This window comes from Melopsittacus undulatus, chromosome Z (genome assembly GCF_012275295.1).
Source record: "Melopsittacus undulatus isolate bMelUnd1 chromosome Z, bMelUnd1.mat.Z, whole genome shotgun sequence".
Lineage (NCBI taxonomy): Eukaryota > Metazoa > Chordata > Aves > Psittaciformes > Psittaculidae > Melopsittacus > Melopsittacus undulatus.
Genome location: NC_047557.1, coordinates 19,052,813 through 19,111,463, shown reverse-complemented (window position 1 = coordinate 19,111,463; position 58,651 = coordinate 19,052,813). Strand labels below are relative to the sequence as shown.

At 38.9% G+C, this 58,651-nt stretch overlaps 1 protein-coding gene across 1 annotated transcript; it reads left to right on the top strand.

The window, feature by feature from the left end:
* Positions 1–23,909: 23,909 nt before the first annotated feature.
* On the top strand, positions 23,910–58,232 carry IL6ST (interleukin 6 cytokine family signal transducer). Its single transcript, XM_005151945.3, has 16 exons — positions 23,910–23,988; positions 30,985–31,065; positions 32,098–32,409; positions 34,191–34,323; positions 35,576–35,736; positions 36,079–36,230; positions 38,045–38,204; positions 43,516–43,598; positions 44,760–44,979; positions 46,008–46,184; positions 46,854–46,955; positions 47,528–47,674; positions 48,615–48,755; positions 50,029–50,125; positions 51,473–51,554; positions 52,415–58,232. Exons 2-16 carry the CDS (start codon positions 30,999–31,001, stop codon positions 53,138–53,140), a joined length of 2,760 nt encoding a protein of 919 aa, XP_005152002.1. The 5' UTR covers positions 23,910–23,988; positions 30,985–30,998; the 3' UTR covers positions 53,141–58,232.
* The last annotated feature ends 419 nt before the right edge of the window (positions 58,233–58,651 follow it).

Here is a 58,651-nt window from a genome sequence, read left to right as displayed (position 1 = left end):
TACAGAGCCCCTGAGCTTCTCTGGAGCTTCACTTGCAACCCCTAGGTTCTCTAATCTGACTCCAGCCCTTTTATACCTCTCTCTCCCTGTGGCCACGCATGAGGCAAGTGGCTCATAAGTCAGTTCCTAGAAACACTCAAAGTTTAGTGCAAACCTTAAGCTGCTATCAAACAGTATAGAGCAGATGATTCTGGTGCAGACTGCAGAGAGGAGAAAGAAAAACTAATTCATACATCACTGGCTGGCAGCAAATAATCTCTATGTTTACCCTAAGTGTCAGTGTAGACATCACAAGAATGAGGTTTGTTTCCACAAACAGAGTGTATCCACTTTGGCAGAGATTAATTTTCTTTAGTTTAACACACTCTTGGGAATGGATTCAGTGTGTGGAAGGAAGAGAAGACCAAATGGCACAGCAGGAAAATCCCAGTGAGTTCAAATGTTTGTATCATCTCCATTGCCACTCTAGGTCTTTTGAGTGGGTAAGAAAATGGAGCTTTCTGCTATCAGCTGGAATGCATCAAAAGAGCTAGGCCACATGCTGCAACTTCATTTTTTCCTGAGTAGAAGGGGATCCTCATTGCTATAATTGGCTTTGAGAGACAGGGTGAATCTTTCATCTCCTCTGTTCCCCTGCCAGTCCAGGGATAAGGAAGATCCTCGGCTGCCTAATAACAATCATGTAAAAGCTGTGGTGATGCCCATTTGTTTGCCAACTGTGGTTCCATTCTGGAGACAAAGATACAGGAGCAGTCTGTGTTGGCTTTCCACAGAGGCTTGAACAAATTTCAAATGTTTCCAGTATTACAGTAAGAGAGAAAGGGACAGACATTCCCCCATGCCTTAGGCTAGACACTTCCATTCCCAGAAAGGAAGTAATCAGCTTTCTGGTTTTCCTATTCAGCAATGCTTTCTTAATGCAGCATGGACTGATGAAGCAAAATAATGAAGAAAAACAAAATTCAAAGATAACACTGCCTTTCAAACGAAATCCCTTCAGAAATGCAGATTTTCAGGTGCAGTCATCTGAAGTCAGACACATGTTACCACCACCTCCTCTCTATACAATCAGTTTGCATGACAGAAGATATCCATCAGCTGATTTTTTCCTATCATTGCTTTTTTACTCGCTCACTTTTTTCATAGAAGGAATGCTTGGGATTTTTTTCCCTGGGTCTACAACCCACAAAATAGACTCTATGCTCAAAGGAAAGCATTGAACACAGTACTTACCAGAAACAGTCTTAAATGGTTGGTATTCTGAACTAAGATCCAGGTCACTTTTCTAATGTGTTTCTTCTGTACTGTCAATAAAGAAGTAGTCCACAATTTACCAAATACAGATCTTTTAAAAATTAATGCTCACAGAAAGCAATAAAAATTATTCTCAGAAATGTTCTCACCAAGAACTATTCTTATCTTTTGTATTTGATAGCAAACATCTACAGTAAATAAACGAACCAAATTAAATTGAAGTCTTTCACCTTCAGAGGAGAGCAGACTGTTGACTGCAGCATACTGTATGAAAGATAACAAATGAACCAATAACTATTTAAGCTACACTGACCTCTTGTTCAGATCTTTCCTGGAAGATAATGGCAGGAGAGACAATAAAAGGCTAACACAGTTGATTAGCAATTGCCAAGAAATGTCTGGTCAGTAGGTCATGACAGATTTTTTTTCCTCTGTCTAGTAATTAAATATCTCTGGTATATGCTTCTGTGACACTAGTTGAGTGTTAACCCCTAGAGTGTTGCAGTACCCAGCAGTCTGGGGAGTTTGTCTTGGCACATAAAGCTAAGAAAATATATGTACATAGAGGGTACATTTTCTGACAAAAACACAATATACTTCCTCACTGGAACACACTCTACTTTTCATATATCCTTCTTATGAAGAGGATTTGAGAATGCTTTTAAAAATGGTGCAGCCTTTATTCTAGTGGATCATTTAATTATACATAGATATTGAATAGAGAGAGTGGTCCACTCTCCCAGTAAACTATGCAGGAGGTTAGCATTACTCATTTAAAACAGAGAAAAATGTAAACACATTTAAAACAAAGGATCATCTAGTATTATGGGGATCTTTCAAAGGCTATTCTATTGATAAGCAGAGTATCTGATGAGCCAGTTAATTTTCTGGTACAAATACCTGAAGAGGAAGCTATATCCTCTAAGATTCAGTCCTAGCAAAGAATTTTAAACACCCCTACCACTGCCAAAGGTGGAGATCTCTGTCTCTTCATCCCAAATAGGCCATCATTAAGGACGAGTCTGTACAACCTACATGCTTTTCCACTGCAGAACATCAGAAGCATCCTACTTAACACTTAGGAATATAAAAGCACAGCAACTTTTAAAACAATTCTAACTGGGTTGTGAGAGCTCATCTCTCACATCAATGCTCAGAGCAGCCCTCCCAATGTGTCTCTGTAATGATTATCATCACAACAAAAAACACTATAGTCATAGCATTCCCTATCAAAATTACATTAGGAAGATTGACTTCGTAAGAGGACAAGTGAGGGAAAGGAGCAGGAGAGGAAGATCCTCTGCTTACACGTTGTGCCAATAACTTCAGCTGAAATGTCTGTCAACTGAGCTGAAAATAGCTTAGCACATAAACTGAAAACTATGAAGGGAGACCTTCCCATGGTGCACTTAAATGATTGAAAAGAAATAGGCCTTTATCTTTCATGCACAGAAGTTGAGAATATCTGAGATAATCCAAGAAAGGAAAAAATTTACAGTCTAACAAGAGAGGTTATGCTTTACAGTTGTAAAGACTGCATTTTCAGTTTCTAAAATCTGCCAATCCTGTCCTGTTTCTGAAGTGACTTCTTGTAGTAGATGCTTGGAAAGAAGGCAGAGATTTATCACTAAAACCAGCTAAACCAAACCATTAAATGATGACTTAATCCGGAGGCTCTGCCTCCCATTCTGTTTAACAATTAACATCAGACAGATGTACTTCTTTTCTGATCTGGAGGTCTGGAGCTTCTTAAAGATTCGTTCACCCTTCAGCTGTGGATCCACAGAGACATTCTATGTAGAGAAATTATCAAAAAGGTTTGAATGTTTTTGAAAATTCTAATACTTAAAACTCTAAAAATATCTTTGCATTTTGGCCTGGTTGCACTATTACACCGTTTGGTGGTTTTTCCACAGGTCACTCTGTTGTGATCTTACAGACATGTTCCTCCCACTGTTGGTTTGGCCTTTTTTTTTCAGTTTGTCCTAGAAACTACAGACTGAAGCCACTTGAGGCTTATCACTGCCCCTGTGGTATTCCTCTCTCAGCTAGATGTTTTTCAAAGATTGATTTTTCTGTAAATAAATTCTCATTGTGGATTCCAAGATATATCTTTGGAAAGCCACTTCTGATTTGCCATTGCTTAGGTTTCTTCATGAGACACAAAACCATGCCCACTGAAAGGGTTCATATTAATTAATATGCATGGAAATTTCCACTCAGAGATATAGTGACTTGCCAGTGGTGCAACCAGTGAGTCCTTGCTGCCATTCTCCTTCCTTCTGTTCTTCTGGGTTTTTTAATGAATTTAATGAATTACATTGGGATTTTATTGATTTCACTCTTACATACATGCCTAATGTACAGTTAATCAAATACTGTATTTTTAGGCACTTTAAAGGCACAGCTTAAGCCTCTCCATAGTGTTCCTGGTGCAGAGTTCATACGTACTCCTTAGTTTTAGAAATACAAAAAACAATGTGTCAGGGTTTTCAGCAATATTACTGCTTTCTATGCGGTAGTCATTGAGAATTCAGACATGATCTTCTTAACCATGGTAACTGGGGTTCACAACAGCAATAAATATCTTCTTGAATTCTTTGTCGTAAAGAAAATTTCATTTTACACCAATACTGTCAGATCTATCAACATCAGTTTTCAATGTTATTTTTGTAAACATAAGGTCAGCATATGCCAAACCAATGTCAAAAACAGAATGTAAAGTTGTGGCAGGAACCAGGGTAAGCTCTTTATCTAAATACAAAAAAGCAAACACCAGTTTTTGCATACTTCTGGTACTCCCTGGTAAAGTGGTAAACAGGAAAATAGTCTGTTTTCACACAGGTTTTATTTGTCCTCTCAGCTTTTATGTGAGGACAGCACCTGGCTGCTAAAATCCATGGGGACCTTATAGCAACTGGGTGATATTTTAATACATTCCAATGAAATTTAGCACTTAACAAAAAGTACTCACTCCATCAGTGAAACCTTCCCAGTAGACTAGCAAATAAAATTATCCTGATGTCATGCATGAAGAAACTAAGGTAGAAAGATTAGACGCACAAGTTCCAATAGTGGCTTCTGAGAACCAGGCTGGAGGGCAATCTTACATGTTCAGGTTTTAACCCATCAAAACGTGGCTGCTGTTTTCCCTCCTTACAGAAACCTGCCTGTAATTGTTCAGTATTTATGACAACCAGATGGAGAAATGCAGCAAGCAAATTAAGGGCTGAAAAGGAAAGGTTATAAATGGTTCTCCTCAGGGCACAGTGCAAAGTCAGAGTGTTACAGCAGATCCTGACCACTGGCCTATGCTTGTTCTTGGCCAAAAGCCACCTTGGCCAGCTCAGCTGCAAAGCTCCTGCTGGGCAGTGTCTAGAAGTCACAGTGCTATCACTGGCAGTCTGAAAAGCAACATCACCCATGGCTATGGACAGTTCACACAGGATGCTGAGGATCTTTGCCAGGAACCGCAACCCCAGAACAGTAGTAAAGGACTTTATCTTCACAAAAATTAAGCAACAAACTTCTTCATGGCAGGTACTTTGTATGATTACTGACTGGGCTAGGAAAGGTGTAGAGCTGCATCAGATAAATTATCTGACAGCTGAGATTAGCTCTTCCTTTCTCTCCTTGATCCTCCTTGTCCTCTTGTCTCCTCAATCTCTTTAGCTGATGGAAAAGAACAGACAGATTTTGGAGTCACAGTACCACACTGCCATTCAAGCAACAGAAAAGAGATTAAACAAGCTAATTATATAAGGAGCATGTTCCAACTGCTCTCCTGACAGGTTTGAATTCTATCATGAACATCATAATATGTACAGCAGGTTTTCTCCAATAGTCACTGAACTATGACTGTTAGCACACAGGAGAGCTGCAGCCATTCTCACAAAGAACAGTTTTGTTTTGCATTCTCTAGATAATCCAAACCAAAATCTGCTGCCCTCTAGTACTGCCCATGGAGGGACACCAAATATGGTACATGAGGTCAGTACAACCTTTCTTTGTCAGCACTGCTTGGTAGGTACCTCAGCACATCATTTTCATCCAAACAGGATGGTTGGTGACCAGGACTTGGGAACACAGAACTGCATTTACAGGTTAACCACAGGCAAGTCTCCTGGGGAGGCAAGGAGTTGTCATGTTCTCTGCCTGTAACAAATGGGAAACTCTTGAAGTATAAACTAAATCACAAGTTTCTTTGTTCTTTTCTTTGACTTTACTTTAAAATTTAAAAGGCCAGTACTAATAGTGCTTACAACTCTCTTTTGTGAGACAGCTCACTGTCTTTTGTGAGCTGCACCAAAATCACCAGCTCAAACCACAGACACCACTGGAAAGCTGAGTTCAGTTCTTACTGACACACTCTGTTTCAGCCAGAAGTCTACTCTGAAAAGTTTCTCATATTAATGTGTCATCAAGGTACATGCAGCCATGGAAATAAAACCCACATGAGCATAATTCCTTTGTTTACTAGTCTAAGCTCCAGAATTCCAGTTTAGTAACACAAATGTTGGGCTAAGTTCAACAGTTGGGCCAGTTCAAACTAACAAGTATGAATTGTTTTAAGTGGTGACTGAAATTATCCCCATTTAAAACACATATAAACCTTGCAGACTTCCCTCTCGGTACTAACCTTCACTTGTTTATTGTTTTCTTTAAATATGCCATGACATGAGTAAAAGATTTACTCATCTCCTGGCCCATCTTCTCAAGTCTGACAGAGCATCAAGCTAATTCCCACACTGATGTGCTTTTCTGCTTTTCTACAGTCTGCAAGAGCGTGACAAATTCTGCATTCCACACAACACAGTTTGGGGTTTTTTTCTGTTGGTTGCTAGGCATAACCACATTGTGTTATATAAGCATGTAACAGTATTACACTGTCAGTCAAGTTTATTTTTCTATCCCAAACATTCTTCAAGAAAACTTTTAATTCCTCAGCTGCCTGGAGCTGAGAGCTGTCAGAGATCTGTGTCAGATGTTCTCTAAATAGAGACCTTCAAAGGAATACCACCACAGGTGTGAACTTCCTCCTTTCAAGTATATCCACCAACAATCTCCAACCCAGAGTTAGTCTGAGAAACCAATTCTCAAGCTATTTTAAAATCTACTTTCATAACAGAAATTGTATCTCAGCTCAAGTGAGAATTTTTAGAGGGGAAAACATCCTAGTGAAGAGCCAAAGCAAAACCAGAACTTAATCTGGCTATTGCCATAAAGGACAAAAAAAAATGTTTCTAGAAATACATTAGCAACAAAATGAGGGCTGAGAAGAATCCGCATCCTTTATTGGATGCAGGGTGAAACATAGTGACAAAAGATGAAGGCTGGGGTACTTCATCTCTTCTTTGCTTCAGTCTTTAATAGTAAGACTAGTTGCTCTCCTGCTAGTGCCCAGCCCTGTGAGCTGGAAGACGGGTATGGAGAGCACAATGAAGTCCCCATAATCAGAGGGAAATGGTCATCAACCTGCACACAACTTAGATACACAAGTCCATGGAGCCAGATAGGATCCACTGAAGGGATACAGACAGTGATCTTCCCCAGGCCTCAGTACTGCGGCTAGTTCTGTTTAATGTCTTTATCAATGACCTGGACAAGGGAATCAACTGCATCTACAGTGAATTTGCAGATGAAACCAGGTGGGGTGGGAGAGTTGATCAGCTGGAGGATAGGGAGGGTAGGCAGAGGCATCTGGACAGGCTGGATTGATGGGCTGAGGCCAATTGCATAAGGTTCAACAAGGCAAAGTGTCGGTCCTGCATTCGGGCCAGAACAACCCCACAAAAAGCTACAGGCTTGGGGAAGAGTGGCTGCAGAAAAAGGACCTAGGGGTGTTGCTTGACAGCCAGCTGAACATGATCCAGCTTGTGCCCAGGCAGACAAGAAAGCCAACAGCATCCTGGCCTGTATCAGCAATAGTGTGGCCAGCAGGGCCAGGGCAGTGATCATCCCCCTGTACTGGGCACTGGTGAGGCTGCACCTTGAATCCTGTGTTCAGTTCTGGGGTCTTCACTACAAGACAGACACTGAGGTGCTGGAGCAGGTTCAGAGAAGGGCAACGGAGCTGGTGCAGGTTCTGGAGTACAAGTGTGACAGGGAACAGCTGAGGGAATTGGAAGTGTTTAGTCTGGAGAAGGCTCAGGGGGGGCCTTACTGATCTCTGCAACTACTGAAAGAAGGTTGTAGCAAGGTGGGTGTTGGTATCTTCTCCCAAGTAACAAGCAATAGGACAAGAGAAAATAGCCTCAAGTTGTACCAGGGGAGGTGTAGACTGGATATTAAGGAAAACTTCTCTGAAAGGCCTGTCAAGCACTGGACCAGGCTGCCCAGGGAAGTGTCAAGTCACCATCCTTGGAGGTATCTAAGACATGTGGATGTGGCACTTAGGGACATGTTTTAGTGGTGGACATGGCAGTGTTAGGTTTATGGTTGGACTCAATGATCTTAAAGGTCTTTTCCAAACTAAAAGATTATATGATTCTATGACATCTTTTATTTGGCAGCCATCTGGATTTCTTCAAGAATCTGAATTCTGCTGGGGAGTATTCCTAGCTTCTGTTTATGGCAGATCCCTGAAAGTAGCCAGCACTGACCCTCCAGCTGTTGAAATGTTGTCCATATGGTACGATGAACAGCATTAGTTACTCAGTGGCATCAGCATACAGCAATTTGATGCATTATTGGAGATTACAACACACCACACTATGTAAACTCTCAAACAGCCATGTCATAATACCAAATTACTGTATGTCAGGGTATGGTGTACCACCTCAGTGTAATGATATGTATTTGTGCAGGCATTATTTTTTTGGACTAAAAGTGTTGATCTGTCATTTTTAAGCTGGTTACTCAGTCTTCCCAGGCAGGTCTCCCAGAGTGCATAGTCTTGTCTATACAGTGAGCAAGATAACACTGAATAAGAATACTTGGTGACGTGGGATGTTTGGGTGGATTTTTGTTTTGTTTTTAATGGTAAAGGAGTGTCAGCTGAACGTTGAAATTCTCGGAAAACGAAACCATCTATCTCTGATCATCAGTTCATTTCTACATGCACTCTGAAACAAATGTGACTTCATATTTTTTTATATAAAAATATAAAGGAATTCATAAAACTGATACATTATCTTCACTTATTTCAGTGGTGTTTTCAATGGATTAGCAATATACAGTATTTTTAGGTCAGAACTTGCTTCCTGAAGCTTACACTTGCCACTCTAATCCTCTGGAAAGAGGAAACTATAGTGCCTAGTTCAGCACAACAGAGCAGCATAGCAGCAAAATGAAAGGACAGATGACAATGTGTTGAGCTCTGAGTCCTATCTGCCCATACAGAGGCACTCTGGGAAGCTGCTGTCAAGGGAGAAGGAAGGAACTGAGGAACAACCACAGAGTGCCATGTTTCCAAGGTGAACATCGCAACATGATTTGAGCTAAATCAAAAGCTTCAAGGAGATATATACAGCAGTTGTGAGAACAACTATTCCCACTGGATCCTAAGTGACTAGCAAATAAATCAAAATAAGGTATTCAAGAGAGGTAGCAGCATGGTCTCTCATCTGATTATTTTTCAAGAATATCTGCAGCGTTTTGCTTCCTGCATACAAAAAAAAAAAAAAAAAAAAAACCCAAACAAACAAGTGCCAGAATGCAGTTTCAGTTTCTGCATTCAAAAATGGGAACGTGTTTTCCAGGCAGCACAAGATGAGTTTATTCCCTTTCTTCCTATTGATATCCTAACAGTTGACTCTCCCTTTTCTTGTTAATTCCTGGCCACTTTCTGCTGTGAACATACACTGATTTTCACACCACCTGTTCATACTGGGCAGCATCAACACAGCTGGCTTAGGCATCACCTCAGAAGTGTTTCCTACATAGGTGCAAACTGTTTAGCATCATACAGCTGTGCCATATAGTGCCAGAACTGTGCTAACAGTGTTGACTTTCTGGAAATACTTATCCATTTTAAATTAAGACCTTACTGGCAAGTACTCTTAATAGCCTATAGCAAAAGTTTAAAAAAGTAACCAATAAATATGCTTATGGGAGAGTGGAATGTCACTGAGCAGTGGGGCACATGACAGTAAACTGTACTGAGATTTATAAAAGAGAAACTACTCAGTGTGATTTGTGTGGTTGGGTTTAACAGAGAGTAAAAGAAAAAAAAAGAGTAAATTCCATTATGCAAAATATTCTTTCACTTTGCAGTCTGGTGATACTGGAAATACAGCTTGTGGCAGAAACCAGTGCTGCCTCAGATTGCATCAGTCTGCTCCCCAAGCTGCAGGCAAATCTTTTGCTATTCATTCTTGTTTCATTACACTCTAGTTGCACTCAAGTTTATCTGTTATACATAAGAAGTGACTACTTATTTAACTGTTTGTAATAGATTTACTTCTATCAGAATAGCACCTGGACATCCCAGTGAAGATATAAATCTTATTGTGCTTCCTGCTATGTAAATACATGACAAGAAATAGACCCTGCAATCACAAAATTTAGAACTGAAATAAGCAAGCTACACATAGAGTAGCAAGAATATCAGCAGCAGTGAAATTAAACAAGTTGGTCAAGTAATATAGCTGTCTTGGTTTCTTGATTCAGCTGTGTTGTTAGTAGTTTTCTGAAATTGAAAACAGTTTGCAGTTAATGACTGACAATTGTTCTCATGTCATTATCCATTAATATCAGTCATTCTGGTTATCAAAAATGCTCAGCTGGCAATGAGCCTTACAGAGTAGCAGGGAGTGCTCTCTCCTCAGAGATGTTGTTTGGAGACAGGAAGACTATGTTATTAATTTCTGATATCCACAAATCAGACAAATTTGCTGATTGCATGTGGTAAATTTCAGCTCTTTCTCCATGGAACCATGGTAAGAAAATCACAAAAGTCATTAATTTAATCCCCCTTGTGGTTTTCTCTACATGAGCTTTGTAAAACAACGTTCAGAAATGAAATAAGTGGTCCTTTAAATGACACTTTGATGAAACCAGTCAGTGTGAAAGGTCTGCTTTCTCTTTCTTACACCTCTGCTGGTTGTTTTCCCTGGAGCACTACTCTCTTGGGGCTTTTTAATTCTCAAATAGACTGAAACCCTTCATATTGTCACTGCAATGCAATAGGGTTTTCCAACTAAGACTAACGTCCTTGCTATTTGATCTTCATAAGCTTGTATTGTCTTATCCTCATTTTACCTGAATGTGGGATTTTTTCAGTGTTTTACAGACATTGTATATGCACTGCCTGTCCTTCCTAGTGATGTACTGCACATACAGCTTCACCTTTCTCATTGTCAAATGACAGGATGGATCTATTAACACAGATACATACAACCCTTGCAGTGCTGATGAAGCCCCTTTTAACAGTCATTGTGTACCACTCTAGAAGAGTGCTGAATTTTAGTAGTGGATAAAATATAAACATCACATAGGCATACTTCCCTAGGCTTTTGCCAAATATTAGCTATTTTTAAATTAATTATAACAGCCTGTGCTCCTCCAAACATGTCAGCAATGTACACAAACTAAGAAATACATGTTTTTTCAACACACATCTTCACTCTTTTGAATGATCTTTTAGAGTGCTCTTTAATCCTCCTGCAGAGCATCTCTGACCCCTTACCTCATTCCCATTACTATTTTTGGAAGCCAGAGATTTAAACATATTCTCTAAAACTGAGGATTGTATTTGGTGTAGGATACAAGGCCAGTTGGAAAACACAGCTGCTTGGATTCTTGCATATGCTAGTGTGAAATCATGGTAGAGGTACATTAGGCCAGTCAGAATCAAATAAGTGATTTAGCTTCAAATGGTCCAGTCAATTTTATAACAATATTTGTAGAGCTATTGGACTGCAAAACAATAGATAGCAGCACATAAGATCAGCAGGGCTTTCAGAACTGTTTTTGTCACATGTCATAAAAGCCTCAAGATATATTTAGTATAAAACCATGGTGTTTTCGTTGTATTATAGAACATTTTAAGCATTTTTCTAAATATTTGAGATTTTTAAATTTTAACTTTTTTTTGGCTTACTTACATTCATGAGGTGAAAAAAAGATGGAAATATATGACAGACCCACTTGCGCAATGCATAGGTAAGTATTTAAATAACAGCATTACAAGAAGAGGAAATACTACAGTCAGCACCCACAAGCTCTGAATGATCTAATGTAGAAAGTGAAAATAGAAAGACAAATATCTTTTCCCCCAAATATTTCTCATCCTCTTTAGAGCAAACTCCAACTTGCTACTGAACAATATTTCCAATGTAGTTCAAGTGTTTATATATTAAAATAATAAGAACAAAACATAAAAAATATATTTTATGTTCCCTGGTGTTTTAAGGGAAAAAAAGTTTCTCTGTCACCTCTGTCTGAGGTGTAAGGCCAGCTAAGTGTGTGTGGCAGCTTCTCAGCAGCTATTTGAAGTGAACTGTAGACAGAGGTACTTTTATACATGGAAATTCACCCCTCCCTCTTCAAACCAGAAAAACAGGCAAGATGCCAGGAGCTACAGACTATGAGCATGTTTGTGAAGTGGGAATTCACCTGCCAAATCATGAGCTCCCTGGGGACTCCACGACCTTCCACATCCTCTCTTCCAGAATACACTCTGAAACAACTTCTGCCTGTGTTGCAGCCTGGAAAGATCAGAAACAATGACCTATTCCCATGGTCCTGCCCTGGACTTTCCCCACTAATGTTATTTGAGCCTATTCTGTGTCTGGCATAATAATCTCTATGCACATACAGAGAGGCTTGCTGTGCAGCTATGCTACCCACAGCTTCTCTTACCATAAATTGAAAAGGTTCAGAAGCCCCTAAACTACACTGACTTTCAGTGTTCAGAACTGATGTAAGACCTGATCTGGATGAATCAGCTGATGAAAAAAACGGAAAATTGTTCCAATAATTATTTAACCACAAAGTTTAGATTAATATCTTTATTTCTTACCTGCACTTCCTAGGCTTAGAACAGAATTGTTTCACTGCAAATGTAGTAACCTGGCTGCTGAGAGCACCTTGAAATAATCTTACCTAGGTACAATTTGCAAGTGAGCCAAAGAGTGTAGAGTGGAGAGCTGCAGTTTTTCCTCTTTCTGACATTGTATTACCAAAATGAAGTACAACGTCATCTTCCTCACCCTTAACAGCAAATCACTTCAATGTGAACATAACTTTGGGATGGCTTCACTGGTTTCACAATGCTGCCAAGTGCATGTGAAGCTTGTGCTTTCCACCCTTGCAATGGTATTGATTCATATACTTAGAATACAAATCCTGTTTGTTGTAGCAGAGGGGATGGAAGCCAGGTCACTGACAGAAAGCACTAACAAAAACATTAGTTAGTCTTTATAATTTAAAGCTTCAACAAGCCCCCATAAAATGCTAATTTGGCATTCTTCCAAACCAGGAATAAAACTATAGATAGCATTGTTTTAACAATTCTTACTATCTTGAAATTGAGCATTATTTTGTTCTTCCTGTAAGCTGGAGCAGATTTTTTTCTAAATTGTAATTATCAGACATGGTTAGTATGGTTTTCATTAATTCAGAGCTTTAAGAAGTAGAGATGACTTAACAGTACTCTGTTAGAGCAGGCTAGCTCTCCAGACTATGTTTCTGAATTTATGGCACAGTCAAAGCAACACGAGGTAAGATGATGAACACTGACACCTAAGAGTTCTCTGAGAACATCAAGAAGTGCAACCATCAAAGAAACCCCGTATGAAACATATTATTCCAGGAGCATATTGTTCCATTATAGCCCCCCCCCCCCCCAAAAAAAAAATCTACATTCCTTGGAAATGTGCTGAATGTGAAGAAAATGGAACATTCTTCCCCATCTGCTGGAAATACTCTAAAGTAAATAAGGATGCTAAGTACTGGGCAGAAATACTGGAAGTAATTTTTAAAAATAACAAAAAAGCAGACGCCAGTGGAGGCCCCTAGTCGTCCTCCTAGGCTTAGCACTGGAAAGAAATTATGGTTTGGGAAACTAAACCTACAGATAGCTGCCAGATGGTTAATCATGGTTAGCAGAGAACACAAAGAGCTTTACTTGATGATCAGGCTTAGGAAAATAACAGGCATCTCAAAAGAATTAAATTTTTGCAGATACTGAAAGATCTGGAGTCAGTACATTTTTTCAGTCTGGCTCACAAATTCAAACCCCTCATTTAAATGCATGTCAGACACCACTTACATGTTGATTGTTGTCTAGGAAATACAGGCTGCTAGGATAAGCCTTAACTAGCTTGTATCTGAGACAAACAGTGCAGGGTTTGACTCATCTACTAGTATAACACCACAAATATTAAACTAAGATGATAAAACTATCAAATCTCATTACTGTGCTACTAGCTGCTGGGCTAGGAAGCATTTCCCATACCAACATTGGAGAACACAAGCTTTGATGCACCTACTTACAGCCACCTCAGGTCTTTAAATACTTTACTAAAGTAAGAAAATACTATAATTGGCAAGAATTCAAACAAGTTACCTGGGAAAAGTAACACATTAATAATAATTAGAGAAGTATGTTTGGTTTTTACAGGAGAGTGAGTTGTACCCCATTTTACAAATGTAATTAAAAACTGACAGAAAACACAGAGGTTTTAGTGCAAGAAATAAAGTAGTCTGAAAATTGGTGGGGTTTTAAAGCAATTTATTGCATAAAGAATCTTATTTTAAACCATTTTTAACATTATTTGTGTAAGGTAAATAATTAAAGATTTTATTTTTTTCTTGCAGAAGCTAAAATTTATACACAATGTACTCTATCTCTTCAATAATCTTGTTATTTGCCGTTTGCTCCTTTTTACCTTGGCAATTTGTGGCCCTTTTCAGACAACTTATTTTGTTGTTATTATCCTTAGTTCTTTTTTTAGCACTAGGATTTGACTTGAATAGGAAGTGTATTTGCTGTGTTTCCTTTCAAGCTGTGTGTATGTCAGACAGTCAAGCAGTAAGCATCCTGTTCTTGTTTTCTTGCTTTTCCATTTCACTTCACCATTACATTGTAGCTTCATTTCATAAATAAATTGACAGTAGTGCTGTTTCAAAAATCAAGATATGATTCAAAAATCAACAGTAACTGAAAAGATATACCCTGTAAAAATTGTACTGTTAAAGGCTGAAAATGTAGAAGACCTCTGTCACCACAACTTTTCTTTATATTTTTAGTAATATCTCACCCGGGTAGCCTATTTTTGGAAAACTCATGTTGAAAACTAACCTTGGAAAAGACAATGAAATAGAAACAAACAAACAAAAAACACAAAACCCCACACTTCAGTGAGATCAGAATCTCCTTCTACATTTTCTTTACACATTAGGCTTTTCCAAGGAAACTTTGTTTTTCAGTCTCCATTTGTACATGGGCAACTTTCACAAAACATTACTTGGGCACTACATATTTGTACACACAAGGGCTGAAATTCCCTTGCAGGAAATTAATTCTGTCTGCAAGAGGGATGACATTTTTTGTATGCATTTTAGATTCATTTGCAAAACATCAGTTCTACAAAACTAGCATGTATACATCAACTTATTTAACACACATACACTGCATTAACAGTATAAAGTCTTGTACAGAATAAGAAGGTTGCTGCTGAAGTAAGGATTTCTCTTACCAGATATAGGCTTTATACATCCTAGAACACTTCTTTTCTCCTCAGTTAACTTTAATAACATAATGAAAAAAAAAAAACAATACTACTACTGGACCTTTGAATCATTTTAGTTTTGTATAGAAGTATATATATTTCTGAATAGTTCAAGGTACTTCCACAATGATCCCTGTCTGTATGTAATTCAAAACATATTGCCTGTTATAACTGAAAATCAGTATTTTCTTATTGTTAATTTCTGTGCAGCAGTCCATCTTAAAAGAACACTGACAGGTTTATTTGCCTTCCTTCATGAGTCTGAGTTTCATCCTCCCTAATGTAACTTTCTAAGGCGATACCAACTTCATTTTAAGTATGGGCTGTAGCCTCTAAAATCTTTTAACTGGTGTATTAAGTCAAGTTGTAAGTTAAAGATGAAATAAGATAATTCTTAGAACAATTCATATGCTCAAGTATTTTCTTGGAAATCGTAAAAAAATCATAGTACTGATTGCTTAGGTCCCACATAAACATGAAGGGTTACCAGAAGGTTTTTCATTAAAACCCTGCAGAACTTGACAGTGGGTATCCAGTTCAACTGTTACCAAGCTTAACAGCAAATTCCTATTGATTTACATGAAATCAGGATTAATATGCATTCATACTTGTGCTTAGTTTTATAATAGTGACCAAAGTTTTAATTCCTCAGAGAACACCCTTACCCTGTGGGATCAATAATATAACACTCATCAGGTCTGTGGGTCTAGAATTTTATCAGTAAATTTCACTTTACAGTTCAGGAACTAAATCGGGCAGCACTTAAAATTATTAAAATCTAGCTGTTATTCTTCAACCTGTTCAAACCAATGAGAACACTGAAAACATAGTGGTCATGTTGACTCTGACTAGTTTTTGAGAAAAAAAAAAAAGTAAGGTTATTAACAACAGAAATCTTTCATTTCATCCATGTTTTGAAAAGGCATTAAAATCCTAAATGATGAGATTAAAATCTACTTCCTTTTTTTTTTACAGTAGCTGTTGAAATATGGTGTTAGGTTACATTCGTTTTCTTAAGAAAAGCGTAATTTATTACTATGCAGGCAAAAAGTTGTTTCTTGAGCTTCCTGGAAAAGTACCTTCTTACAGCATAGAACATTCTCAAATATTACATTTAAAAAAGTATGTCAGTTACCATTTTAGAGCTATCAAGTTTACAGTCTGTGAGCCAATAAGACTAATCTTGATCTGGATCCAGCTTTGGATAATTAACTTCTTCCTGCCTACAGAATCCCCCTCCAGAATCAGCTGGATATAATTTAAGGTTTCACATTATTAAACAATTGTTACATTCACCCCAGACACAGCTGAATTCAGTCATCTGTAAAAGCGACTTCTTACACAGAAATGAGGCTGAACTTTCTGTCTTCCACCCAGACACCTTTTTTTTTTTTTAAGGCTGTTGACAAAGAATTACTGCTTATAGAGAGCAGCACTGTGTGAATACCAAGAACAGTTTCCTCTCATCCCTCAGATACAAGGGTCAGCAACTTGTCAAAGATTGTATGTCAGATTGTATTTTTCTTTTCTAAGTCAGCAGTTGAACTTGCTGGAAGGAAGTCAGCAGGAGCCAGGAACTGCTGCTTCCCAAGAGGCAAGATCCCATCACCATACAGTCAATAGCTCATCTGTATGTGAGGTACTAGTTTCTGCCTGCCACCAAGTCCTAATTCAGGCAGTGGGGGCAGTAGCTTGTTAATTACATCTTCATTTTCTTCCCTGTTTCTGTCTGCTCCTAGTACTTCTGTCCGTGTCAAGGGTTCCTATATATCACAGACTGTGACACCAGTGCATCTTCCCAAATTTGCTTCCTGACACTGGGACATACCCCAGATGACACTAAATAAAGCCATATGCAAAAGTCAAGGGAAGGAAATTCAGTGGAGTGAGCAAGAAGAAAAAAAAAAAAAGAGAGAGAAATAGAAAGAAAAAAAAACCATCATCAAACCATCAAAGGAGACAAAGCAGAAAAAGTAGAGCATGACACCTAAAACACTGCAGGAGAGCAGAGAGACAGCAACTACCAGATCATTCCTGAGAATTCTGAATGTTCCACACATTTATACACCAGCACAACAACGAGCTCCTAGACCAGGCTAGGAAACCTGAGTGCTGTAACAAAACCAAAAAGAAATCACAAAAACTGCAAAATTCCGCTCTTGGAAGTCAAAAGGTTGATTACAAATATTCATACCAGAATTTCAAGTAACAATGACAGTTTCTAAACTGGAGCATTGGCTCTAGAAGGAATGCTTCACAGCTGAGTGTAGGAGATGCTTTCAGGCTATGATTCATATGAATCATCTCTCTGGCTAATCTCTTAAAGCAAGCTTTTTTGCTGTTTGACCTACAGAGGAATTTCAGTACTTAAAAACTGGGTTTGTTTTTGCTACATCTTACACATGACCACTATAATTTTTGTTTGCTAAACTGAATGCAAAGCACTTGCTACTGCAGGTGGCGAGACAAGAGGAAAATGAACTCTGTTCAGATTTTTGGCAGAATCTGTTTTGTCACAACTGAGTGATTTTATGACACACAAATACTCTTGCCCATTTAACATCCCCCCATTAGAAGAAATTATTTTGACAGACTGATTCTGGACAAATTGTAAATATAACAGCTCTATTTAATGTTAAAAGGAGCACAGAAAAGAGGAAAAAATATGAAAATAAAGTTGGCAATGAAACAGGAGAAAAAGAGTACATGTAGATAAAAGAGAGGAAGAACTCCTAATAAATGGTAAAGAATAATGGCAAAGTAGAGGAAGGAAGAAAGAATACAGATCAGTGAGACCAGAAACGTAAAATGCGAAGTAGATCCTCAAAGCTAGTGAAGCATATGGGGCAAAGACCTTTATATCTTCATACCATATATAAAGTTGTAGTATGAATTATCTAATACAAATCATTATCGCTTCTTTTATCTTCCAGTGAATGCACAAGTTTCCCAGGTACCTAAATATATTGTTCAATCCAGACATAAATTATTTAAGACCTTTAGCTGATGGAAGCTATACCACAGTCTAGTCTGTATTAGCAGTGGGAAATTATTCCCAAAAGCATATATTCTCCTTTGTCCCTTTATTCTGTTGTTTACTTCATTCTATACACAACCCTTTTGTGCTAGTTTCATATAGAAATTCCTATACCCTTTCTTTTATCTCTTTGTTACGCATTCACACACAAATATAGCTAGCATGCTGAATTTTGTTACCTTTTTTTCCATTGTTCCTATTCTCAAGTCTTTAATCCTTCGTGGTATTAAGTCATTGCACTTCCTCATAAATACACTCACTTTTGGTGATACGAGCAGTAAAATAATAAGAAATGAATATATTTTTCTTTGCATGGCCTTAGCTGCTTTGAATAGCACCAGCCTATTAAAGTACAAGGCAGATATGAATGAGGGGTTCTCTAATTCAGAAATTGGCTTCAGTTTTACTGATGAGAATGTACTTGCCCATGAGTCCCAGAGCCTTATTTGTAGCCACTGGCTCCAGCTTTTTGTGTTTTTTAACAGCTCAAGCAGAAAACTTCCAGCACAAGGCTGTCAAGATCCCTTTTTTAAAATGTGTCACTTCAAGGCAATTAACTATATATCATTGCTGATAGCTCTCTTCCTGGAAATCAAGTGGTATCTCGCTGTATTGATTTCTGTCTAACAGTAGTTATAGCATGGAAAAATACAAGAAGGATTTGTCAGTAGTTTGCCTGTAGCAGACTTATTCTTTGCAAGCTCCATATACACTGTTTCTTCAATAGGTGTCTACCATCCCATCCTGAGAAGTCACAAGCTGTAGTGTCAGAAAGGCAATGCTTCCATCCATAAAAATAGCTTGATTCATTTACAGCATGCTACAACAGGTCTTCAGGAGCTGGGTGTCACACCAGTGTTTTCAGCATGCCTTTTTCTACTGCCAGTATCACTTCTGTCAGCCCATATTCAGGCTCAGCTCAGCTGTTCTTCACATATGACCTTATTTTGTCCAAATACTAAATTAGCAGCTAAAGGCAGAGTAACATTTTTTGGCTATTTGTTATTGGCCATACCAGACATTGAAGTCTTTGTGACCAAGTAGGAAAGACAAATCCACTTATTCCAAGGACAGTTTATCTTCTGTTTGTCTTCTGCTACTCCCAATTGGCCCTCCATGTCCACTTTCCTGAGAGTTCTACCTTAAGCATCTATCCAAGGATATTCTATGCTTTGGGCTGTGTATGTAGCATCAGTACAAAGGCCTTTTAGCTATAACAGCTGCCAAAAGCATGCTAAACTCATGGGCAGCTCACACATGTTGCATAAGTGCTCACAGCATGTCCTAACACCTTCAGCTCATCCCAGCTACCAGTCTGAATCAGTGCTTCTTTGCAGTGAACTGTATCACTCAAACATTTTCTATGTTTGATTAATTTCAGCCTTTTAAGAATTTTTATTTTATCTTCACTGATATTTTGTATCTGCTTTCTTTAATTTAGAAGTCTTTTTCTGGTTTCACTTTTGGCTTTGTTCTTCCAGTGAAGGTCAGACCCCTTTTTTTCTGATTGTCCTGCCTATTACCTTTAGGGGGAAAAAACACCATCTAGCAACATGTTCTATATGTCAAAACGTCCAGCCTAGGTCTAAGATGACAATAGTTGTACAATTTCCACCTCACAAAAACAAGAAGATTGCTAGGTTCCACACCACTCTGTCAGATGTGCCATTATTTTTCAGTGGGCTATGACTGATCTTCTTTCTATTCCAAATGCCCTTTTGCAGCTTCATAGTGCTGCCATTCCTATTCCTGAGAATTACAAAGGCTGAATTAGCTCAAGTCCTCTCCAACAAGCTAAAGCTTGCCATATGCACCATTCATTGCTTGATGTAACAAGTGCCATCAATTATCAAGTGGGCTTGCTTTTGCCCAGGTTGTACATATTTGGTTGATTGCAATAGTGGCTGCTTGCTTTGGCCAACTTTTACCCCTTTATCACAAGGATCGCAAATAACTACTTACTCTAGCAAAAAAAAAGCAATATTCTCCAATCTCATACAAAAGGAAGTGATGAATTACCAAGCCTGGTTTTTTGCTGCCTCTCAGCAGCTCATACTTGTCAAGTTATAAAGCTGGGAAATGCTATAACTTTCACTACATCATTTTCAGCAGTTATATCATCCATTTTTAACTTTCTGCTGCCTCCCACCCTGCCTCCCTCCTTCTTCACGGGACTTTACCATGACTCCATGACCTACAAGACTATGGCTTCAACACAGAAGCCTGCTACCGTTCCAGATGGGCGGGCCAAAGGACTAGAAAACTAGTCCTCTCCTCTCTTGGGGTGAGGGGAGGGGGGCGGGGGAGAGGGAAAGAAAGAAAAAAAAGTGAGAGTGAGTCTTCTTACTGTTAAAGAATGTCAGAAGATGGAGATCCATCTTGAGTGTAATGACATGGAACGACACCCATATTGACAAGTTGAGCACTCCTGTGATACAGACTGAGATAACATCATCACTTCAGCAAGATGTTTGGCTGTGCCACCAAACTTCCCATAGAAACAGTTCTATACAGTGATTCAGCCATCTCACAGAAAGTCTTTGATTCATCATGGGTCAGAACATTGCCATTAAAGGGGTTCTTCTTGTTCAGCTGCTCCATGACTTTGAAAATATTTCCCATAATCCTGTTCTGACAGTGACCCATCTGCAAGAAAACCACATGTATCCAGGACCAAGGAATCTTTCCACAGTCTTGATTTATCTATGGGATGCTCCATGTCCTTATACCAAGACAACAATACATTCCAGAAAGATCTTTTCCTCTCTGTGGCACATCTCTTACAGGACTTAATAGATTTTGCACTGACTGCAGTCTGTCACAACTTGTTACAAAACTGCTGAAATGCTCAATAAAGAGTGCTACAAGTTTGTTCCTAGCCAATCTCTAACAGCATCTCTAAAAATATCTCTTCTCCCACAGTCAAACAGTGCCAATCGCTGAATGTTTTCCAAGTGTTGCTGCCCATCCCCATATTCCCAGGCTATCCCCTTCTTCTTGGGGCTGAAAAAACAGAGGATATGAAGGCATGCTTCACCTCCTTATATCCTGTGGACCATGGGACCTAGGAAATACCTTATACAGCCCTGATCTGAGCACAGTGTTGGAACTCAAGTCGCAGTGTAAATGAGCTGATAGATAATTCACCTCAAGGATTCCCTGACAGTTAGTTCCTTTTATTCTTGCTCATATATTTAGTGAATAGACTAATTTCGTATAAGCTTAATTCAATGTGCAGATTTAAACATTGATTTGTAAGCACATTTTTAAAATGTGACCAGAATTTTTAATTTGTCAGGGTGTCTGAAACTTTGAATTACTGATGTTTATATTACCTACATATCAGCACTATTCTGCATACACAGTGCAGTATACAGCAGTACAATATGTATCAACGGGGAAGAACATAATGCTGTAAATCACACTAAGGACTCTTTCAGGAAATCATCCATGTGCAGAAAAGGCACTTCACAACATGCTTGAAGGGCTTGTTTCTTCACATGGGATCCCAAATGTCCTGATTCTATCAAATGGCAGTCTTAATGCTATTTACTTGTTTTTACTTGCTTGCACCACAGAATGTCTAATGATGTTGTAAGAACAGCCAGGTTTTCAGCAACCAAATTGTTACTTTATCAATGATATTTTGTGCTGATACAGAAGAATTAAATACAACTGCAAACAAATTGTTTTGTTCTTCTGTTCAACTATGTGGAAATAGTTTTACATTGAGTCTATAAATAGCCTGTGAAATACAAGAGCCCTTGCTTATTTGAAGAGTTACAATACATGTCGTATGTACGTGAGGCCTGAGACGGGATTGGTTTCGAAGAGGGGGGTGTTGTTCTACAAGTTCTGGCACTAAACCAGGAATCGCTTCAGGCTATCAGATTTCGGAATAAGAATGTCACAAGAGGCTTTCTGTTGGCTGGGGGGGAGGGGGGAGAGTTGAGCATCTACTCCTTGGAATGTCCGTTTAACAGCAGAACTCGAATGATCTTACAGGACACAGAAGGTATAGTAAAACAAGAGGGAAAAAACACATACACACAGGAAAACAAACCAATAAACCAAAAAACCCTCACCACGTTATTTTTTCAGTACCTCCATCTGGATCGTGCTTCCACTTAACCTTTTGTTGCCAAAGAGTGGTATTTTGAGGGCACTGAAGCAGACGTATCTGTGCAGACTGGAAATCTACTAATTATATATGTGATTTTCAAACTGTATTCCTAAATAAACATAAGCACAAACACAGTAACCATGCAACCATAATCTGAAGAGAAAGCAAATTAACAAATTCTAATGCTGAAGAGCCTTGTTTTAAAATAATAATAATAATACAACCTGTGAAACTTACTCCCCAGATGTCAGTTTTCCTGACATATTAAGAAGGGTTTGAACATCAAAAATCCTGTAAGAGAAGATGGAATGGACTGGGTATTAAGTCTATTAAGATGGAATAGACTGGGTCTATTGAGTGTGGAGACTACCAATGGAAGAAACAGCAGCACTACAAACACCTAAGTTTGCCAGAAAGAGCACAAACTGTTAGTCCTGACAAGAAGTAATGGATTTAATCTGAAGGTTAGATAAACACCTATCAGAAAGTATTTACATATCGTAAATTTTGTCTTGAGGAAAGCAGAGGAACTAAGTGACCTCTAAAATGGTCACTTACATTCTCAGAGTTAGCCTTACATTCTCAGCCACTTATACATTCTCAGAGCTAGTAACAGCAATATTTTTGTTGGGTATATTAAGCCACCTCAGAAAGTAAACCAAACAACATGTGAGAAACGGGTTATCTTCCATTATCTTTTTTCTTAATCTTTTCTCATTAGCAGCTCATGCCAGCCAGTGTCTGAAACAGGATATCGGACTAGATGCCCTACTGGTCTAGCCTTCCTGCCTGTTCCTCTAAAGATGTAACTAAAAATATAGTATCTCTCATATCCCTCTCAAGCCCAAAGATAACCTAAGAAGTAAATGGGCAAAAGCCTAAAGCATATGGCAGGAAACAACTCTGGCATGCATCAGTGATGTCTGGCACTTTCCTGACTAGAGACAGCCTACTTGGACACTCTTAGCATGGTGCAAGTTTGTGCATGTGCCACTGAAATATGCTCCTTCTCACTCGTGAACTGGAAAAAAATAATCTGGAATGAAAAGGACATCTTAGAGCACATGACCGTGTCTCATTTACAAAAGTCACTTTTCAGGGTTATGGAATGAAAAAGGTGTCCAAGGACAACCATCGGGGGAACCCAGGGGCTTCCCTGGATCCCGATCACATGAACGATCTATTTAAGGAACATATCCCAGCAACCCAGCCTTCCAAGAACACTTTTCTCGGGACCGCTCTCGATAACAACGCTCTGCTAACTCGGCTGCTGTCGATAAGAGCATTCTCCAGCTGCCCGCTCCCTCGGGAGCCTTGCGAAACGCTGGGGCGGCTGCCGGCTCCTCAGGCCTGCCCGGGAGGAGCGCACCCCGGTCTGCTGAGGGCCCGGAATAGATTTAAGAGGCTTCGCCGCCGTCGGCGCGGGCAGGGGCCGGCTCTCCTCAGCTGGGAGTCCCGCGGCTGCGCCCCCCCGGCAGTGGAACTCTGCAGCTCCTCTCCCACTCTAAACCCAGGTTGAGGGGAACTCGTGCGGGATGTGCTTGTTCAGGAGCCGCGGCCGGGGGGGAGCACCGTGGGGCGGATGGCGCAAGGAGCGGCTCACCCTCCTCTCCTCCCCTCCCCTCACAGGCCGCCACCGCCCCTTGCGACCGCGATTCTGGCACCGGCCGGCGCGTTACGGGAAGCTCCGCCCCCCGCCCCCTTTCGGTAACGTCACGGCACCGTCCTCCAATGGCGGCGCGAACCGTGGAGGGAAGGGCGCGGGGGGGCAAGGGGAGCGTGAACGGGCGTGGGGCAGGGTGTGCGGGCCGGCGGCGGGATGGCGCGGAGCGGCGGGGCTGTTATTTAGGGTCTGTCGGTGAGGCGGCGGTGCCGTGAGGCGGCGGCAGCGCCAGCAGGTGAGGACCGGGCGGAGGCGGCAGGCGGTTCACGAGGCTTGCGGCCGCTGGCGGTGCACCCTTTTCTTAACCCCCTTCCCAGCGTCCTCGCCGCCTGTGTGCGCATCTCTTCCCGAGGGGCATCCGCCGGCGCTGGCCGCGCTGGCCCGTTCTTCCCCTACTGGCTATAGTCGGGCTCCGCAGGCCGAGCCGTGCACCGGGGGCGGGGAAGGCGGAGGGGTGGGCGCTTGGCCAGGACTGACTGAGGCGACGACGGCAGCCCTGCGCCGCTCGCTTCCGAGCCCATCCTTCGCATTGCCCCCGGTGGCGGGGGCGTCCGGGTGCAGCCTTTCTCGTCCTCGCCTGTGCTGGGGCCAGGGTGCCCCGCAGAGGAGTCTCAGCTGCCTTCGGCGGGCACTGACGGCGCTGGGGCTCAAAATGCAACATGGCCTAGCGGGCCGCCGGGGCCTCCTCGGTGTCGGGCCTGAGGGGCGGTCGTGGCCCCCTTCTTGCCGGTGTGTGTGGTACCAGTTGCTGGGGTTGCCCCATCTGCTGCCCTTCCCCTGTTTTGGTACAGTTTTACTGACCCGCTGCCGTAGCCCGAAGGGTAAAACTGAAGATTAGCTGGGGTTTTCTCTAGTGCAGGGGCTGTTCATGCTGGCAGTTTTAATTAATTTAATTAATAGACGTGCTGCGACCCTTACAATGTCTTTCGGGCTTTCTCGACTCTGATAAGCTTGGCCATATTATCGGCAGGCGTTTTCTTGTTGAAAAGCGTTATATTTTATTGCCTTCACCACAAATGGCACGTTCTTGTTGCTTGTAGACCAGAAGGTAGAAAACCGCTGGCCTTGAAAGAAAGGCACACTTCAGTTTACACGTGGGGCGATTCCCTGAAGAATTAGGGAGGAGCGGGTACAGGGAGCAGCGTAGGTCGCCTGCTAACTTCCGATGAGCTCCAGTCATCCTTGCAGCGGGTCTCTGACGCTCTTCCTAAGAAAAACGGAGCCATTATTTTCATCTTGCAGATGTTGAAACTGAGGCACAAAGGAAAGCAGTCTGCCAAGTGTGCTGGCAGCACGGAGGAGAATAAATCCCACTCTGTTTTCATCGTTGTTTTAGGTTGACAGGTGATTGCCAGCTGGTGGCTGCTTATTACTTCTGAGACATTTCTGAAGGAGAAACCTGGTAATAGAATTATGTTGGGTTGTAATTAAGTCGTCAGTGACCTGAGAAGTGGTTGGGAAACAACCTGAAGAGTTTGGGTACTTTTGAGAGTTGCAGGTTCTTTTATCCTCTTTCCCCTATAGAACATAAAATTTGTATTACTCTTCCTAAATACTGTTACTTGCAGAGAAATAATATGTAAACGGGATTTTGAAAGCATGTAACTTCTAAACTTAAATTTTTAACCTGTATGTTGGTGTATGACAATAAGACAGTAGTAGAGGATGATGAAAATTTGAGATTTTTTTCCTAAAAGTAAAGTACTAAAAAATATTTGGGTCTTGTTTACATGTCTAGAAATGTGATCTCTTTAAGGAAAGCCTATAAATACAATTGAGGGGTGAGAAGAAGTACATATGCACATGTGTAAGTGTGTATACAAAATGGAGATACAGTGTCTCCAGTGCTGCTTTCCTGGAGAATTAGCACTTGCGTAGTTGCATGAAAATAAACTTCTTGGCCAGTTTCTGTAGAAGGATTCTTATATTATCCAGAACTATCTGAATTGGAGTACCAGCATTGGTGCTTGTCAGTCTTGCAGGTTTGACTTTAAACTGAGAACACAGAACGGTAAAACATTGTTTTGTGTAAGGTCATTTGCCTTTTAGACTAAAGCTGCTTGCTACTTGCAAAGAGAAAAATCCAAATTATTTCAGAGAAAGTAATCTGCAACTTTAGAAGACACCAGAAAGAGCAATGTAATTCTTACAAGCAAATATTTAGTGCTCTGATGAAGTATTTAAATAATTTTAATCTGTGCTGCTTTTTTTTTTTTTTTTTTTTTTATTCTGAGTGCTATACTAAAACCCTGGATGTAGGGAGAAGTTTCCTTCTAAAACAAAAGGAATTAGTAATGTGGAGTAATCCCTTACCTGTTTCATGAAAGAGACAAAGATATCATTTGTGTGTAGGTATTTTAAATGTGAAAAAGAATTTCAAAGTATTCTGTGCATATAGTGTTACAGAAGATTTTCAAGTGATTCTTTTAGAGGTGTTAGGGTTTTTTTTGAGTCTCAGATGTTTTCGAGAAGGAAGTAGGTTTGGAGAAAGGAAGGAAGCTTGCAGATTAAATACTTCTAATTAGAAAGTAGTTACAGACTGGGTAATCAAAATTCCATTTAAATAGTTAGAGGTTTTAGGTGGGCTTTCAGTAGTACCTGGCCTGTTATTAAACCTCAAGCAATGCTACTGCTATGTGCAGTATCACTTGCTCTGTCTTTTTGAGCTACATGGATTCTTACCACTTGAAGCTGTAAGCTCTCAGATTTTTTTTTTTTTTGGGGGGGGGCATTTCTGGAAATCCAGTTGTCAGCAACCTTTTGGCTTCTGTGATTGATGTGATAATGAGCCTTAATAGACGTAACACCTTCCTGTGGTGGTTGTGTGTTCTCTCTCCCAGCTTGCAAGTTGGCTTTGCTAGCAATAAGATGTTATTTTGGCTATTTCTCTTAAACTGAAATTGTCATTTGTAGGTCACTTGGACAGTAATTGTCACCTCTCTGAAACTGAAAGATGGTAACTCATCATATGGCATACACCTGTATTAAGTTTGGGGTAGTTTTCATGATCTATGAAATCAGAATAATTTGTAAGGCTTTTCTCAGTTGCTCAGAATAAGTAGTCATAATTGCTTTATATGAACGCCTGATATTTTTTTAAAAGCTTTTACTCATAGTTTAGCCATAAAACTCAATGAGCTACTTTGTTCATATAAAGCTTGATTTTAGGGTTGCTACTGGCTTTTTATAGCATGCTTCCTGAAGCATCAGTTTAAGCTTCAGGCATACAGGCTAACTGCTTTTCTTTCAAAACATAGCAGGATGTGAAGCTTAATGATTTGGAAATTAAATGGGGTGATGTCATGGCATATGAGGTTTTCTGTTGAAGTAATAACAATGTTTTAACAATTTTTTTTCCTAAGATAATTTATGTTCTGTGAGTTAAGCTCTGTCATCATCAGCAGTTCTAAATTGACTATGTTGGTTTTACGGTGTAGTATTTTGATGGACTTTGGTCCTTTGCCACTTCGGCAAGCTTAACTATGGAAGTAACCTGACAAACTTCTAACATCAGTTTCTGTCTCCCTTTCCTTTCCACTTAGTGGTCCTCAACAACTACATAGTATAGATAAAATGTTGATTTGACTTCTCTTAACAAAATTAAAACCCAAAAAACAGCTCCTTCAGTGTTAGTTTAACATCTGGTTATAAACTTTCAGCTTAGGTTCCTGATAACACTACACTAGCCTATAAAACTTCTGGCTGTGCTGCATAACTGCTGAAACTATTGAATTTTGTGCCGTCCAAACTTGCAGCTTAGTCTGATTTGAAGTAGTTATGTTTTAGCAGCATTTGTTTTGCGTAATGGGGATGGCACTATGTTTCAAAGTTTTATTATCGATTTTATGCAGGGTTTCTGCACCTGAGCATCCTTATATGCTCAGATTAGAAAACATTGGTTTCCACAGAGCTCTCTTCCTCACTCTAATCTGAATTATGATTCCTTGTTTTGTTGGTTATAAGCCCCATCATTTTTTTTATTTTTTTATGGCTTTCACCTGGGCAAAATGGATGGAACTGCTTAGTGTAGAACTAAATTTCAGTTAGGAATCAGCCTTGTAAAGGCCAGAAAGACTAATGTTTTAAAAAGCAGCACACATTAGAAGGCAATAGCCCCTTCATGGGTTCAGAGTGTGTAGCTTCAAACTGCATTGATCAGGGAGGAGGAAGTAAAATGTATCAGAACAACCTAGCAGCAGATGAATGCTGAACTGTAGTGTGATCTGGACACCATAGTCACAGCTGTTTGTTTCCTGTGCTGTAGGTAGGTGGGCTTTCTTCTGGACTTCCCATTGCAGGTGATGGAGTGTTAGTCTTACTTTGCTTGCCTTTCAGGAGCTGAGTGTGGTAGAATAAGTGCTATAAACTGTGGATGGTTTCTTTGCTCACTCAAAACAAATACTAAACTTCACAAACTCCAAAGTAGTAGAGATTTGGACTTCATCCTCCCAAAATCTTGTCTTTGAGGTCTGGAAGACAGTAGGATATAGAAATAACATTTTAAAAGGTGAAGTCATCTTATTTTGATTTGTTCTGAAAAACATTATACTTTAGAGCAAAGTATGTGATAATTCTTATTATTTCTGTTGAGTCTGTTATTAACTCAGTGTTGACTTTTATGTTCTTTCAGGTGCTTCATAGTATTTTTGTATTAACCTGAGCCATACTTACTAGGATTTTAAAACCAGCAGTTCCTGAGTAGTTTTGTGAAAATACAATTTAACCAGAAATAAATCACTACCAGAAAGAAAATTAATACTTTGTAATGATATAATATTTACCTTAGCTGATGTGCCATTATTCTAACGTCTCATCAGTTGAGATGCCAAATGGGAGAGAAATGCTGTAGTGAACATTCTTTTTAAAAACTCTTGGTTTTGCTTTTTTGTATGTGCTTCAGTCTTTCCTCTTTCACTATGGAAGCAGCTTCTGCTGTTCTGCAACTTTTAGCAGTTAGAAGGGAGGGGAGTTGCTGCTTCTTTCCACCTAGCTTGTAGTTGCCTTAGGGTTCTCATGAGTTTCAGATCTTCTGCAGCACAGATTGTTAAACTAAATAGCAGTAACAGAACGTTGCTTAAATAAAATTAAAAAAAAAATCTGAAGCTCTGTCTTTAATAGAGCACAACAAGCTTTAGGTTGACAACAAGCTATCAGTATTTCTGATAAATGTTAGAGTAAGTCAAGACACTAAAATAAATTCCTGTGTGCTAGTTCTATTCAGAGTCTGAAGACCAGAAGAAAAAAAGAATGCTCATCTGAGTTTGGGTGTATTCACTGTATGAATCTGTTAAAATTTGTGAAACCACTTCGGACTTTAAAATGAATGAGTGAACAGAAACCTTATTTTTCAGATGTTAGAAGACTTTACATCCATAATAATAAAAAATCAATTGGTTTAGTTCTCTTACTGTGTGCTTGTAATAAATATCTCAACATGTACTCCACTTGAAACTGCATAATGGTTTTCATATCCATCCCAGTGAGAGTACTTGAGTGTAACACAGAAAAAATGAATAGCCTTTTGATTCTAAACTTCATATAACTACAGTTCCAAACAACCTCTAGTGACACATATATTAATGCTTCTTAACATATTTGTCAAATCTTCTAATCAGCAATATTTCTAGTATTAAATTTCTATGTAGAATATGTTGGTAGGTTTTGAGTGATGAACTTACAAGTACAGATGCAAATATACTGTTGAGTGATTCTGATTGCTATTATTTTAGGTGTAACTGAAACACATCTACATTGCTGAGTCCTACAAAGACTGCTGTAAATGTTTCAGATTGGCTTTAGTTGTTTGTTTCTAAGTCTTATGAATAAAGATTTTCTTTACATTATAATGTTAATCTTGATTTTTTGGGAAAAGAAAATGCTTGTATGTGCTGATACCTAAGGAATGAGTTTCTAGCTTGTTACTGATACATCAGTGCTAAAATGTCTAATGTTATTGATCTTTATGAAATGCCCTGTGTCTCTCTGCCATTATTGCAAACTAAACTACATGCAATCAAATTAAAAGAGTATTTCCTACCATAAACTGCAGTTTCTTGTCCTTCTGGTAATAGTAAATGTAACAGTTAAATTTTCCTTTGTAGGGAACTGTGAAATTCCTAAAAACTTAGTGAGTTGCCTTCTGTAGGGCTGAAGTTCAGAATACAGCTTTCCAAAGAAGCTTTGTCAGGTCAATGAAAATAAAACTACAGAAGCAGGGTTACTACAGGCAATATCATCTTAAATCATAGTAAGCACAGAAATTTATCTTTAGTTTCTAGCTATAAGAATAGTATGAAGTCTGCTTCTAGAAATCAGGTTGTGGACTTAATGTCTAGCTTGACTAAGCTGATCTTCCTGTAAAGATGCCTAAGTGTAACTACCAATAATATGACTAGAGAATGGTCACTTGCTTTTAGTAATTGAGAGCTGCTTTATAAAATTGCAAGTTGAGAAATCCAGAGGATACTTTTGTGGCTTCAAAACAACTGGAGTGGAAGCTACTCTGAACACTTCTGTTTCTCTGATCTGTTCTGTAGAATTGTCAAAATGGAGAACAAGTGAGCTTTGCTACAATACAGAAATAAAGAACATAAAATGTTAAAAAAACTTTACAGTTTCTGAGGAACTGTGAACTCCCTTGTAAGATTTTGAAGGCTTGTTAGTGCTTTTTCTATAGTAGCAACACTATATGATTCCTGATATGGAAGCATTGAACTTTGTAATTCTTGCATGTATTTTAAGTCACTCTTGTGAATGAGATGCATGGTTTTGGGGTGAGTTGTGAACCTTAAGCAAAGCATTTATATCACTGCACTTCAAAGCTACGTAAGTATAGCAACCATAATCGAATTCATAGGGTTCAATTTCAAAACCTGAGCCACAGTGTTGTGCTCTCTATTCTATGTGAACCTCCTGCAGAAGTTTCAGTGAACTTTGTTCCTATATACTGCACAAAAACCTTAAACTGATGTGTTTCTTAAATTTGTAACTGCTTTAAAGAGGCTTTAAACTGCATCAGTTGTCTTAAGTAGACACTGTATTTTGTTACAGCAGTAAGCAAAATGGAAATTGTATGCCCACTGTTTCTCTAGAGTGAGAATATACTATTTCAGAGAAAGAAATGTGTGTACTTAAGAAATTGTCATAGACCAAATGCAAATCTGAATTTGACAGTGATCTGAAGTGACAAGTAATAATCTAAATTAAGTATATATATTTTTCTCTGTTACAGGAATTCTGTGCAGAATGTTTTCTGGGTGGAACTGGGTGGCCCACAGCTTATATCTATTCTTGAGCATCTGTTCTCTTAAAGGTAAGACTTCTCTGTCTCAAATGCAAGAGACTTGCTTAATTTAATGCTTGAAGCATGTCCTGCTTACTTGTGAGATGAAGGCAGAAAGCAAGATGTATTAGATAGGGAGACTAGTCTTTGCTCTTAAAAGTGTTAAAATAATGCATGTTAAATCAGAACTTCTGCTTCTATTCATTAGTCATCTGTGTACAAAGAATGAAGAGTGACTTTGGTTGCTGGAAGGTTGCTTTAGTTCCACTGTCCTCACTGGGGCTGTCATTGTAGCAAACTGAAATTTAATTTCACATATGCCAAATGCTATGTAAATGAAAGCATGTATTGGTCAAACTGAATGCTGTTAAAGCAATAACCTACCATTGAACTAGCATAGTAGGCTCTATGATCAATTCAGAGCTGTGGGCCATTGCTGTTGTGTTGAAAATGATCATCCTCAATATGTTTAGTATGGCTGTTGATTCAAGGCAGTATTTCAGTTGTCTATTTCATCCTTAGAACTTGACATTTTTCATGTGCATCTGTAGCAGTGGTCACAATTTTGTTGTTGTATTGAAGTTCATTAGTAAAAAGATACTATAAAATGTGAAGAGTTCACTATAGTTACCAAATACAGTATGCCCACTGAATTTTTTGAAATTGACAACTCAAATATTTAACTGTTTGCATGCAATTCTTCAAAAACTAGTTCACCACACCAAAGGTGCACACTTATCCCAGTCATGTCAACTATATTACCCTTCTCCTTCAAAACATAGTAAGCATTCAGTCCTTTGCTCTCCTCTCTCTCTAAAGGCCCCTGTTTGTTAATAGAGCTTTTCTTGCATGGTAAAATGCTTTTGCAAAGCCTAGGACTACACTGATTTTGCTCTTTAGATCTGCTTGGTGGTCCACTAATTGATTTCAGGTTTATAACTGTCAAGTAATTAATTAATTTCCTGCTTAAACACATGTAGTATATTTAATGTTACACAGGTGTTGTATCAGCAATATTATGGAATGTTCTGTCTTTTTTAATAAAGATGCAATTCTTTTTAGTTTCAGGTGGACTTGTACAGTCATGTGGTCACATCATCCCAGAGTCTCCTGTATTGGCCCTTGGTTCCAATTTCACAGCATTATGCATTTTGAATGAGAGTTGTCTGGACTTTGGCAATATCTATGCTAGTCAGATTATTTGGAAAATTAAAAATAGAGTGGTACCTAAAGAACAGTATCGTGAAATAAATAGAACAGTTTCCAGTGTCACTTTTAATGATACTTCTTCACTAGCTACTCCTCTGACATGCAACATTTTAGCAGATGGACAGATTGAGCAGAACATTTATGGAATTACAGTTACAGTAGGCTGTAAGTACCATTTTTCTTGCCTTTTATTCTACTTAAAAAAAAAGTTTCTGAGAAACAGGGAAGAAAATGCAAACAATAGTAAGTGTGCATATCTTGAGACACTTCATTCCCTCAGTTCCTGGATAACTGTATAAAAGCATTGTCAAATTACCTGACATAAGATCTTGTAAATGTGCACAGAATAGTGATTTCTATTTAAAAAAATAGAAAATACTCTGGAGTGTTTGTGTTGAAATAGGAAGAAAGCAGAATAATAGAAAACAGTAGAAAAAATGTCAAAGAAGGAAAATGTAGATTACAGAAAGATATAAATTTAACTGAAACAACTCCTAGGAAGTAAATTAACTTTTTCTTCTTGCTTCTGTGTCAGAATTCAAGGAAATAAAAGCAGGTGGTATGTCCTGCTTTCATCATACCACTTTGAAATTAATGTTTTCTTCATTAACTTTGTGAAGAATTTTTAGTCTATCTGTGTCACTAAAACTAACCTCAACTGCCTTAAGATTGGAACCTATTCTTTGAATTACCTCAGTACAGAGGAAAATACTTACAACTAATTATAAACTTTCCTTGTTCAAGCATGATAGCACTTGCATAGCTCTGAGCATGCAAGTACTCTTTGAGACAAGACTGGGATCTTGAGAAAGTAACATGAATACCTTAATATATGATGTAATTAGTTGGTGGGCAGTTTATAAAGTGTTCAGGTGTCCTTAATAACAGAGTATGAATAGCTGATGACTTATTTTTGCCGCCTAGTGTTAGGAAAAGGTATTGCAGGTGTTGCATGGTCTGTGTACAAAAGCCTGGGTAGAGTTCACAATTTAAGCTAGTGTGGTTCTAACGAGTTACAAAATACTTTCACAAAAAAAAAAATTATTTTTCAAATTCTGACGAGTAAATTTCTTACCATGAAAGATTCATCAGGCAAAATATATGGAAAGGTGAGGACAGATTCCTAAGATTATAATCTGAATGACAGTACAGATAACATTCTACAGTTGTAATTCACCTACGAGTCTTGAGATGCATTTGTTTTTAAAGCTACTATATTTTTGTACTATCAGTTAAAAAAATCTGTAAACAATGTAACAAGTTTGAGAATAATACAACTACACAGGAACAAACCCATATATTCATAAGATAGCTCTGTTGAAAATAGCATTCTGCTGGAAAGAAAATCAAGTTCAAGTACCTTATACTCTTATAAATAAAGTGGTATTCTAAGAGCTAGAAACAAACTTACTGTATGCCATTCTTAAGAAAGAAAAAATAATAGTTCAGTTGCACTTGGAAAAATTTTCTTATACACTACTGAAGTGCATTGATGAAGATCCCTTATCTCTGTTGAACATGTTCACAGCTAAAGCATCCTTCTTCCATAGCTCAGGTAGGGGAGAACAGACCTATCCAGAATTGCCTTAGAGCTCAGGTTATTTGCAAAGTCAGTATTTACTAATCCAACTGTAGAGCTCACTAGCGTATGAATTAAAATAGATGTAGATGATACCAGGTTTTCTGCCTCAGTGAGAAATCTGTGCTACTCCTTACTATCAAGTGTTTGTTCCTTATACATCTTGTTGCTTTTGAGAGCAGCTGGTTAAGCTTCTTGGCTTCCATTGCTGGATAGTAGCTAGCAATTTTTGCCCCTTCCTTTAGAAATAAAACTGACTATAAATACTTATGATGTTCATAGAAATTGCTCTAATTGGGAACTTAGGTGATTCTTTCTGGATTCAAATGTGTATATAGGTTAATTATTTGTAACTTTTTGTCTTCAGTGCCCCCAGAGAAGCCCAAGAACTTAAGTTGCATTGTACATCAGCTGTCAAAAATCACATATCCTATGACTTGTACCTGGAATCCCGGGAGGCATACATTCCTGGACACTCACTTTAGATTGAAATACAGATGGTAAGTAGGCCTCTGTAGAATTTCTAAAGAATTTTGGAAACTAGTTGCATGCTAAACCAAACTTCCTTGAAATTCCTTGGTACTTTAGAAGAGTTCTTAACTTAAATCCAGTTTTCTAAAGCATAGATGTCTATTCTGGGGGAGAAGGGAAGAGCTCATTTAAGCTCATTCTAAGTCAGACTTGAAATTTTGTTTCTATTTCCTATTTTTCTGTTCTTCAAATAAATTATTAGTGTGGTTAGAGTACATAATCAAGTAAGTAATCATAGGGTGGCTGGCTCCAAATTTGTATTCTACATTTTTCTGTAGTGACATTCTATCACATTCTAAACAAGTAGACAATATCCCTGCTTATTGCAGGAGGGATAGACAAGATGACCTGAGATCCCTTCCAACCCAGACTATTTTGTGATTCTAAGTAAATCTGTTATTCTAAGTAAATTTGAGTCTTAAGTGACTGGATTTTGTAGAGGTATTACCTACTCTGTACTTCCTAAGAACTCAGAATGGCGTTTGTCCATGGTTAATCCTAACATGAAAGTTCCAGCCAAAGTATTTTTTCCTGTGAAAGCAAAATAAGTATTTTTCAAACTCTTCAGATGATCTCTTGTAGTTGAAAATGGAGTGAACAGAATTGGTGTTCTGCTTTGGAAACTGGAATGACTGTCCACAGCTTTTCATCTACCCCATTCCACTAAAGTGTTTTGGTAACAAGTGTAGTAGAAAAATTGGATAAATAGAAAACCTTAATGCTTTGTAAATCTGCTGATGCCCCTGCAGCTGTCTGCTGTTAATGTAGCAGAGAGCAGTGAGCAGAAATGATGTGTAGCTGCAACACTGTACTCCTGAAGGGTATGCAGATAATATTGGTTACATCTTTTAATGCATTACTACACTTCTAGTTACTAGCTGTATTGCTTTTGATTAAATTGTATCAGTTCTTGACCTTTATTTCTTTAAGCTAAGTCAGGTTTCTATACAACTTTCTAATAACATTAAGTGTCCTGTGTTTTTGAAGATATGTGACTTTGAAGTCAGGAGGTTTTATTCTAGTTTCTATCCTGATGCAGTCATGGCTTAACAAGCCATTCTAAATCTCTTTACCTTTTCATCCCACCTGTCTGCTTACAAAAATAATGGCAGAGGGGAGACATACAAGCTAAAGTGATTGATTGCTCTAATCTGCTTAAAAGATTCTCTAAAGGAAGCCAAACTTACTGCTTTGTACCTTTTTTCACCCTCTTTTATTTAGGCTACAAGAGACATTTCCTGACTGTATACCAAAAGATGTAAACAATTCTTGCACAATTCGTGATGTTCAGTTCTTTGTTAATACGAAGGTCTGGGTAGAAGCAGCAAATGCTCTCGGGAAGGCTGAATCTGATCCTCTTATTCTTGATCCCATTGAGATTGGTAACTATATGCCTCTTAATAAAACTTTACTTGTACATAACTGCTGCTTTTGTGCATATTGCTGAATTGCTGTGTTAATGTTCCTTCACTATAAAAATTAACACTGCTGAAATATTGTTGACTAGAACTGCGCTGAACAGAAGAAGGAGGGTGGGAGATCTGACCATAACTCAGCTAGGAAGTTCTTGTTGAATAGTCTGCTTTAGAAGCTAGTGTGAAGTAGCAGCCATTTGAGTTCATTGAAGATTTTAATGGTAGTACTAGTTGGTACAGCATAGTGCACCAGCTGCTAGAGGCATGATAAAATACAGCTGTAGAGTTGACTTTGATCTCCTCTTCTAGTTAAACTTCTGCCTCCACACAATTTATCCGTCAACTCAGGAATACTGCCTACTGTTCTGAAGCTTTCTTGGGAGAATCAGATTTCAGACACTGCGATGAAGTTGAAATTCAATATTCGCTATAAGATCATGGGTGACACAAACTGGATGCAGGTAATACCACTAATGTTTCTTGTAACTCTCCTGGTATAACCCAGCCCTTTGTCAAACTGCAGAAGTTGTTCCCCTAGAGTTGCGGTTCAGAGGATTCACTTTATTATCATCAGGCTTCCCAAGGCAATTTGTCTGGTGTGTTTGTGAAAGCTGTTATCTAGGCTATTTTGGCACAATCTGGAGTACAGTGACCTTGTCTGTTCTTTATGGACTTGTCTGCTATCCTCCCCATCATGTTGCAGTATGTTTATTTTGCATTTTTATTCTGTACATTCAACATCTAGAACATTCGTGAACTTTCATCTTCCTGTATACATGAAAACTCATGATGCAAACGTCATTTAAAGCTTGGGCAAACACTCAAGTGCTGGAGTGCTTTTTGAATTTGCTGTGCCTGCACTGCCACAGGAACCCCAGGCAATGCTACGGGCCTGGGGAAGAGTGGCTAAAGAAAAAGGACCTGGGGGTGTTGCTTGACAGCTAATTGAACATGATCCAGTTTGTGCCCAGGCAGACAAGAAGGCCAACAGCATCCTGGCCTGTACCAGCAATAGTGTGGCCAGCAGGGCCAGGGCAGTGATCATCCCCCTGTACTGGGCACTGGTGAGGCTGCACCTCAAATCCTGTGTTCAGTTCTGAGCCCCTCGCTACAAGAGGGAGATTGAGTGGGTCCAGAGAAGGGCAAAGGAGCTGGTGAAGGGTCTGGAGAACATGTCTGATGAGGAATGGCTGAGGGAATTTAGGGATGTTTAGTCTGGAGAAGGCTCAAGGGGGGGACCTTACAGTTCTGTACAGCTACCTGAAGCTCTAGAGGTTTGTAGTGAGGTGGGTGTTGGTATCTTCTCCCAAGTAAAAAGTGATAGGACAAGAGGAAATGGCCTCGAGTTGCTCCAGGGGAGGTTTAGACTGGATATTAGGATAAGTTTTTTATCTGAAAGGGTTGTCAGGCATTGGGCCAGGATGCCCAGGGAGGTTGTCCTGTCCTTTTAAACATGTACACAAGACCATTGAAATAGTGACTTTTGAAATTACTGACCTTGCTTAGCTGTGGTAAAGTTTGACTGCTTTGACGATTCTTTGCACTCAGGGTTAACTTCTTGAGTGTTCTGCATGTGTGTTTAATCTGCAGTCATCCCTTTTTCAGGGTTGCTCACTATACAAACTCCTTAGTGGCAAGTGTAATAACACATGATGGAGGCACTCAGTGTGTCTGTACCTATGTATAGCTGTTATCCACATCACACATCTGTTTCTGTACATATGCAGTAAGAATATTTTCTGGTATTCTGTTGCTGATTAAGATAAAGGAAAGAGCTTATAAAAATAATTTATTAGCAAAAGTATAAACTACTGTAAAGCTCTTGCCCATGTCAGTTAAGAAACATTCACTGTCAGTGGAAGCAGTGATCCTGTCATGTAGGAGGCTTCTAGCACAGGTATTTTGCAGTTGATATTCCAGCAGATATTCCATCTTGCCTTTCAGGACTTTGCTCAGTTACTACAGATCAGTAAGAAGAGGAATTACATGGGAAGGAAAGAGGTAGACATAAACTAATCAAAGAAAACAGAATGAGATAGCTGCTTACCTATCCTACTGTATGCATTGCATTATACATGATAAATATATACAACTCTGATCCCTTACCAAACTATGGTTGAGAATATAAGCTTTTAGAAATAAGAGGGAAGAAAAAATTTTGTTTGTATTGGGCATGTGTGTGGTGGAGAGCCCTCTTGGATGACAGCTGTAGTAGCACAGAACTTAGCTTTACAACTTTTGATCAGTGCCCCTAAAACTTTTCTTTCATTTACAGGTTCCTCCTGAAGATACAGCTTCAACAAGAACTTCATTCAGTGTTCAAGGCCTCAGACCCTACACACAGTATGTCTTTTCAATTCGTTGCATGAAGGAAGATGGAGTGGGCTACTGGAGTGACTGGAGTGAAGAGAAAACTGGGATCACCACTGAAGATAGTAAGTAATACATGAAAGTAGATCACTGACTTTCAAAATGTGCAGTTTGGCAATAATCAGCTGAAGCTGTGTATCCTTGCTTGATCTGTTTGATTATACATGCAATAAGGCTTTACCAAGTTACTTTCTGTAGTGACCAACTTGACCTGTACATTCAAAAGAATGTGAGAGTAGCTCTCCGGAAAGCTAGTCTAGAGGTGCTCCCTGAAAATGGCTACAACAGGAAGTAGGGAAAAAAAGATTTATTTTTTTTCACAGAAAGTTATGTTCTCAAAGTATTTTAGAAGAGATGTATGCTTTATGCTTCATTTCCTTTGTTCTGAAGGTTACCCTCTTCAGAATCTATTCTGCCTGTGTGAAAGGCTTTGGGGTATTTTTGGAAGACAGAGTGCCTTAGTTTGTGAAAAACTTGATGTTTAGGAGGCTTATAAGTGAGCAAGCATCAAAGTATGAAACAAGATCTTTAGTCATATAGGGTACATAGACTTCTTTGAAAACTTTGTAAAAGCAGTGATACAAAATAATGTGCATATGGGAAGTTTAGCCCTGGTATGCACCAAAGCATCTAAATAAAACACCCTGGTACACTCTTAACTTTACCAAGGTATTCTGCATCTACAACCCTTTCTTGTTCATCACAGTCACAGCTACCTCTGCACTGTCTTGTACTCGCTTGTTTGCAGCATTCTACAGGTAGTAATAGAGTCTCATCACTGATTTGTTTGTTGCAGCAAGAGGCATAAGGAAGAGAATGCCATGTACAAACAGCTGACTTTGAGCATGATTGAGTCTATGTAGAAAATGGTTTTATTTTTAATATTTAATCACAGAAATCACAATCACCTTACAATTTCCTTTCTTGATGGCTTACATAATCATTGGAGTTGTCATCTGGATTTTTAATAAATGCCCTGTCCCTCTGCAGTAGGGGTAAGCACTGAATTGCTGCTACTATGACTTAATGAGGAAAACCTTACTAGCATCGGCTTTTTGGGAGCAATATTTGGATCATGTTTAGTCTTGCACAAAAGGACTTTGCCAGCAGATTATATACAACTTGAAAGTATAAACAGACACACAGAAGATAGCAGACCACTAGGTTAAGTTTTAAATTCACAGCCCTGAAAAAAAACCAACCCTCAAGATAGCCTTAGTTAAGTGTCAGGCTTCAGTGCTTTGCGGAAGAAATCTTCAGCATTGCAAAGTTGCTGCCATGCACCAAATCTATTCACACTACAGCCAGCTCATCAACTTCCCTGGCTTTTTAACATCTTGTGGTGCTCCAGTCAGCTGTTATGAATTTATCTGTTGCCACTGAAACTGTCTGTTACTACTGAACTGTATGATCTGCAGGTATGCTGCATCAGCCTGGACTCATTCACATTCCTTCAGGACAGTGGCACTTGAGACTGTTACTGCACACTGTATCATCTAAGATCTGCATCCACTGTGTTACACAGCATGTTTTTTAACTTCATTAATAACTTCTAGTTGCTCATCAACACATACATTGCTTGAAATGTACTGTGGCATTAAAGTAGCTACAACTCACTGTTATGAATTTAATATACATCACAGATCATAGAATTCATTGCAGTATTTCCCCACCTGAGAATCTCTTCTGCAAGTTTGTTCTTAAGTACAAAGACTCTATGTTCTGACACTGAGTTGTGCCAGAACTGTTAGTTGAATATGCTTAGGTTTTTCTGTTACTGAATTACTATTTTTCCTAATTTTGGCCATTTTGTTTTGCAGCACTTTCATGACTTAGCGATTATTGCATCAACTCTAAACTTGCACAACAATAACTGAGCACTAGTTATTGAAACACTGACATTAAAATCACACCCATGTATTTGTTAAAGTATGAAAGATCCTGTTCTCAGATGGGGGATTCCTACATTTTCCTGTAACAGAACAAAAATGCATGCAGTGTAGAAACAAACACAACTTAGACCTATGCATTTGGCCATTTTATTTGCTCTCCAAACAAAAGCCCCAGGCTTACCTTTCTGTGGTCTATTTTCCTTTTATAATCCACCTGAGTAGCCCACTTAGACTGAACTGGAACTGATTTAAAGTCTTTAGTAGATGCTTGGGAGGTGCTAACTGGTATGTTATTGAATTTAAACTTCTGTTGGTGTCAGAACACCAAACATATGAGCATTTTGCTTCTTGCTAAAGGTATAATAAACTGTTGAGGAAGACCTGTGCCATTAGGTGTGATGCATAGTAAGTGTAAATAGTCTCTTTTCTAGTAGCTGTTCTAATAGAGCAGCATTTTAACAAATTGTTGGCAGTAGCCTTCCTAACAACAGTAGGATAGTCACACTTCTACACACTGCTTGCAGTTAGCATTTTTAGCTACTGTACAGGAACTTGATAGTAAAACAGTTTTCTGTCCTGAGTTTGCTTGCACACAACTATGTAAGAGTAAATGCCTGGGTGCAGTTACAAGTTTATAGGATAGTGGGATCACTTCAGTTGGAAAGAAGATTGTAAGGCCTGTTATTGCTTGATCTTTCTGCCAAATGTCAGGCTTGGACCAAGAGACCTTAGGTTGCAGTTTTGGCAAAAAAACTGTACCAAAACTTAATCTATTTTGTTGTTTTTTTATTTTTTGGTTTTGTGGGGTTTTTTTACTGTACAGTTGCCTATTGCAAAGATTAAATGAAATGGTCAGACACCTGGCACTTAAGTTACTTACAACACTATTTCCCTCAATCAAATTATAAAACTGACTTTTAGATGATCTGCTTTGTTGAAGACTATGAGATTCATATCCCAGAATATTCCACAGCTGCTTGCCATCTGCTTTCAAAAGATTTGGGTTTTGTCTCCGTAGCAAGCTACATAGATACAGGTGTATTACCACTAGTGTATTCAGGATGGTATATGTCTGCATTTTCACATGGTTGTTTCCAAGTGTTAAGTACTGTAACTATTAAGTGAAGTTCTGATAGGTTCCTTAACTGCAAAGGTACAAATGTACAGTCAGGATGCTGGAGAGTAATGCAAGCATTCCAGCAATTTTGAAAACTTTTGACAATTATTTTACTACCAGATCCTTACCAGAAAATATATATTTTGTATCTCCAAATAGTGACTGTAACTAAGGGTCTTAATGTCCAGCAGAGCAGGTTTGCTTCATAGCTGTTATAATAATATGCACTCAGATTTCTGGGTTTTCTAGATTCAGTAAATCAGCCTCAAAGGGATTTGATTTTAAAAGTTCGTGTGATTTCCTCCTGAATCATCAGTAGCAGCAGCATTGGGAATCACAGAATTAACTAGGGTTGGAAAAAACCTTAAGATCGGCTAGTTCCAACCTCCCTGCCATGGGCAGGGACACCTCACACTAAACCATGTCACCCAAGGCTCTGCCCAGCCTGGCCTTGAACAACGCCAGGGATGAAGTATTCACAACTTCCTTGGCCAACCCATTCCAGTACCTCACTACTCTTACAGTAAAGAATTTCTTCCTTATATCCAGTCTAAACTTCCCCTGTTTAAGTTTCAACCCGTTACCCCTTATCCTGTCACTACAGTCCCTAATGAAGAGTCCTTCCCCATAGCCCCCCTTCAGATACTGGAAGGCTGCTATGAGATCTCAACGCAGCATTTTCTTTTCCAGGCTTAGCAGTCCCAACTTCCTCAGCCTCTCTTCATATGGGAGGTGCTCCAGTCCCCTGATCATCCTCATGGCCCTCTTCTGGACTTGTTCCAACAGTTCCATGTCCTTTTTATGTTGAGGACACCAGAACTGTATGCAGTACTCCAAGTGAGATCTCATGATAGCAGAGTAAAGAAGAAGGATCACCTCCTTTGACCTGCTGGTCACACTCCTTTTGATGCAGCCCAGAATACGGTTGGCTGCTGTTCATTTTCTCATCGACCAACACCCCAAAGTCCTTTTCCTTGGGCTGCTCTGAGTCTCTTCTCTGCCCAACCTGTAGCTGTGCTTGGAATTGCTCCAACCCAGGTGCAGGACCTTGCACTTGTCATGGTTAAACTTCATAAGGTTGGCATCAGCCCACCTCACAAGCATATCATGGTCCCTCTGGATGGCATTCCTTCCCTCTAGTGTATCAGCTGAACCACACAACTTGGTGTCATTGGCAAACTTGCTGAGGGCACACTCAATCCCACTGTCCATGTCACCAACAGAGATGTTGAACAAGACCGGTCCTAACACTGATCCCTGAGGGACACCACTTGTTACTGGTCTCCAGCTGGATATTGAGCCATTGACCACAACTCTTCTCTTGGGGCCATCCAGCCAGTTCCTTATCCACCGAGTGGTCCACCAATCAAATTGATGTCTCTCTAATTTAGAGACAAGGATGTCATGTGGGATAGTGTCAAATGCTTTGCAGATCATTTGGTGATACCTGGCTTCAGGGAGAATTAAAAGGTGTGAGGATTTTATCTTGTTTTTCTGGGAACTTGGTCGTTATCAGTTACAAACTCTTCTAATTCTAGAGTTGTGAGGAGTGAAACTACTTTAGCTTGGTCCCGTTTTCATTTTATTTCTACTGTGATAGCCTGCAAGATTAGTTTTGTTTCTGGCCCATACTGATCATACTCCATATGGAGCCAACAAGTGGACATTCCAGTTCTGATCTTGATACCCAGTAGGGACTCTATTGTTCCCTCCAGTTATTACAAATACTTCATATCTGTTCAACTTCTGTCAGCCTGATTTCCACACTTCTGCCCCCTCCCATATGCTTTAGCCTTTCCTGTTCACACTCTTCCTATTCTCCTTTCTGTAATATCCTATTTTTTCCTTAGTGCTCCTTTTTATTTTGTAAAAAACTACTGCAGTGCTGTTACCATTTTAGCATAATGGGTATAAGAAACCTGGGGAATGCTCACAGGAGAAATTTGTCTCTTCATTAACTTTTCTGCACTTTTCCTTTTTTTAGGAGACTTGAGGTCTAGGGAGAGTGTTTGAGCTATAGACCATAGCAAAGTTTGCAGTGTACAGATGTGCAAGGCTGTGGTTCTGGATACAGGCAGGTGCAGGTGTGGTGCAGGTTTGGCCTCACTCAGTGCTGTCATCTTTAAGCACATTCTCGCAGTTGCTCAGCATGGTGACTCTCAGTTTGGCATGTTATACTTAAAAGCACAGCTGGTGTTTTGCTCATCCTCTCAGGAAGTCTTTCCACACATGTGTTCCACTTAACATACCAAGCATTATTTTCTTTAAGGAATTAGGGATACACTTTTTGAATATGCTTTTATTAAAAAAGAAAAAGATAAGTGTCTAATGATAGTCAAAGGATGAATTCATTGTTTCTTTCATCAGAACCATCTAAAGGACCACCCATATGGAGGATCATTGATGTATCTCGCTCACCACCTTCCTGGACTGTACATCTGATGTGGAAGGTAAAGCAACATGACAAACTGCAGGAATGGAGTATTCTTGTAAAAACATGAGGCTTTAAGTGTCAAAATTTACTTCAGCAAGCTTGGGTAGAAAGCTGGGATAGTATGGGTTATATCAGCATGAGAAGTGCCCTTAGTGTTCTTACTCTAATATTTAGTTGTGGAAAAATTTAAAAGCACAGCTGTAAAGGCTACCAGTTAACTGATACTCTGGATCTGTGATCCAGAGTATACAGAATTCACTTTCAGATTTCTGAATTGCTGTCCTTAAGTAGAAACTTTATCTTGAACGAAGTAAGCCTTCATGTTATGCCTTCTGCCATATCCTAAAACTTTTGTTACACTGTCTGGACAGGGATAGTTCACCTGCAAAATCTGTTAAGCCTAGGCAGATTCCAGAGGCCCAGCTTATTAAATACAGCACTACACATTTGCTGTGTCTAGTTGGCTGATTAATTCAGCTGAGAAAGAAAATGTAAATATGGTTGGTCCCCATCTAAAGCTTTCTTTTGATCCATGAAGCTGATCATGATCCATTTGATCAGCTGTCTGTTTAGGTGGCTTGCTTGAATTTCCACGTATATTGATATGGCATCATTTTCTGATGGAGCTCGTATGCCACTTCCCACTTCTGCCATTATTTAGCTTAAAATTGGAAAACTGGAGCTACTTTACAGTTTCAACAATTTTCTCTTATGTTGTCTGAAAACTAATACTGTTACACAGAAACCATTAGTAACACAAAACAAGTATTTTTCTGCATTAGAAGACAACTACTCAGACTGGTTTGCATTAGGATTTAACACAGCTTAAGATATAAGATTTCTTTTATGTTGTGTGTGGTAAGGTCACATAAAATGCAGATTTTATCAATACATGTTCTGCAGTCTTTACAGAATAACTTTTATTAAACTGCCGGGTATTTTACAGGTAAGTTTACAGGTAGTTGTACAGATAAGCCAGAAAAATAGGGTTTAAACCTGAAATAATTTCAGAAGTTAATGCTTTCCAGAAATGAATGCAGATTATTTGTGCTTTCCTTAAACACACAGCTATTCAATCTATGTAGCTTGTCTTGCTCTCAGATTTTTAAATTACGCATTAAAGACAATAAAGGTTAAGTCACGTTTGTACAATGTCATTATAATGTGTTTCTAACAGGCATTGAAGCCATTTGAAGCCAATGGAGTAATCTTGCAATATGAAGTGACTGTCAGAGCTAAGTCATCTCTCTCCCGTCCACCAGAGAAATACAGTGTTAATACCACTGACCTTACATTAAAGATACCAAATGGAACTTACGAAGTGACCGTGGTTGCCCGTAACAGAGCCGGGGCATCCCCTCCATCAGTTTTACTTATCCCAGCCAGTAATTCAAAAGGTTAGTGCCTAATAATGTCTCTTTCAAATGCATCTGCATGGCTCCAGATTTAAGAAATCTTCAGTGTTGTAAAATGATACCCTTAATATGGACGCATAATTGAAGTATTTTATACTTGCAGGTTCATTTGAAACTGTGTGTGCTATTTTGCTGTTGGTTTTGATCTCTAGAGCTACCACTCACTATGCTCCATATAGTTTTTTGTAGCACAGCAGGCATTTTTTTCTTTTTTTAAAAAATCAAAGCATTGGGGAAGAAAGCATCCTATAGTTCCTGTATATACCATCTCAGCGTTGTTCTGCTTTCTGATCTCCCCATCAGCCCTTTATTTACTTGTTCCAGTCTCACTCTCCCATATTTTCAGTATCTTCCCTGGTTGCTTTGTCATCTCCTTCAACTGTTTCCCTACTGCTCATATTTCTCTTTACTCTGTTCCTTTCATCATCCAGTAGTAGTAATTACAGGCTGGTTTCTCCTTACTTCCAGCCTCCTTTTAGATAATCTGAACACTACCAGGATAGGAAGCAAAGAAACAAGAATATAGGCAGATGATGCTTTTAACCTAAACACCAAAGGAGAGCCACAGATTCTAAAACTATTAGATGAACTAATTAAGGGTATGTATTACATACATCAGAAGTATTTTGTAAGATACATGTATTAGAAGGTAAACATTATATTTACCAAGGGAAGTAAGAAGGGAAACCATTGTATTAGAATGGGAATTCACAAGTGTCTCAAAGTTTGATATCTCTCTGAAATAAACCCTTTATTTTGGAAGAAATAGTATTTTTACTAGGCAGTAAGGCAACCTGCTGTGTTTGAGAACAGAGAAGCTGAGTAATTTCCAGTTCCTAAATAGCCTAACTCTGCATGTATTTCAAAAAATGGCTTTTATGTTTACTTAGGTTCTGTCAAATTGTCACCATTACGATAACCCAAAGGAATCCACATTTGACAAAATAGCTATCATGAATACATAGTGGAAGAACTGTCAGTACATATAACCTTTCTTTCTTTCATCACAGCTCCTGTGAAGAATGTTAGAACACTGCCTAAAGATGGCAAATTGTGGGTAGGGTGGACTCCTCCTGACAGTTATGTTCTAAAATACGTGATTGAATGGTGTCTGGTGTCCAACAGCTCAGACTGCATCATAGAATGGCAAACTGAACCAGGAAATGTTCAAGGAACATACTTAAAAGGTACTTAGCTCGAAAGTCTACAAATACATTGTAAAACACTCTCTAAGCCTAGTAAATATTCTCAAAGTGAGGAAATTCTTACACTAACTAGAATTTTATTGTGAGACAGGAATCTGGGATTTTGCTGAGGGCTTCTGTTAGTTTACGATGAGTATAGAAGTATCTGTGTTTTTGTCAAATACAGAATTTTATGTGATCTTTCACGTTGAAATTTGTTATGTAACAGGAAGCAGTTTATGTGCATTTTTGTTTTAGTCTTCTCATTCTTGGAAACCATTATAGAAGTGAAAAGGCTGAGTTCCTTCAAAATCAAATTCACTGATCCCTCTTGCAGTTCAAACAATGAAACTTCATCAGCTTTACAGTTCTTTTCAGATTGTGATCAGTACGTCAACTTAGTAATTCTGTGGTTCAGTGCTGCAGCCAAAGGCTTTTTATTTAAAACAAATGAAAAAAAAAAACCAACAGAATTAAAAGGAACACAAACTTCTATTAAGTCTGTTTATCAAATTTAGAATTTTAGTGTGAACTATTATATTAATCCATCAGTTAATAATTTGAAGTTAATAATACAGGCAAAACCCAGAAACCTGTATCTGAAGTAAACAAGAAAGATGGTGAGGAATTTGACTATCTGAAACTACACGTTTTTTAATATCTTTTTTTTAGGTGATATAAAGCCTTTCAAGTGTTACTTGATAACTGTGTACCCTCTATATGCTGATGGTCAGGGAAGTGGACAGTCTGTGAAAGCTTATCTTCAGCAGGATCGTAAGTACAAAATAGTCATCTTGGAGCATGTAAACTGACTCTTTTGACTAAAAATAATGAGACCATTTCTCTAATATGGGCTACATAATGAAAAGTAGTCTGCATTTGAGGGTCGTCTGTTATAATTGATCTTGTTCCTTTGATTCGCATCCATTCTGCTTATTTACAGTATTTAGGAATGAAACATGTCTGTGGCTGACTCTTTCCCTTTTTCCAACCTTTATCAGATAATTTGGCATAAGTATATTATTTTATTGATATAGTAATATCTATATGCTGTTGTATTTTCGAATTCAGGTGTCAAGCCAAAACTAATTACCTTCAATTGAACATTTCATGTGATGTGCTGATTGTTGTTTTTCACATCTTTTTCTTCCTGGAGGTTTCTCTTCCAAAACATCTTTGGAACAAAACATCTCTCTGTGTTGTCTGAAAGTAATGCTTTGCAGGTGTGTTAGTCCAGCCATTCCATTGAAGTTTTTACACAGTACCAATTCAGTATAATAATTAATACACTGTTTCTGTGGATGCAAGGGTGCACAACAGAAACTAATCTTCATCTCCCATTACAGGTCCTTCGAAAGGACCAACCGTTCAGACAAAAAAAGTAGGAAAAGCTGAAGCTGTTTTGACATGGAACCATCTCACAGTGGATGAACAAAATGGATTTATCAGGAGTTATACCATATTTTACAAAACTATAGATGGAAATGAAACAGGTAACAAAAAGCAGGGAAGTACTGTGTGGCACTGAAGTATTCCATCAGTCTTCTTCCTAATTCATGTTCCTGAAAAAAGAGATACAGAGTCAAGTATGGGTCAGAGTCAGTTCTGATAACATAAAGCTGACGTCTGAGGCATCTGTACCAAACAAAAAAGTTCCTATTAAAGGATTCAGGACATGCAGTCTGTGTATAAAAGGGTAGTGAGTTTAGTTGCTGAAAGCTGATTGGTGAGTGCTTTGCTCCCATCTTTCTATCTAAATACAGGATGAGATGTTGGTGTAGCAAGGTAAAGGTGGATCTTTCAAGATGTAAAGTAGTTGACTGCATTCAAATAGAATAAAGCCTTAAAAAGAAGGGGAGGTATTTTTAATCCTCCTCGAGCCCTAGATCAATACAATATTACTGATTTAAAACATCTTGTTTGAAGTGCATTTTTGTTCTCAGTATGACCTGTAAGCATAAGACAGGGGACTAGCACTATCAAAATCTTTCAGTTTTTAGATTAGCTTAAATTGCAAGGGACAGTTACTTATGCCTACTCTACTGCTTGTTAACAGTGTTTTTCTAATTAGCAACTGGCTATTTCTTGTTAGCTGTGTGTTCTGCTTATTAGAAACCTTTAAGCCTCAACATTACTGCTGGTTTTGTATTGTAGATACATTGGGGGGTGGGAAGGGGGCACAAAAAAAAAAGCAAAACACCAAACCCGCAAGAAATTAACACATAAAATGACATCAAGAAAGAGACTAAATTCAGACACTTTAACAGAAGCAAATGTATCTCAGCATTTCTTAAACAAGCCTGTAATCTTTCTGTGTTTGTTGTATTTTCAATACAGCCATTCATTCTACTAAAACTGTGACTATGTTACTGTGTTTGTGGAGATCTAATCAATTGTACAGAAAACTAGTATAATTTTTTTTCCTTTGTTTAGCTGTGACAGTGGATCCTTCCAAGACAGAGTATACCCTTTCTTCTCTAGCCAGTGACACACTGTATACCGTGCGGATGATGGCATACACAGATGAAGGAGGCAGGAGTGGTCCTGATTTTACATTTACTACACAAAAATTTGGTAAGGAAAAGTGGCACAATTATAAGTAGGAAGTAATGTTGCAACACTGTAGCAAGGTTCTGTGCAACACGTGATAGGAGGGGAAGGTGGCTTTACTAAATAAAACATTCCAGTCAAGTCATACTCACTAGGTGTATGATATCCAGGTAGCCTAGATAGGCTACCTAGATAGTACTCGGTCACAAAGAGATAGTTTAGTCACTGTTATTCTGACTGTACAGAAGACAATATCCTGGATTGCTCTTTTATGTTGGTAAACACTATTTTGGTAGTATTTTATGTATACTTTGGGTTATATTATTATTTTGTTCCAACTCTGTGTGAGCCATTAGGATTTACTCAGTGCCCTTGTCTTCTCTTCTGGTGTGTGATGGCTCCTACCCTGGTCTTAAAGAGTCCATAATTTTTGTTATAATCTCAAGGTAGGTTGGCCTTTATTGTCCTGACATGGGTGTCCTGAGAAGCTGCAGAGACTTACTGAGATCTTGATTTGGTAATCTAGGTGCCAGTCAGTACATGCCATTCTTGCAACCCTTCATCAGGTTCCACATTCTCGTTCATATCACTATTAAAGTTTGTTACAGTTCTCTACAGAGACTCATTTTGAAGAGTGACATTTATTGTATGTTCAGCTCTAGAGAGTGCTTCATATTTGTAATAGTAAGAGCAACAATGTTAATTGAACTTAGTTGTGGAGAGCACTTCTTTAGATTTGGCAGGTTTTAATATTCTTTTTCTGTATAGTGTTGTTTTTCCCTAAGCATTCTGTAACTTTTACTTAATGTCTGTAACACTGGAAGGAATGCATAACAGTAGTGAGGCTTATGTGTTTGCAGTCAGATAATATTTTCATGTACAGAATAAACTGATAGATGACTAGTGATCTTGCTTACATTACTTACTTGCCCATGATGATGTTATGGCAGCCATAAGGCCACTGAAACACCTGGACCACAAATGAATTCACATAGATGTTCCTGTCATATCTGCCCAAACTGTAAATTTACTTGGTTCATCAGTGTTATTAACTTCTAGAGCAACCTGGGTTTTTTTGTTGATGCAAGGCATTAGATTGTTGGGACAGAGCTTTTCATGTTTTCACTTACAGGCTCTTTTCATGTGATAGAAAGGTTCTTCTGAAGGTGAATCTTAAGACTGAGTGGTGCTGGTGTATTCAGTTTCAGATTCATCCTGTCCCTTGAGAAATGTATGCTGCTGCTGAGTTCCTTAGATGTCAAAGTGAGCTATAACTGCTTCTCTTCATTTCCTTCAGGGAGAGGAGAGATTGAAGCCATAGTTGTACCTGTGTGTCTAGCTTTCCTGTTGATTGTGCTCCTTGGAGTTCTGTTTTGCTTCAACAAACGGGACTTGTAAGTATAATGAATTCTTTTTCATACATTTTTGATATTTCTGGGGATAACAGATGGCAATAATTCAACAAAAGTAAATATTCTGCAGCTAGATCAGAAAAAGAAGGTAAAACACATATATATTCACTAGTGATAAACATTATTTCCTTTGGGAAATTTGCCTTTTCTGATAATCTGCTAAGGATTAGCACAAAATCTAAATGTTCCATGACTCAATCCTTCATGAAAATTGCTGCTTTTCTTGCTAGAGTTGGTGAGGATTATGTTTGTTAAGTTGTGATCATGACATCTTCTGTGTTGTTTTCTTAGTCATCATGTCAGAGTGGAATGATGGTGCTTAGTTTGTGAAGCACAGATGATCCGTTTGCTGGCTGTATTTGAGCTCTTTAATTACAGTGTTAGCAAACCTTAAGCTTGACAGCCAAAAAAATCAGGCAGACACTTAACTACCTTGAATAAACTTAGTCAAACTCTGCACCTGTTTACTGCCTGCTGGGAAATATCCTCTTTCCTCCTGATCCCTCTGCCTACCACAGAGCTCTTGTGTGTGGCTTTGAGTGCTTATTGCTGAAGTCTTTTCTCTGGCAAGGAGTAGCACATATCCCATGTCCCCAGTCAACTATCTTTTCTTTCTAATCAAAGACAGCATTTTGTGCCCTTTTCTTTCTGACCTCCCTGCTGTTCCTAAAATCTGTTCTTAGTGGATGTCAGTTGCAAGACCTATCTTGCAGTTTTCTTCAGAGTTCTCCTACAGAGTGTCTGTTGTTGCACCTCATCTAAAGAGTGGGATAGGTGCATTGGTTTCAAAATTAGTTTGATTGGAAGTGAATAGTCTGCAGAAACATCTATTTTTACTGTATCTATTTTTTACTATGTTCTTAAACTTGAGAGTTGACTTACAAATGACCAAGCAAGTTTTTCTTCAGATATTCTTACTTTATTTTTAGCTGTGAAGATGGCTTAGATTGACAGCTGTGATACCAATATCTTAAAGAAGCAACATTGTATTTTTATACTGACATGCATCATAGACTTTAACCAAATAAGTGCTCTGTGGATTCTAGAGTGTTATAAATTTTAAAATCCCTCACTAACTCATTACTGTTTGTTGTTTTGCCTTGTGCTGGATGGCTTGTGTGGAGCAGTTACAGGTGTAGTGCTGTGTTCTGCTAAGTAGTACAGCTTCCTCAGAGATGTAAAGTAGTCCAGGAAGTATTCCTATTTGGAAATAAATACTCTTGCAAAATTCCTGTGTAAAGGCGTAGTGTCCTGGATTATGCAGTACTTGCTACTAACATAGGAATTTGGGAACTGCCTCAATTCTATTCTGATTTTAATCCTTTACAGAATTAAAAAGCATATCTGGCCTATTGTCCCTGATCCATCCAAGAGTAACATTGCTCAGTGGTCTCCTCAAGTTCCAGCTAAGGTAATACTCATCTTTCTGCATCCCCTACCTACCTAGTCCACAAGGTTTCAAATAAACTAACCAGTGGAAGTCTTCTGTCTTCTAGCACGTGTGGATTTCAAGGAAAAAAATGCTGAATATTAAGTTTTATGACAATGTGGTACAATATGGTTATAAGACTTTTTTGTGTTAATAGAGTCAGCATTAGAAAAATATGGCCCATAGCACAAGTTCACAGTGTATAGCAGGCTTTAACATTGTGAATTGTATTCAGTTTAGCAGGTGGAAGGGTCAAGGCCTGATTACTGTACTCATTCATGGAAAATCAGGATTAGGTAAATGGAACTTGTGATTCCCATTCTTAAAACCCTCAAGTGTGACTTGTTTGCACAGTTAAATCATGAATGAGAGAGCTTAAAATTACTCACGCATGACAGGGTGGCAGCAGAATTTATCCCCCATTGGGGATGAATGACATAGCAAATTCTGTACAATAAACTCTGACCAACTTCTGTGAAGAATAGCCATCACGTTGAATGCATTATTAGAAATAAGTTAAGTCTGGGTCTCAATATAGAATATCCCTGTGCTGCAGAGCAAATGGTTCTATGTTTATGGCTTTTAAGAATAATTAAAATTAGAGCAAAGCTTGCACACCAACTGTGCTTTCAGAATAGTTGTGTAAGTATGGCTGTGTGTTGGAAATAAAGCTACATCCTTCAGAACAGATAATTTGGAGATACTGCCAAACTTAGTAAGGAAAAAACTTTAAATGAACAAACTTGAAAAAATTACAGAATAAAAATTCAGTTATTTAAGGGGATTTTTTTTTATTTTGAACACAACCTTCCTCTTAGGCAACATCCATCTCTCTCTTTCAGCATAACTTTAGTTCCAAAGATCAGATGTATCCAGAAGGTAGTTTCACAGATGTAAGCGTCGTAGAAATAGAAGCTGATGACAAGAAGTCTTTTTCCGAACAAGATCTAAAACCCTTTGACTTACTTAAAAAGGAAAAAAGTACTTCAGAAGGGCACAGCAGTGGTATTGGAGGGTCCTCATGCATGTCTTCTCCTAGGCAAAGTGTCTCTGACAGTGACGAAGGTGAAACTACACAAAACACTTCAAGCACTGTACAGTATTCAACTGTAGTACTTAACGGCTACAGAGACCAAACACCTGTGCAAGTCTTTTCAAGATCTGAGTCGACTCAGCCACTGCTAGATTCAGAAGAGAGACTGGAGGATCACACTGGAGGAGGTGACAGTACAACACAGAGGCAGCAGTATTTCAAACAAAATGGTGTTCAGGATGAAATCAACACAGACAGGCCATGCTTTGAAAGAATGAAGCCAATAACTTCTGCTAATGAGGGGGATATTGTTGGATTTGCACAACTGCAGATCTCAGGTCAGAGTTCACAGCTATTGGGCCTTGGGCTGGAAAAAAATACCCAGGAAGCTGCTGTATCAGATGCTTTACAGGCAAGTACTGAAGGACAAAATGTGGTACCTGAAATAGTGGAAGGAAATCCACCATCAGTTGATGAAATGCCAAAAAGTTACCTCCCACAGACTGTGAGACAAGGGGGCTATATGCCACAGTGAGAGAAGAGACTGGCTCTGTTTTAGGCCTTCATTAGTGCCTGTTCACACTTTCTCCTGTGTTTCTGATAAATTAAGCTAGGTATTTTTATCTGAATGAAGATAGAAATATTGAAATTAAGTGAAGAGTAATATGACAAAGTACAATAAGGACTGTTTTTGTGGAAGATTTGCAGTCCAGACCTACTGGAGACTTAACTTTTATGCACTACATAAAATCTTCTGTCTGGATAGCTGAATAAGCCTTTGTGCTACCTTGGGGATTTTGCATCTTATCAGATTTACACATGATTGAAAATGGCAAGTTTCAATTAATCATATCAGCCAATAGACCTTCTAGAAGAAATACTTCGATTTGTGACCATGTACAAGCATAAAAAGCCAGCTTTAGTTGCTTGGAGCATCTTTGTGCGAAAGTATCACTGAAGCTTAGTATTCTAATGTCAAAGAATACTTGTTGTATGCTTTCAGTACCTTGATTGACTTTCTGAATTTTTACTTGACCCAGTGTCTGTTTCCCATTTACCAGACATGCAAATCGTGTCCATCCCCACTTAAAAATTAGAACAATTAAATAGAACTTGCTGTGGTGTGCAAATAGGAAAACACCATGATTGCTTGACTCTGAATGCTACTATAGCAGTTGATATTCTGCCTACATTTAGATATGCATGCAGATGAACTGTATACTAATTTGGCCTAAAAATGTGCCTTGCAACTTGACGCACAGTTATTCAGTCTTGTATTCAAAAGTTTAAAAATACAGATGAAAACACTAATTAACAGTTACTTGGAGGTATCATATTTTACCATACCCCTCTTGTCATATAAATTCCCTCTATTAAATGCACCTTTGTTGATTACAGCTTGTGAAGCAAGTAACAGGCTGTAAGTTTTTACCATTTTCTTAATTGCTCTCTAGTAGCAATCATGAGCCACAACACTTACGTGGTTGTTAAAATTCTTTATTCTTATTCTCACTTATACCCAGTTTCATACAGTTTGCATTTTTTTGAAGAAGATGCATTTCTTGGAGACTCTCTCTACTAGGGTTTAAGGAAAAATGAGATTACATTAAAATAAACCCCTTCTCCAATGGTAACTAGGAATTTTATGGCACTCTTGCTTTTTTTTTTTTTTTTTAGTCTAGTCAGCTTTCTAATCTGACACTAATAAAACCTTAATTTGAAACACTAAATGCTGTGTTGTGAGAATAAAACAAGGATTTTGGTTCTCCTTCACAAAAGAACTATGTATTTAAGACCACCTTTTGTTCTGTGACCTCTTGTGCTGCTGTTCTGCAAAGCACTTGCTAAAGGCCCTGGAAAGGCAGGTGTCAGTATCATTTCAACTTGCCTTGTCCTCAGCTGCCAGCGTGTGTGGAAGGACAGGTGTACATATAAAGTTCACATATGACTTCTGCTTTTGTAATGAAAATTCAGTGCTAAATTCCTGAGATTACCTCTTAAGGTCTGGACTATTTAAGACAGATAAAGAATGCAGAATTTGTAATAACATTTCAATTATTCCACATTTCCTGTCTCCCAGCGGTATTTTTTTACCTGGGCACTTTTTTAAACTAAAAGGCTATGTTGCAGCTTACTGTAACTACACCTTTCTTCAAACCAGTCCCCTTCCTTTTCTCTCTGCTCCACCTCAGCACCTTCAAACTCTGTCCCGGAGAGCAAGGGCATAATAAGAACAGTGCTGTCACAAGACAGCAGAGACCATCTGTGAGGGTTTTTCAGAGACTGAAGGAGCATTTGTTTGTCAGAACACATTCCTCTTTGAATATAGTAGCAGTTACTTTACTGGGGGACGGGTTGTCTTCTCTATGCAAAGTTCATAGTGACTATAGAAACCACAAGTAAAAGGGGAAGTCTCTGTTGAGCAGTGTGTGTGCCTATTAGAACTGCCCTGCAGCCATATGCATCTAATCCACCTCCTCATTGCTGAGATGCTGTGGGTCACAACCTGGCTGCTTAGTCTGAACATTGCTTCAAAGGTATAGATGTCTTCAAAAACACACTGGTGGCTTTTTTCTTTTCTTTTTTTTTTTAATTGCGATCCAGTGATACCAACTTTTGATATCATATGTTATATTTGAGGGGTAACTTCAGTTATTCCTGAAATTGCTGTTTTGCATTGTATAAAGGGAAGGCATTTTGTTCTCAGTTGCTGTTACATGCGCCATTTCCAACATGAAACAAACTAGTGTCAAGAGATTTTCATTTTTAAAGGTCTGTGCTAAAAAGAGTTCTGGCCTGTCACTTCTGCCATCCTTCTTTGTTATTTATGGGCCAGTGGTGATAAACTCACAGAATTACATAGGAGTGTATCCTAGAAAGAATTCTGTCTGTCAGAGTTATATCTTTAAGGCTTGTGCATTTATCTAGGGATAAAATGCTAAACACTAAGCAGGAGATGCTGGTGGGTGAATAGCTTGTTGAAGCCACAGTACAGGTTTACACAAATAACAGGTTTACGGCTTGTTTGTAAACTTATGTGCCAAATATTGTATCATGCAGTGTTCGGGGTTTAATTTGATTTTTGTACTTTGGATTGTAACAATCTAATTGTGTCAAATAGTTGCATACAGATTTTTAGAGAATCTGTAATGTAATGATAGCAATCCACTTGAATTCTCTGAACTTGGCTCTAAAATAGTGACTAAAGAAAAAGATTTCTCCCCTCCCAGTAACTAGGGTGCACTTTACAAAATAAAGGCATTATTAAAATGAAATCACACTTCAGTATTGCCATTTCCATGTCCATCTTGATTTCCTGGACTGGAATTTTTCAGGTGGGGGTGAGAGAAGACCTTTTTACTTTGGTGGCAGGGAAAGCAGGCTAGTAGAAATAGAGAGTATTTTTTCCTGTATTAGCATGCCTGAAACATCTTTTAACTGCAGGCTGGCTAACTGCTCCTCAGCTTATAAGACAAGTTAATTTATGTATCTCAATAGTTCTGTTGTGGTGTTTCTCTTAGAACAGGAGATTGTTCCTGGGGTGTGTTGGCTCACTTTCAGGGCAGTTAACCTGGGAATATCCCCTTCCAATGTAGTAAAAGTCTTGGGACTGTTTCGTATGCCTGACCATAGCAAACTAAACTGCCTGCTAAGCCTTAACCTGGCAGTGCAAAGCACAGCAGAGCAAAAATTCTTCAGAACTTTGTTAAAGAAAAAAAAAATCAAGTTTATTTATTTCTTTAAAGCTTTATTCTAGATGGTTTGTAACAAGCATGTGCTGATTTGTGCTACAGCAGCCTAACAAAACACTTATCACCAGGACTGGGAAAAACCTTTGGCCCTGGGAAGAGGAGGCAGTTTGTGTGTGAGGGCTGAGTCCTGTTCCTGGCCACTGAAGAAGCCTGTGGTGAGGTTTACAGATTCAGCTTTGATTGTAAATGATGAGCAGCCTTGGATGGTTAAAGCTTAAGTGACTGTGCCCAACATGTGGGAATATCTGTACTGATTTAACTTAAGTAATTGAACTTGTTTAGTTAGTGCCAGGTCTTGAACATCCAAGACCCACATAAATATATGCTGCTATGGTATAGACTTCCTAGTGGGATCTGAAACTCCAAAGACTGACAAAGTGTTAATATTTAGCCGTGTATGAGGACATGCACATTTTAAATTGTAATTTATGTGCATTAAGTGGGACTAAATATATTAGCTTATTTTCCCAGAGACATTTATTTGTTATTTGGATACATTCCTTTAACTATGTTAAGAAGTTCTCCTGACTGATGGATTGTAAATCTTCATTAATCCCTTGTAACTTCTGTTTGCTGGGATGGGTACATGTAGCCATTTTAAATTCCAAGAGTTGCTTTTAATGTTATTTGGAAGCAGGTTATAACAAAAATGTCAAGTCTTTTTTCACACAGCTATGTGGGAATTACAGCCAATCGGACAGTCTTCAACTTGGCTATTGACCCAGAAAACTGCAGTTAAGTGGAAGTGCAAAAGTCTGGAGGAGGGTAAAATTTAGTATCTTGCATTGAACTCACGAATTTCCATTTCTTTTCCTTAGAATTGAAAGGTTCTGCTAAGAAAAAAAAAAAAAAGAAAAAATACCTAAAATGCATTTGTGTGTTTGCTTTCACTTGTTGTTTCCTTTGTAATACTTGTGCAATCTGAGCCATTCCTAAAAATGAAAGCAGTGCTGACTTAATGCACAAGGGTGCATTTGTAAAACATAAAATTGACTGAGGGCCAGATGTCAACAGTCACCCACTTCCCCCCACTCTTAATTTTAGTGCAGAGAGAGGGTGGGCAGTGAGTGCCTCCCAGAATGCATCCTTAGTCAGTACTTGCGTCTGTTTGCAAAGCCAACTTTGAAGGGGATATTCGCAGCAGAGTCAGCAATACTCTGCAGAAGCACACTTCTGTAACAATAGATGAAAAACACCTATGGCACAAGTGTCGACAGATGGCTGGAAAGCTCCACATCCTCCTGCTCAGACTGAAGCGTCTTCTGTACCCCGCACCGGCTACTCTTCTCCGGCGGCTGCAGCAAGGTAGACGGGCATTCTCTGCAGTGTTGAAACTGGTAACATCTATTGCTTTTCTTCACATCAAAGCACATTCACTATGGATCCAGTCAACTTGCCATGTTTTTTTAACACGCCGGTCTTGTTTACAGTGTCACATTCAGACGGGCACTTTGATGCAGCAAGAGATTGTCTAGGACCCAGCTGCTTTTATTTGGGCTTAAGGAGACTGTCAAGGCTACTGGTAGTGAATATTGCTGTGCCGATACATGCATCTAGGCGAGTGGAGGCATGGAACAGAGACAGACAGACCTGACAAGGAAAGTGCCTTGATGCTGGATTGGATGGCTAGTGAATGTAAACATTAAGTCAGATGTTACTTTGTACTTAAAGTAAGTATGGCTGATTAAGCTACTGGTAATTTGAATGCCAGCTTTTTAAAGGGCTTGCATACTCCAGCCAGAGGTTAAATTCGTAAACTGCTGCGTAAGCTGTCTCTGCATGGAAATGTGTTTTTAATACCAGTACACTATGTTAATTCTTTTGCAAGCTGCATGCTTATTGTCATATAAAGTCTGCTTTCTACAATTTACATTATGATTAGTTTGGAATGTCTTTCTCTGTTACCTGGCTGTGCCTGAATGCTGCATTTGTCTAGTACATAATGTACAAAAAGAAACCAAAACTTCCTCCATCCCTTGTGTCCTGGAGTCAGCATTGTGTAAGGCTGACATAAGTAGTAACCACAGAAGGCAAGTGTCTGGGCACTACCTAAATGTGTCAAAAAAATCCCATTCCGAGGAACTCTGTAAGAGTGAGGAGCAGGGTGTAATGCTGCCTGGTTCCTCAGACTCATTTCAAGAAAGAAGTGACCTGGCTTTCTCTGGCATTGCCCTCAACCTCACCTCGGTTTGGTTCTTCTGTGTCTAATGGGTGGGGGACCCTCACAGGCCCATCATGAACCTACATCTCAGTACTGAAAAGGCACAGTTGGAGCTTCAAAGCATGGTCACACC

Coding starts and splice junctions, on each gene's coding strand:
- IL6ST (XM_005151945.3), top strand. CDS start 30,999: ATGTTTTCTGGGTGGAACTGGGTGGCCCACAGCTTATATCTATTCTTG. Junction 35,737..36,078: donor TCTTGATCCCATTGAGATTG/GTAACTATATGC, acceptor CTCCTCTTCTAG/TTAAACTTCTGCCTCCACAC. Junction 46,956..47,527: donor AGCTTATCTTCAGCAGGATC/GTAAGTACAAAA, acceptor CTCCCATTACAG/GTCCTTCGAAAGGACCAACC.